The sequence below is a fragment of the Canis lupus genome, chromosome 38, assembly GCF_048164855.1.
Source record: "Canis lupus baileyi chromosome 38, mCanLup2.hap1, whole genome shotgun sequence".
NCBI classification, from domain to species: Eukaryota; Metazoa; Chordata; class Mammalia; order Carnivora; family Canidae; genus Canis; species Canis lupus.
The window spans coordinates 4,105,318-4,177,406 of record NC_132875.1 but is presented as its reverse complement, the minus strand read 5'-3'; the positions used below and the strand labels follow the sequence as shown (position 1 = coordinate 4,177,406).

Below are 72,089 nucleotides of genomic sequence, written 5' to 3'. Positions count from 1 at the left end.
AAGCCTCACTCTGAAGCCCGGCCCCCCTTTCCTCTCCTGGCACCATCAAGGGCCTCAAGAAGTGCAGGTGAACACCCAGGTCACACATCCCAAGCGGATACCCTCCTGCGGTAAACAGCTCCCCTTTAGGCCTAGTGGCAAGCGCACCTGCAGCACGACTACTGTCAGAAGGATGGACACTTCAGGACCCCCACAGGCCCTGGAGCCAGGCTTTGGCCCATTTGGGAGAAAGTGTGGGGCTCTGGGGACTCATGGGTTGGCTTAGCCACAAGGCCATGGGGCACAGGTTCCAGGTGAGCACTTGCCCTCTGCCCATGGACTCCTCTGCTCACCTCTAGGAGGTGGATGGCCAAGGAAGAGTCACAGGAGGCCCCTCAAACACAGCCCCTCTTCCCACCCCCCACACCCCTGCCCTCAGTCTACACACAAGACTGGCAAATCACTTTTCTCTCCAAACCTCAGTTTTGTCTCTGTAAACGAAGATAGTGAGACTGGATTCCATGCGGCGCAAACTCCCCGGGACTGTTTCGTGTTCCTAACCCAGAAGACACTGCACAAAGGAAGGGGACAATACTTTTTTTCCTGAGTAATCAAAGCTAATTTGAAAAGCATAAAACACTCCAAAAATTTCAGGGCACAGTAAATGAGATTGACTGAACCCTTTTCCCTCCTATCAGTAAACTGAAACAGAGACTCTAACACAACTCTGTCTAATAATCTTCCTCTTTACTGGTCTTCAATTCCAAATACTGATGAAAAGGCCTTTTTGTTTCCTATATCTCTTCCCCTGTGAATTCCGTCGATGAAGTCTTGGTGAAAGAAAGTAAAGGGGTACAAATGTGTCATCCGAAGGATAATAACATATGATTACCCTCACCCAGCCCTCATTCATGCCACTTTCACCACCAGTCTGGAGTGAGAAAGATAATGGAATCCCATCGACCTCCACCACGGGAAGTCATCATCCCTAGATCCTTCCCCTAACTCACTCAACTAAAGAAAAGTCAAAATCTCTCTCCTCTGTGCTTTTCTATGGCACCTTATACTTCTAATACATACATAAAACTTGTTTTCTTTGTGAATTTTTATATCTTTCTCATCGTTGGATTATCAACTGCTCTAAGACGGTCACCGTGTTTTCATGATTTCTGTTCGTCCCCATGACTGGAATGCAATCCATGTTCATTGGATTAAATCTGCCATAAAATCTCCACTGATTGTAAGTGAAATTTCTCTGAGGATGATGTCATTACACATTAAATTATCTCAAACAAATACTAGAGATGGTCCACTTGGCAAATATCTATCGACTCATCCTTCAAGACACCTCCTGAGTCTCTTCTTCCCCTGGTACATGAACCACATTGTCCTTGGCACAAGTAGCTTTGAATCATCAAAAACATTACCCCTCTCTTATAAAACTTTTAGAAGGAATATTTGAGTTGCTACAATTTGAAGCAAAATCTTCCCAGGAAGATTCTTTATAATAGCATTTTGTAGCCTGTGTTCTATATAACATAGTCCTTTGTAGTGTTCCATGGAAAAGGCATCTATAACCGGAGTAAAATTCGGAGAGGCTGCATATTATAGCCCTCTCTTACAGATTTTCCACATAGAGCAGTACTGTGAGAAGTCTATTTAAAGAGAAATAAGGAAACTATTTAAATTTATTTTTTGGCAAGGTTTTTTTAAAGATTTTATTTATTGATTCGAGAGAGAGAGAGAGAGAGAGAGAGACCACAAGCATGGAGGAGAGGCAGAGGGAGAGGGAGAAGAAGACCCCCTGCTAAGCAGAGACCCCTAATGTGGGGCCCGACCCCAGGACTCTGGGATCATGACCTGAACCGAAGGCAGACACTCAACTGACTGAGCCACTCAGATACCCCTTTGCCTAGTTTTGTGTTTTTGTTGTTGTTGTTGTTGTTTTTATAAACTCTTTGGGCCAAGGGTTTTTGTTTTTTGTTTTTCTCCCTTCATTTTGTGCCTATTAACATACCAGGGAATTCCAGTTCTATGGGAAACACTCTGGGAAATTGATAGGAGAAAAACCAATATTTTTTTTATTAATCATGGCACCTCCTCTTTGTGCATCGTAGCCCAATCAATAGTAATGAGAAGATTGAATGTGATTTCTTTTCAAAGAATTGAAGTAAGAATCTGATCCAGTTTCCTTCTGGACGGTTGGTTTGTTTTCCACTTTTTGTTTTTTCACAATCTCATTAAGCCCTGACTCATTCCTGTTCCCAACAATTTGTGAAATAGGTAGTAAAGCATTATCTTTGTTTTATAGAAAGGAAAAAGGTTCACTAGGGTTAAGTGACTTCCCCATCCCCCAGCTGGCAGGTCGCAGAACCAGGGTTATAGCGTTGGCCTTCTGACTCATGAGGGGCTGCTTCTCATATGGGGCATGTTAGTTTGGGGGATGTGAATTTTTTGAGCTCTCTTCCTTTTACTGCCACATTTCATGTCTATTGACTCAAATGGAAAATTCTAGTACCGGCTCTAGAGTCAGACAAATTTGGAATCTCAGCTCTTCCACTGGCATTTGGTGTGTGATGTCTCCACACCTTGTCACCTGTCAGAGATGGCTCCCTCATCTGGAAATGGAGCACATGGTTTACCTGCAGGGACGGTTGTGACGTTTCAGATCATCTTCATGAGCGCTGTGTTCATTCCTGGTCACAGCCTCTTCCCGGGAACTATCTGTCCCCGAACAGTCCTGCACAGTGGGGGTGGAAAGCCTCTTTCACTGCATGCAAATATTTGTCATGAAAGCATCTTCCAACCAAGAAGCCTACTTCTAAACTTCCACCCTCTGAAATACTCTAGAGGTGTTGAATTCCAATGGCTGGGATATCCTTCTGGTAGATAAAACAAGTTGAGTGTGTATGAGGCAGGAATCAGAGGGGCTTCATGTGACCTGAATCCCCCACAGCCTGATGACAATGGAGTCACACAGCCTAGGTCTCCAACTGAGACGGGAACGGATTGGATTTCCTGAGACTTTTCCTAGCTGTCATTTACTGAGCACTGGCTATGCTCGGGCACCCTCCCAGGACACTCAAGGGCTCTGTCTCCAACCCACAACAACTGTCTTTGTAAGCATTATTAGTGTTATTATTATTCCCCTCTAACAGATGTGATGATGACAATTCAGATTTCACAGATAGCTCTCCCAATCATAAACTGCAATATGCATCATTGGATATACATTTCTGCCCACCTGAGCAAGAGCACCTAAGACTGGAATTGGAGGCCCAAAACTACGGCCAATTAAAATTTTGGTAGATTTGGCCAGGTTATCCTCCAAAAAGGGTTGCACAAAATTAATACTCCTCGATAATGAATGAATGTACCTTTCCTCCCACAGCATTAATTATATATTGCAATTTATTTTCCAACTTGATGAGGAAAAAGGATATCCCATCAAGAGTGCTTTAATTTACAGAGGTTTAGTGACTCATAAAAATGTCAGTTGGACCCATGGTGTCCTTTTTCTTTTGACTTTGTGTTATATCCTTTTCTTTTGGGTTGTTTGTCTTTTTCTTTGGTTGTTTGTCAAAGACAACTCGACTTTGTCAAGTGCATGGCAAATATCTTTGTTAATTTAAAACAAACTGAAAGGCACCTGGTGGCTCAGTCGGTTGAGCGTCTGACTCTTGTTTTCAGCTCAGGGTGGTGAGATGGCATCCCGCGTAGGGCTCTGAGCTAGGCGTGGAACCCGCTTAACATTGTCTCTGTGCTTCTCCCTCTGTCCCTCCTCCCTCAGCTTGCACACATGCATTCTCTCTCTCTCTCTAAAGAAACAATAAAATAAGATAAAAAATTTAAGAATAAAACAAACTGAAAAAAATCCAATTTTCCATCATTGGGAAATAAGTTCATAATTTATGGTATATCCATACAATGGGATACCATTAAGTTACTAAAAGGGAAAGGTAAATTATCTGCACTGATTTGGAAGGATGCCTAAGACGTATTGTTAAATAGGCCAGAAAATAGAATTATATGTATAAAAGACCCCTCACTGAGACACTGATGTACACATTTATATATTTGCAAATTCACGAATAGTAAAAAGACCTAGAAGTATATGTTTCTAGTAAGTACAAATAGCCTTGGGGGAAAAAGTAGCTTTTATTTTTCATATTATTGTACAATGAGCATGTATTACTCCTGTAATACTTTTTAAATGATATTTTAAATATTTAAATCTATAATATTATATAATAAATAATATTTAATATTTAAAATATCATACATTAAATAATATATACTATTGTAACTAATATTTTTATATATTATGTTACTTTATATATAATGTATTTTAAATGTAAATATATATTATAACTTAAAATTTTATATTTTTAATTACAGTATTTAAATATTATTTTATAAATATATAAATATAAAATATAAATATTATAATTTTAAATATTATACACACACACACATACACATATACTTTGTAAGATTGGTTTTACAAAATCATTTCCTTTTAGGTGACACAATCAATAACAGAAGAGCCAGACTCTGTGTCCTACTCCATGCTGCCCCTGAGCAGAAACAAGATTTGTCTGCAGCATAGTAAAGTTTCCAGTTCAGGCTTTGATGGCCTTCCCGCTGTCCAGGAGGGAAGGTGGGGGATGAGAAGACGCTAGAAGATTGCAGCATCATTAGTGACGAGGTGCACAGTGTTTTCTATTACTCATGATGATAACATCAGCTCTTGTTATCTTGTAAAACAGAGGCTTTTGAGAAAAGGCATTTCCAAGGTTGAATTCAAGGTACTTCAACTGCGAGTAAGAATGAATGGACAGGAGGGGACAAATTCTTCAGGAAGGAGAAAAGAGGATAGATGATTCTATAAGCAGAGGTTAAGTGAATCATGGCTGATGAACATAGTGGCAAATTACATGTGGGGATCGTCTCGCCTACCACCGCTTTGCAAAGGACCTTGGAGAGCAAGAGGACCACCTGTTTCTCAGGAGGCAATAAGATAAATTCCCTTGTTTTTCAAACTCGTTGAAAGTGACTTAAATAAGATGAGCTAAGGGATACCTGGGTGGCTCAACGGTTGAGTGTCTGCCTTCAGCTCAGGGCATGGTCCCGGGATCCGGGATCCAGGATCCGGGATCAAGTCCCACATTGGGCTCCTTGCATGAAGCCTGCTTCTCCTCTGCCTTTGTCTCCACCTCTCTCTCTCTCTGTGTCTCCCATGAATAAAAAAATAAAATCTTACAAAAAAAAGAGTTAAAATTTGCTCTCATGTAAGAGAACTTTGGAGATGGTGGCCCAAAGCTGAAGCCAAGAGACTCAAGTTCCTTCTGTAGTTTTGACCTGCCTTCGTTTGTCCATGGCCTTTGCGCTCAGGGTTGCCTTGAGATGCCTCAGGCTGGTGGCTTCAACCACGGCCACCGTATTTAAATTACAGGCAGAATGAAAGAGGAAAAGGCAAGGTCCAAAAAACATCCTCCCTTGAAGAGTGTTCCTGAAGTTCTCCTAAAAGATGACATACTTTCAAAGAAACTGAGGGTACAACGTTTTATTTAGTTATAGGGCTGCCCCAAATAAAAATGTGATTCTGTGAATAAGGACAAAGGAAAGAACTGCTATTGGGTGGGCAATCAGCAGTCTCTGCCACCAATAACTATAATGATGTACCAATAGCTAACACAGAGTTAACATCACTAACAGTCCATAGCTGGTGCACACCCATAGTGTCTACAATTAAAGTAAGCATTTGGGGCTGGTGGTGTAACTACTTTGTCCTTTATTTTATTTTATTATTTAATTTAATTTAATTTTATTATTTTATTTTATTTTTGAGAAAGAGAGCACATGTATGAGTGGAGGCAGGGAAAAGGAGAGGGAAAGGCAGAGAGAATCCAAAGCAGGCTCCACACCCAGGGCAGATCCCATAACCCTGAGATCATGACCTGAGTCAAAATCAAGAGTCCCATGCTCAGCAGAGTGAGCCACCCAGGTGCCCTGTCCTTCATTTTAGGTATGAAATAACACAGACTTATGGAAATTAATAAGTAGCAAGACCAGGATTTGAGCCAAGCAGGGTCAGAACAGCTTATATACATGAACTTCCTTCCAGTGCCGGGACTGAAGACTCTCACATATAATTTTACTGAATTTTCAAAATACCAATAGGACGTCTTGAACTTTAAAAATGAGGTGGTCCATTATTCGATAGAATTGCTGATGGCATCAGTTGTATATTTGGAGATAGACGTTTTACTAAAGGGACCAGATTGTTAGTTGGCATTTTATTCACTAAAATCTCATCAAATACAGCCTCAAGCCTTTATTTCATTGATATTTTGCTCTTAACGGAGAAACTTCCTTCTGGTGTAAAGGAGATTGTGTATATTCATTGACTTGTCCTTCATTCATTCATCGCATGTTAAAATTTTGGATTGCTCACCATGTGCTAAGATGAGGTTCCAGTCAAGGATCTGGGAGTACAAAGGTAAATAAGATAGAGTCCCTACCCTCAAAACTCAGAGTTAGAGGGGTGGGTTTTAAGCACCAAAGTAAGAATTACATTTTGTATCCAACCCTGTACCCCACACAGATAAGAATGCACATACAACACAGTCAAATTTCATCAAACAACACTTAATCTACAGTAAGTGGGCAGTGTACTCTGGTATTATCTGTTCTTCTCCACACGACTATATTCCTGTTCTAGTCTATTCTATCTCAATTGTTTGCTTGCTTTTCACACATTGAATGCTCCAACTAACATTATTTCAAGACACTAATGGGTTGTGACCTATAATTTGAAAACCACTGGTCGATGGCAAGAGAAACACAACTGAATAGATAAATTCAGTGCAATACGGGAATACTCTAAAAGCCATAGAGATCACGAATTCTTAGACCTTAAAGAAAGAGGCTAATTCTTCCTGGGAGATGTTAGGGCAGGGAACATGAGGGTGAACTCTGAACTGAGCCTTGAGAGACGAGAAGGAAACTTCCAGGTGGAAAATTGGAGAAAGGATGCTTCAAGTGAAGGAAGCAGCATGAGTAGGTGTGAGGGTACAGTAGAAAGCAGCTGGGCCCCACGCATCACAGGTGGTCAGGGGAGAACGCTAGCTCGGACTCATCAGGCCAAGGACAAGCAAGCCTATGTCAGCTGGAGACCACTGAGGGCTCAGATGCAGCTAATTCACTCATCAACCTGGTCTTTACATCTGGCAGCCACGTGCACTGCCCATCTGCCCGGCTCCAGGGACCTGTTACTGGTGCTAAAGTCATGGAGGAGAGCAAGGCTCAACCTTAATCTTGACAGAGCGATTTAAAGAAGATGGGGCACCTGGGTGGTTCAGTGGTTGAGCGTCTGCCTTTGGCTCAGGGTAGGATCCTGGGGTTCTGGGATCGAGTCCCGCATGGGGCTCCCCGCATGGAGCCTGCTTCTCCATCTGCCTGTGTCCCTGCCTTTCTCTCTCTCTGTGCCTCTCATGAATAAATACATAAAATCTCAAAAAATTTTTTTAAAAAGAAGATGGACACATACACAGTCATTCTTGTGCCCTGTGATTAGCTCTTGAATAGTGGGATGCCCAGAGTACAGTGGATGTGCAAGGCTAAAAGACACAGGGTCCTGTTCATGACAGCAGGGACAGCTCCTTGGGACTGAGTGTAGAAACATAAGTAATAGGAGTTTCAGCTTCTTGCAAGGTCCTGGTTGTGTGATGGTCATTCCCACACCCTGCTGGTGGAAGTCTAAATTGACATTACATTTCTGGAAAGGAACCTGGCAACATGTTTCCATACGTTTAAAAATATGCATGGCCTTTGGCCACACAGCATCACTCGTACGAGGTCTTGTGACACGTAATTCAGAGACCTAGGCCTCATGTGGCCACTTCATCTCACCTTGGTGTTGTGTTCAGAAAATACAATCTGGCAACCAAATGGATTTGAAATCGGTCCCAATCTGAATCCTATCTCTGGAGGAAGCACTAAGAGATCCAGCGTAGCCTCCTTTAGATCTGCTATGACACATCAGAAAAGCGCGATGGGGTTTATCGTGTCTGCTCCGTGCCAGGGTGAAAGCTTGGGGTGGGGCAGGCACGCAGAGGGAGGAGAGGACAAAGCTATCCAGAAATTAAACTCACTTGGTATAAGTCAGAGCAGAGAGCCAAAGCTAGCCAGCCGCGAGGATGTGATCTCCTTGGAAACTTATCTGACACTAGGGCTTTGCACTTCCATGGGGTGTGAGGACAGGGAGAGAAAGTTAAGAAAAATCTTATTTAAATTCCCTCAGCTAACATTTGGATTTCACTTATAAAGATGAAAAACTGATCCAAATGTGCCAAGTAATGATTAATTAAATGGTCTGTTCTTATGGTACGATATTTGCATCCATTGACTGTCGTACTGTAGGAAAAAATTGTTAAGGAAATGGGAAAAGCAGTATATAAGAATATAAAAAAAGAATAGTTAAGAAAAAAATAGTAAAAAGCATGTCAAAATATTAACGTGAAATATTTTTATCGTATTCTTTTCTCACTTTAACTTTTTTCCTGCATTTCCTTGTCTTTAAGCTTTATTTATTGATTTTTATTTTGAAGATTTTATTTATTTATTCATGAGAGACACACAGAGAGAGGCAGGGACATAGGCAGAGGGAGAAGCAGGCTCCTCACAGGGAGCCCGATGTGGGACTCGATCCCAAGACCAGGATCACGACCTGAGCCAAAGGCAGATGTTCAACCACTGAGCCACCCAGGTGTCCCAGCCACCCCGGTGAGTTTTATTTATTTAAGTAATCTCTACATCCCACATGGGGCTTGAATTCACCACCCAGAGGTCAAGAATCATAAGCTCTTTCGACTGAGCCAGCCAAACACCTCTACTTTTTTATATTTCTACATTGCCTATAATGAACATGTATTCCTTCCTGTATGCAGAAATTTGTTTTTTATTTTATTTTTGTTTTTTTAGAAATTTGTTTTTTAAAGCCATTGCCTGGACAAGAGAAATTACCAAAATTTGGAATTAGGAAATAATTATAAGGACTGGTTTTAACCTTTTAGAAGCCTCTTAGGCTTTATAATTGCATTTGACTGTTGTAGAAAGTGGGGCCCAGGAAGCTGGCACGATAATAGTTATATTATATAATATTTGAGCAAGAGACATTGGTTGTTGAACGGTGATATTTTAAAAGGGTCCTCTGGGGGCACCTGGGTGGCTCAGTTTGCTAAATGTCTGCTTTTGGCTCAGGTCATGGTTGCAGGGTCCTGGGATCGAGCCTCTCTGCTTGGGCAGGAGTCTGCTTCTCCCTCGTGCTCTCTCTCTGTCTCTCTCAAATAAATAAGGAAAATCTTTAAAAAAATACATACGTACATAAAGTGTCCTCTAGTCAAGTGCTTATTTTGCATCAGTTACTTAAAAGCAGGACTGCGTGGAGCCTCTCGCAGTAATAGTCACAATATCCACAAGAGAACCTTTTATGTTTTTAGTCTTCGCAGCAATCTTATGAGTTGAATATCATCCACATGTGCCAGATAAGGAAAGTTAGTTTTGTGGTGATTAAGACATTTACGCAGATCCGCAGATAATGGACGGAGCCAGGATGCAAGCCCACACTTGTCCCTTCGGCTACGCTAAGTAGCTGCACTGGCAGGAAGCATCAGGTCATCTGCAATAGGAGAAAAGCAAAAGCTTAGGGATAAGCAGATATAATATGGGCTAAAAATTCACAGAAAAGCAATCCTCTACTTCTTTCTTTTCCATGGAGCAGCGAGGAGTATGAAGCAGAAAGTTCTAAATTTTTAACACAATCCTTGAGAGTTTTGTTTGTTTTGTTTTTTCATGGAAAATTTTCTATTGATACCACAGGAGTTGCAGGCAGCTCCTAGAAGACAGCTTAAAACTGGATAGGTTGAAATTTAAGCTGATAATGTACCTTGGAAAGAGCTGGACTTGATCACGCCTACCAGTCCCTTCCCCGGTGGCTTCCAGCTGTAATCATTGAGGACTGTCACGTGAAATCCTGTCCCGCTCAGTCATTAAGCCCATATTGGCCGGCCTGACAGATGTGAATTGGGAGCATGACCACCAAATCCACCGCCCCTCCTTCCCAATGATACGGGTTCAGCCCCGTTTCTACGGATCTGACTTGCTTTTCCTTTCCAAACTCACCTTCTTTACTAGGGCAGCCCTCCACTCCAGCTTGGTGGAGACTTGATCTGTTCTCCCAGACCCCTCAAGATGTCCCTGTCCACCTTGACCATGCCATATTGCTCCGTCAACATCCACCTTTCCTCTCCTTGCCCTTGAGACCAGCCATTGCTCTGATGGCCTCACCCAATGATGAGCCCTGTCCTTAGCACCCCTCCCCAGAAATCAGCTCAGCCTGTTCCAAGCACTCCCAACAGGAACTAGGGCTAATCTCCATTCATTATTCCTTCTCCTTCTCATACTTCTTTAATGTGGGTGTCATGCAACAGAGTCAGTTGGAATTAAGGAATAGCCCTCAATTTCAATAAATATCTTCCAACTTTCCACTGTGATCTAGACATTGTGTTAAGTCCCGTGGGTTATGGGAATGCCCCAAGGACACTCTCATCCTTATCGTGAGGGAGTTCACTGACTTTTCAGTAAAGAAAAAGAAAAATGGGTAAAAGTAATTCTAAGACATGTTAAAATGAGAGCAATGTGGTTTGGAAATGAAGAACAAGGAATAATCGTTTTGTCCGGGGCCATCAAGAAAGGTTTTTGGAGAAGGAAAGATTTGAGCTAAGCTTTGAAGAAGGGGTAAACTAGATACAGATGGAGAAAAAAAATCTAGGCTCTGGTAAGGAAAAAGTGAACATGCAAGATGGTGTATGGTCTTGAGAATTTTCTGTATGATTGGGAGCAAAGGAGGGGAGCTACAAGACAATCTGGAAAGCTAGCCTTGTGCTTGATCTTGTAGAAACCTAAACATCATGGTAAGGACTCTGGGTTTTGTGATTTAGGGGAGTTACTGTGGGGTTGTGAGCACAGGGCGTGTGTGATGCTCCCTAACCATTCTTGAGGGCTTTTCCACTCACACAGGGGGTCTATGAGTATAAGCAAACGACTTGGGATAGCAGACAGGATGGACGGGAGGGAGGAAGACTAGAGACAGGGAACCGTGAGCAAAGAGGGAGGATATGAGTCCCGACGGAGCAGAGGCAGTGGGAACTAACAGCATCACCACCCTGGGCAGAGAATCTCCACAACCTGCAGCCTGATTTAGAGGACCAGGTGGCAGGCTGCTGCAGTCGAGGTCGCCAAACATTTCCCATTAAGGTCCTCACTCTGGACACTCATATTTACTCATCCTGGTCCCAGTTTCTGAGAGGTAATCTCAGATCCAAGGCAGTTTTTAGGAAATAGGTTTTTTTTTTCAGTTTCATTTGCATGATGTCAAAAAGAATCAAAGCCACATTTCTATTGGGAGGGGAAAAAAGAAAAGAGGAAAAAAAAAGTTACTCTTTGTTTAAATATCCAAAATATGTGAAAGGCCTATTTTAATATGTCACACTCACACTGCCTTAGCTGGGGACCAAATAAGAAGTAAGATTTGGTGGATTTCACTCCAACTAATAGTTGAGAACAAACAGCAGTTTAATCCTTGGGAGTTTTTTGCTTTGTTTTTTGTTTTTTGTTTTTGTCTATTTGTTTGTTTGTTTGAAGAACATTGAAACCTGTCCCCTAAATGAACTTGTGAAATGATAATTTGATGTAAATAGGACTCCTTCCTTCCCAGAGGAGGCTGGAGCCAGTTTGGAGGCTTGGGCCCCCCGGACAAGGAACATCCTCCTTTCAGGTGGAACCACCACAAGTCTTAGATCCAGAAGGCTGCTTGGAGAGGTGGTTAAGAGACTAACAGCAGAAACAAGGACACTTCAATCTGGAGGGAACGCCAGACATCGCTGGCTCCAACCTCTTCATTCCAGAGCGAAGGAAGCTGAGTTCCAAGAGATGAAACCATTTGCCCCAAGCTCAATGTTAGTTTCTTACAAAACCAGAACCAGAACTAGAATGCGGGGTCTCTTTATTTTCAGATCATATCAGTATTCTTTTCAAAACTATTCATCACTCCACACCCTGCCTGAAGTTCCTCAGAGCCCAAAGCATCAGGATGCTGGAGAAAGGACTCTCTAGACCTGGTGGCTGGACGGTGGCAGGAGGCTGGGGGCAAAGAGGCGGAGCCTGGAGATGAGGTGAGGAGTGCTAAACTGCCTGTCTCCTTCCCCACCAGCATGTCCCCTCCCCCAAGCTACTTCTCAGGCCTTTCAGCACCTCTCAGAGTGGCCCTCCGTGCTCATTTCCATTTTAAGGTGATTTCACCTTCCTTTCTCTAATCTCTGATCCACTCCTTTCATGCCCAAATCCCACCCAAACCAGGCCAATATCTGCATTCTTCCAATGCAAGAGTGACTGCTTTCCTGGAAAGTTCTAGAGCTCTCCTTATACTGATGGAAAGCCAAGGTTGTAAGCCCTTAGGGAAATTTCTAGGCTTTAGTGTTTTTTTTTGTTTTGTTTTTTTTAAATAGTTTGGAGAATGGCTTCTTAGACCATGGAAGCAGCAAAAAAAAAAAAAAAAAAAAAAAGAATGACGAATAGGCTTAAATCAATCTTGTGTGGCTGCACCATGAATTCCCTCTGCCACAAATTGTTGAACACAGAAGCACCTTAGAGAATATAAATGAGAAAATATAATATCACATTTATTCCTCCTTGTTGAGGCAGGAAAATAATATATCTATCGATATCATTGCTGTAAGTGGACAAGACAAGGAAATTCATTACCACAATTGTCATTTTGTTCCTAAATATCAGAACTGCATGGCGAATAAGCAAAGAAACAATAGCAGGTCTCAGGAATATGAAGCCCTGCAGCACACCAGGTTCTGTTGGGCACATCCATATGCTTTATGTCATTTACTATTCACATTAAAACTTCGTGAGAGGTTCTTAATTATTGACCCCCACTTTTACAATTTTTAAGAAAAAAAAAATCAGGAAGGGTAAGAATTATTCCTCAACGAGTAAATGTCAAAGAGGAGATTCAACATGAAGTTTATTTGATGGAAACGTCCACATTCTTTCTACTATACTCTGCTGCTTCTGAGATCAAGACCTTAAGAAGAGATGATAAGAGTTAGAGGTTATTGAGACATTACAGTCCAGGTACTCTTCTAAGTGCTCGGCACATTCAGTTCTTTTCATCCTCATAATCCTCCTATGAAGGAAGTATTATTATTTTTTTCGTTTTACAGATGAGAAAACTAAACTACAGGGGAGTGAAATAATGTGCCATGATCACAAAGCTATTACATGACCACCACACCATATTTAAACCCAGCTACTCTGGCTCCAGAGCACAAATTCTTGACCATCAGACTGTAATATCTCAATTTCCTTCCATTTTGTTCTATTTCGTTTTATTCCATTTGTCCTTCTCCTTTCCTCCCTGTCTTCCCCCTTGCTTTCCTTCCCTCTCTCTTACTTTTCTCTTGCATTCACTGAACATTTTTGTGCATAAGATGAATGACCTATAGTTAAAGAACTCAGAGGGAAAGAGACGCGTAAACATATTTTAATGGGTGTGGCAAACATGAATGCAGAGATATGTATCCATTTTTATATCATATACACACACACATGTGTGCACACATGTGCACAGAGGAGCTATCATCAGATTTCCTGCTTTTCTGGCCACCATCCCACGCCATGGTCTACTGCCTGAATTCCAGCAAAAGTGATTCTGTTCAAATGCTAAGTCAGATCATGTCACTCCTCTCTGCAAAATTGTCCAAAGCCTTCAGATATCACTCAGAGTAGAAGCCAAAGTTCTTCAGGGGCTAAACAGTACTCCAAGATCTGGACCCCAGGACTGCATCTCCTACATCTCTCACTACTTGAGCCAAACTAGTTACCTCCCTCTTCCCTGGACTTGTGAGACCTTACTGTTCCCTGGAACCCCTCTTCTCTCAAATGCATCTCTATGGTTTATTACGTTGTCCCTTTTAGGTCTTTGCTCAAATATCAACTTCTCAGTGAGGCCCTTTCTCAACACCCTATCCCAGTCCTCTATTCCCCATTGCTGCTCTCTTATCCCATAGAGCACTTACCACCATACAACTCATTATTTTGCTTTTCTCAGCATCCATCCCACTCCGTTCCCCATAGAATATAAGCTTCAATAGCAAATAGATTTGTTTCTGCTTTGTGTACTTATGATCCCTAGCACCCAAAATAGTGTTTGCCAGAGGGGTGCTCAATAAATATTTATTGAATTCATGAGGAAAGCATTTAATAGTGGAGGGGAAGAAGCTTCAGAGATGGGAAATTCTTCACAGAGATGGAGATATCTAAACTGATTGTTGGATGAGCAGTGTCTCTGCTGAATAGACACGGGTAAGGAGGAAGCATTTATCTAGAGATGTGGAGATAAGCAGCAGCACGGCCACCAGGGTTCTGCAGACAGTTTGGCAGGACTGGATTTGAGCACAAGCAGTAGGGGTGAGAGGGAGAGATGAAGAACAGATGAGGGAAGGCCTCCCGCACGAAGGACAGCAGCATTATCGCTCTCTCAAGGGGTTTAGAGTGACGTAATGTAATTTACATATTATGTCACAAGGTAGGGCCTGTGTTTTTTCCAAATATACTTTTCTAAAATATCATAGCAAATGAAGAAATAATAACATAGCTTAGATAATAAAACCAACCAACCACTGTCATTGCCCTACTTTAGCATTCCCGAAGGGAACTATGGCAATGATAATGGAAACCAAGAGAAAAGAATGTACTTGATTGGCACTGAAAAGAAAGAACACTCGTGAAATTACAGCCAATCAGCAGGGAGATTTTGTAAAGAGAGTGCGGAAAAAAAAGAGAAATCAAAGGTGATCCCCAGAGATTAGGCTTGATAACAAGGTGAACAAAGAGGAGGAGGAAGAGGGTCACAGTTGGGCATAATTGCTTCTGCTCAAGGCATGTAAGACTGGAAGTTCTTAGATTATATTCAGAAGAACATGGGTTAGGATAAGAGGAGGTAAGTACAATTTTCTGATTAGTCAGGAACGGCCTAAGACCCTGTAAAAATAACGTAGGTCCCACTGATTCACCTTCTGCTTACGTGGGAATTGGCTAGCTAGCCTGTTCTGGAAGCCATTCAGCTGGGCTGTATCCAGATAATTTACATCAGCACCACCTGTGGTGCTTGTTAAACCTGCAGATTCTGTAGGTCTGGGGTTGTATTTGTATCTGTGTCTATTTTTTAAAAGCAGGAGAAGGACAAGCAGATTCTTTGCTAAGCGTGGAACCCAATACAGGGCTCAATCTCATGACCCTGAGATCATGACCTGAGCTGAAACCAAGAGTTGGATGCCCAACCGACTAAGCCACCCAGGCACCCCTATCTGTGTCTATTTTTTACAAGCATTCTCCAGGAATTCTGATGCTGGTGGTCCATGGACCATACTAGGGGAAACACTAAGTTAGACAAAAGGGAAATGGCTAATAATTGCTCATATGGGACCAGTCACAGGGACCAATATCCAGCTCCCCAAAAGTCTGTATTTCTAGCCTGCTTCTTATACTACCTAATCAAGTTCAATTCAGAGCATACATTACACTAATTGTCAGATTTAATTCTCACGACCTTGAGAGGTAGGTATTATTTGCTATATTTTGAAGATATGAGCTCAAAGACTTTAAATAACTTGCCCAAGTTCCTTGAATTAATCGGTAATAACAGAGAATCATATTTCTATCATCTGATCCCAAGTCTTGTACCCTTTTGACTGTGGCATAGAACCTCCTCCATGAAGCTGTCTTTACTGGTGAATCACTTCCCTTTTTAAAAACTTATTTTTAAGTCCTGTAACTTTCAGCACTCCTTAACACATGGTACGTTATCAGCTAGCTGATTTCCACATTATATCCTTAACTCTACTTCTGTCACAGGCCGTCTCTCATTCTCTGTCCACCCCAAAGAGCCTGACATTCAGGAGAGCATTTAGTAGGAGCTCAAAACATGCATTCATTCTCCCAAAGGTGCTGGCTGCTCCAAGGAGCAGCAGGTGTGGACTTCCTGTGTACTCTTGGATGACTCATGTAGTGTCTTAAACTCCTCCTGTTTAACATGAGGAAACTCATACATTTTTTGGCATTTGAGTCACAGTAATTTGGGGAAAAGTAATGATATACTGTGGCCAACCTACAGTGAATCAAGGTAAGGACATCAATTTGCAAGTAGACTATTAACTAAAAGGGAGAAAGTTCTTTCTTTAAAAAACCATATTTCCAAAATCTCTTTGCCAGAAAAAAATTTTTAAAGATTTTATTTATTTATTCATGAGAAAGACAGAGAGAGGTAGAGACATAGGCAGAGGGAGAAGCAGGCTCCCTTGTGGGGAGCCCGATGTGGGACTAGATCCTAGGACTCTAGGATCACAACCTGAGCAAAAGGCAGATGCTCAACCACTGAGCCACATAGATGCCCCTCTTTGCCAGAAAATTAATAGGCACTCCCTGCCCCCCAAAAATCCATTTACTTCCCCCAGGAGCAGGATCGGCATAGTGTGCTGGAATCCTTTGAAGAGCAAAACTAGGTCTGGTGCAGAGATAAAGGGTTGAAGCTCCAGGCTGGTCAGAGAAAACAAACACTGGGATCCTGCAGTCTCAGAGGCCAGCATCTCACTCCTTGTCAGCAGCCCAGGGCTGAATCAAAGCCAGCTGCACTGTGAGAGATGGCTTCAGGGTCACTATTGATACCACCACGACCTGTTACAAAGCTTCCACCCTGGCTCACTAGGAGCTTGCTTCTATTAGGTAACAGGAATAAGGACCAAATTATTATTGAATCAGGACCAAAGAGAATGATTACATGATCTCATTGAAAATTGAGGAACATTAAAGCAAGACCAAGAGATCAGAAACCTACAAATTTGCTTTAACATCTAAGGAAACAAAACCCAAGGAAGTCTTTCCACTTTCAATCAAACTAGAAATCATTCCTTCCAAAGCATAAAGAAAGAAACAGTAGCTGGACAAAACGGAGAGAGAAACTCCAATTACACTTAAAGGAAAATGGCAAGCTTCAGATTTATGTAAATAGCATGCAAAGCCTTCCCAAGACATTAATTAATTAATAACAATAATCCCACCTTGAAGGCACCACCCTCATGACCTCACCTGAACCTAATTACCTCACAGAAGCCCCATCTAACAGCATCACACTGAAGGTTAAGGCTTCAATATATAATCTAGGGAGGCAGGGAGAGGGGGCACAAACATTCAGTCCATAACAAAAACTGAGTCGGTTGGGGTCATTTTCATTCAAAATTGGAACTTCAGCTAAATTTGATGTACAGAAACAAATATTTATCTGCAGTGGATAGTATATAGATTTGTTAAAGGAAACAGGCACCTCACGACCCGTGAGCAGAGGAAAATATGACACAGGAATTTCTTCACACCAGTGAGGAGGAGGAGGAGGAGGAGGAGGAGGAGGAGGAGGAGGAAAAGAAGAAGAAGAAGAAGAAGAAGAAGAAGAAGAAGAAGAAGAAGAAGAAGAAGAAGAAGAAGGAGGAGGAGGAGGAGGAGGAGGAGGAGGAGGAGGAAGAGGAGGAGGAAGAGGAGGAAGAAGAGGAGGAAGAAGAGGAGGAAGGAGAAGGAGAAGGGAAGGGGAAGAAGAAATATTTCCCTTATCCACACTATTGAGAGTTGTGATTAATATATTTCGAAGCAGTTCCCACTCTGTGTTATTTATATGTTGTGGGATATAGTTATACTTTACCAAAATGTCTTTTGTTATCATTCCATGGTGAGGGTTGGTCCTTTTTTTTTTTTTTATCATTTTGCCTTTTTCTTTAATGACCCTTGCAAAATTGAGTCTACACACGTCGCAGACATTATTACTTTTGCATCCTGCAACTAACCAGACACTGCCTGAACAATTTAAGTGACATTTTGGTGTGTCAAATGACCAAAACAGGCATACCAGATCCCAACAGATTATGACCATGTCTTTTGGCCCAACTTATTATGACCAGAACATCCAGCACAGCAAATTCATATTTGAAATGAATCCAAGTTTTCAAGATGAACAGAATCTAAATCCAAAGGAATTCAAGAATTCGAAATGCTTTGAAGATTTAGGAATTTAAGACAATGGGAAATACTAAATGCAAAAAAAAAAAAAAAAAAAAAAAAGGATCTAAATACCCAACATGATAGTTTAAAAGTTTAAAAGACAAACCTTGAGAGAACAGTTTGAATAAGCTTACACATAAAATGAAACTAGAGCAAAACGCTTCACTAAATCCTCCACCAAAGGGTGGTTTGGGAGACCCGTCCTCTGGGCTTACTACCTATAGTTAATTTAAGATTAATCCATATTGTAAGTTTCAAGCATTATTGTGACGTAACAGTGCAGGTCTGTGTGTTTATGTGAATTCTTTTATCAATAAAAAAAAAAGAACCGCACAGAAGGGTGACCAGAGGGGAAAAAATTGAGAGTCAGAACATGTTTAACAGTTAACACATCTTTCAATAGGTAAATCGTATCTAGTCATCACATCTCCTCCTTCTGCACATTTGATGACAGATTCAGTGTTATTTGACCCTAAACACGACACAGTCACACTTTATGGGTCTGTCAGAGGAGACTATTAACATAGATCTCTAGGTGGGTGGAAAACCTTTTTCAGGGATGCCTGGATGGCTCAGCGGTTAAGCATCTGCCTTAGGCTCAGGGCATGATCCTGGAGTCCCAGGATCGAGTCCCATATCAGCCTCCCTGCATGGAGCCTGTTTCTCCCTCTGCCTGTGTCTCTGCCTCTCTCTCTATGTCTCTCATGAATAAATAAATAAAATCCTTAAAAAAAAAAAGAAAGAAAACCTTTTTCAGTAGGTACCAATATGTTTCTTAGGAAGGCAACAGTCTTGATTTTAAAAAAATACTCTAATAAATATTCAGGGAAGGATGCTAAAAGTCTTTGGGCATGGCTTTTAAAAGATAAAGGTTCAAAGTACATAATTTAACTGATGGGCATGATGGGCACTGGGTGTTACATGCAGCTGATAAATCATTGAACACTACATCTGAAATTAAGCATGTACTTTATATCGACTAATTGAATTTGAATAAAACACACACACACAAAAGAATAAATGAACAGGTCATAGAGCAGAAGATGAGATGAGATGAGGGATGAGAGATATGATGAAGTCTGTGATCAGGTTGGTAGAAATGGCCAGGGGATTTTTTTTTAAAGAATTAATAGATTTGATTGTTTTGAGTACAGCTTTAGATTTATAGAATAATTGAGCCGATGGCACAGGGAAATCCATATGTCTACCTTTTTCACCTCCACCCCTGCGTCCAGTTTCCCTTACTACTTCCTACAATAGAATAATGCCTGGTATTTGTAACATCGTTAATAAATCAATATTGACATGCTATTACTAATGGTAGTTAAGAACGGTTTTATATAGAAAATTTCACTGCCCCCCAAATCCCCTGTGCTTCAGCTAGTCATCCCTTTATTCTTACCCCTCCCAACTTCTTGGATGGCTGGAAGTGGACATGGTGTCTTCTTACTCATCTTGGTATATTTAGCAAGCCTAGCTCAGTACCTGGGATTCATAGTTTTCATCCGTATGTCTTTAAAATGAATCAAACTCCACTAAATGCAGGCTTAAGGCAGGTCTCAAACGGTGATAGTAAATAACAAAAGATGGAATTTGGACGCCAAAGGGATTAGAAATTGCTCCAGGTCAGGTTTTTTGGAAAGTAGATGCCAAAAGGAAGGTAAAAGTGCAATGTATTTATTGGAGGGCAGTGCCCGAGAAAGCTAGGGAAGGGGGAGAGGTGGGCAAGGAGATCTTTAGACCACAGTGCAAGTTCAGTCCCTGTGAAAATAAAGAGGGAAGGACAGCAGGTTGGGGAGGAGGAACCCCAGACAGAGATGCAGCCCTGAGGTCTCAGCCAGCCCAACATGGAGCTCCAGAGCAGACACTCACCAGGGGATTTCCACATTGCACAGCAATAACCAAGTCCTCCACCATGTCTAGGCATCAGCCCAGCACAGCTTAGAGACGTGTCTTTGGCTCAGTGCTGCAGAGGAACCTGGAGGTAATGCAGCTGGAGGCTGTCAGCCGACTGCCCACTGGGGAGGTTCTCTCTTGAGAGAGATCCCAGAGGTGTTCCTCCAGGACTGTCAGAGACACATAGGCCAAGAGGGAACTCTACCCAAAGGCAATTCCTATCGCAGTTCCAGAATGTTGTTGGAAGTACTGTGGGTTCCCAAAATCTCAGAACCATACATTTTGAAAGTTGTGTATATACACATGCCCCAAGCCAAATATGGATGTATCCATTGTTTTGCAACTATTTCCAACCTATTTAAAGTTGAACATGAAGAGCTAGTTGCTTGCTACTCCATTGCCAGGCAAGGTTTCCCCCACCCACACTGTACTTAAATCTACCCATTTATCTCGTCCTCCTTTAATTTTCATGTGTGGGAACTGCTCTTGGGTGTTCACTTCCTAAAAATGGAAATGCATAAATTTACTTGAAGCCTTCCAAAGTTGAATATTTATGCAAATATGTCAGTGCACAACATGTATTATTAGCAGGATTAAAACTGAAAAGATTCCATTTCTATTGAATAGGTAACATCGCTTAAAGTTCCCAAACAAGGAGGAAAGAAATCATGTGGCCAGGGGCTTATTTTTCAAGGGAAGCACGTGGATAGTGTAGGCAATCAGAGATAATTAGAAAGCACAGCCAAAGTCTTTCTTTTCTTTTAGCACTTTTTTTTTTTTACATTTCTGTTTTTCTACCAGTCTTTTTAATAATGGATATACTCTATGACACATGCCTACCTTAAAGCATTTTCCTGTAAATGTTCTAATGGCTGTCATGGAAACAGCTGAGAACAATTCACTTTAGAGCCCTGGTGTTAATGATCATATTGAAGTCCATTGCCTCACTACTTCACAAAGGTATTTTCCAACCATGCTACCAACTTCCATGGCCTTTGGATAGGCTCATTTGGTTGAAACAGTTATTTAGCACAAGACTCTAGCTCATTATGCATCCTCAACAAATTATTAAATTAGCCTAAGCTCATTTATACTAACTGATCTCAAAATACATATTAAAAAGTAATTTTCTAGGATGAGTTTCATAAAGGCGAAAAATAAGCTTAGCTTTTATTCAAGCGAGTAGTGTGCTAGTATCACCTCTTGTTTGTTTAATACTTGTAAATAAATGGCATTCTTGATTAAAATGGCTTTTTTATTATCCCTCAAGTAATTCTTAGTAATTAGATGAAAGTTGTATTTAGTGATCTCTCCAAAACTCGGGTCTCCTCTAATGTTTTCTCTCTCGGCAAATGACATCTCCAATCCAGGAGTGCCAGGTTCTGTTAATTTTATCCACAACATGTATATTTTTTCTGTATTCTCTCCTTCACTACCACCAAATCAGCCTAAAAAATGTTTTGCCCTTTACCTGGAATACTACAACTACTTCTTAAATAATCATGATCTCCTGCTCTATGATTTCCATATAACAGCTAGAGTAAACATTTGTAAAATGCGAATTTATCACACCGTCAACATGCTTAAAACACTGCCACAGCTTGTATTCACAGTTATGATAAAATCTGAAGCCTGATACCAGCCCTGTGGCATCTCCAGCATCATTTCCCACCTCCCTGGTCATGATCACTGGTCTCTGAACACGTGGCCCACTCTTCGTCTCCTCAAGCCTTTGCCTACACTACGTGCATTGACTGAGTAGAAATGTTCTCCTCCCTTTCTTTTCCGTGATGGCTGATACTTGTCTCCAAGGTCTCGATGAAGTGTTGCTTCTTCACAAAGAAACTCTTCCCTGGCACGGGAGGTTGTACTATTGGCCTCAATTAGTTTTCCCTCTTGCATCTGTGCCTTTGCCATGCCCTGACTGTGAGCTAAGAGAATTCTCCTGTCTTTGACTTTGGGTTTGGCTTTGTGACTTGTTTTGTGTAATAGTGACAATGTGTCGGTTCTGAGCCCAGGTCTTAGGAGGGCTCCTATACACGTGTGTGTGTGTGTGTGTGTGTGTGTGTATTATATATCTCTAAAGAACCCTGACTAATATCCCACTAATATCCTCTCTCTTTCTCTCTCCATAGGAGATGGAAATTAATGTTAAGGAATTGATTGTAGAGGCTGTCAAATCCAAAATCTGCAGGGCAAGCCAACAGGCTAGAAACTCAGGCAGGATTTCTATACTGCAGTCTCGAAGCAGAACTCTTCAGAAAACCTGAAGCATTTTTGCTTTTATTTATGTAGAACTGCACAATACACATTCTGCGTGTCTGGCTTCTTTCACTCAGCGTGTGTTTGCAGGAGTCAAACATGCCCATGTGTATCACTGGTTCATTTTCACCGCTCTTCAGTATTATGGCAACAGGTACTGGGTTGGTTTTCAGCTTTGGCCTATCACAGTAAAGCTGCCCTGATCTTTCCTGGACATGTCTCTTTTGCTGAACACATATGTGCATTTCTTTGGGGTGCCTACCCAGGAACGGAACTGCTGAATCATAGAGGACGCCAAGTACTGCTTCAGTAGATACTGCCAAGAGTTTTTCAAAAGTGGCTGTACCAATTTACACCTGTACCTCCAGTGTACTTTTGGGTGTACATAGGGCTTCATGAGAGCTTCCCAGATGTCTAATGTTCAGCCAAGTTTGAGAACCATCTTTTTTGAAGCTTCCCAGAAGCCTCAAAGGATGGATCCAAGATTCTTTATTCTATACGTTTCTCAAGAAAGTCCTGAAATCCTTCTCAACTTCTTGGAATTTCCAATTCTGGTTACTATACTTCCACTTTTTGATGATTGTCACACACACACACACACACACACACACACACACATACACACACCCTACTACCACTACTACTAAGTCATGACATATTTTTTATAGCATGACATCATGTACATCCTAATAGTAGCATCTCTAAGGACCTACACCCCCATTCGTATTTGATTATATCCACCCTGTCTTATGGGCTTCCTGTTAAATCTATACAGACGTAGGTCCACACACAGTGGAAAATCTCTAGTGAAGTTCAAACAATCCCTCAGTCTGCCATCTAAAGTTGCTCTCGGCTGCAATGGGGTATGTCTGCAGGGACCGAATGGCCCTCATTCAGAATCTGGTAGAGAAAGAATTGTTTGTATTATGTTTTAAAAGGGCACAGATATGAGTAGATAAACAATAATTGATCTTTTTGAAAACAGCATTAGGTCATGCTCTCCCTGTGGCTTAGCAACCAGACCATGCACACGTGGAAGGAATGTCACATGGAAACTGTGAATCCCGGGGGGCTGGGGACTCAGCTGATAGAAATGAGGAGGAAGGTCAGATTACTGCTCAAACTCCATATAATGAAATCTTGTTATAATGGTTTCATTTCTAGGAATCACGTTCTTGTTTTGCAACAGCTGGGGACCAATTTGTTTCTCTGAAGCAAATTAACAAACCAAAAGCAGTCCTCTTCCTATAGCAAGAGGAACAGGAAAGTGATAAACAGAAGCCCCCCCCACCCCTATGCTTTTTTTCCTTCTGAGCTTTTTGAGGGAGGGAAGAGAGGACTTTGATTACAGAGGTAACTGGAATGTTTGGGCTGGAATGAGGAGCATCGACTAAATGGAATTTTATAGAGCTAAAGAACACTCTTCTGGAGCCCAACCTCTAGGTTTCAGTGCAAAAAAAAACATACAAAATGTGTTTATAGTCTCATGAGTAAATCATTAAGAGTTTAGTACTAATGTTTGCTTCCAGCAAGCAAGTAAACCCATAACATTCAAGATCTTCCCCAATCCGAATCCAGCTGCCCATTCATACCTCATTCCCCCTTTCTTTTCCACCCATGTTATCCTATCACACTACTGATTTCCCCTAAACATGCTGTAGGTTGTCATGACTGACTTTTCATGTTATTCCCTTCAACTGGATGCCCTTCTCCCCTCTTCACACTCTCCATTCTTACTTCCCAAACCCTACTTTTCAGACCAGCTCTAATGTCACCTCTTCCAGGAAGTCCTCCTTAAGTTTTCCAAGCATTACAAGGCATTTATTTCTCTCTGCCCCAATAGTATTCCTTTACGCTTCTGTTTCGTGTTTACTATACTGGGCCTCAGTTTAGGGTCGGCATATTTATAAGTCCCTTCATGTATTGCACGGTAATCTTCTAGGGGCAAGGTCCTGTCTTCTTTATTTAAACTGTATATTCCCTACCGCACCTGGACCATGTCTTGAATTAGATTTGGACAAGAAAAAAAGAGAAAGACTTATGGTACGAGGTTAATGACTGTGGAGGACTCCCTGCATTTAAAAAAAAAAAAAAAAAAAGCAAATGAGTCATCTGAGGGACCACGGGGATGGCTCCCTTTTATAGTTCCTCTCATGCCCCCTACTATGGCCAGGGGAGCCTCCAGGTGATGATCTCCTTCGCCAGTCTCACCTCCAGCCCTCACCGAGATCAGGAAACTCCTGACTTTAGGAGACCACGCCTCCCCCATGGCTGACCAAGAAAAGGGAAGAGGAACTGGCACAGCTTAGGGAGGGAAGGATGGAGAGGGACCTGAGGCAGTTCATCTCCCCCAAGATGAGAGAACGCAGAGGGGAGAATCGATCAAGTGTGTTTTAATGGGATTTAGATTGCTTTTGTCTTGATTAATCCCTGTAGGAAATAGGTTCCATTTCTATAAAATAATGATGTTCTTGGCAGCAGCTGCTGCCACCGGCCACCCCCACGTGCAAGGTCTCTCACATGGAGAATGGCCCGAGCCTCCTGGGTCCGCCCTCCCCCACCCCCAGGCCAAGAACTGGCACCGAAGATTCCATGGCCTAAATCCATTCTATTTTATTCCAAAGAAGGATTAGGGTAATAGCCAGAAATTTTCCACTGCATCTGAGTAAGAATAACAAGAGAGGATAGGATGACAGGAGTCGGAGGGACTGGACTGTTCTTCACTGGTTCATTTCCTTGAAGGCCTATTTGAGTCTCATTTCTCTTACATCCGGGAGAGGGCATTGCTCCTAACAGGGGCTCCATCAAGTTTTGTCTCAAGTGTTGGCTTATTTATTCGCTGAACATTTATTTATCTCTTGGCCTGTGGCTTTATTTACTAAGTGCTCCCCTCCGTCTCCGTCTGAACTACACGCATCATGCAAATTACTCTTCCCTCAGGAAACCGTCTTGCCTGATTCTAGAAGCACTTACAGGCAGATTTCCATAATCCAGTCTTTAAGCGAGCAAATGACATGAGGTCTGTGTTCTTTGTGATGTCTCTCCTTGCCTCATTCATCTGCCTGCCCCCTACAAACTTTAACAGGAACTGACTGATTTAGACCAGCGGTCCTCAAATTCCAGGGCATACTGGAACCACTCACAGGGTTTCTGATTCAGCAAGTCTGGTGTGGGGCGTAAAAAAATCTGCCTTTCTAGAAAGTTCTCAGAGGGTGCTGATATTGCTGGCCCAGGAATTATCCCTTGAGAACCACTGATTCACAGGAAACTTGTCACAGACTGATATGTATTAGTACAACTCTTTTTTCTAAATTATTCTCAGTGCCCCTGAGTAGTGCAGTCAGGTAAGCATCCAACTCTTACCTCATGAGCATCAGCTCACGGTCATGACTTCAGGGTCATGAGATTGAGCCCCACCTTGGCACTGTGCTCAGTGCAGAGTCTGCTTAGGACTCTCTCTCTCTCTCTCTCTCTCTCCATCTCCCTCTGTTTCTCCTCACCACTCACTCTAAAAATACAAATAAATGAATCTTTAAATTATTCTCTCACCTGCTTAACTCAGACCATGATATTCCAGGTAGACTGAGATCTTAACATGGCGTACACATTCCTTCCTACACTGGTTACCACCTCCCTTTGCCTTCCGGGGGTAGATGGTGCCACCTATCCATTCCGCATCACACATACCCTCCAGCGATGCTATGGTTTTTTGTGTGGTTTCCTGAACATCCAAAAGGCTTTTTAAACTCCTTTGCACATGCTGTTCCTTCTTCCTTGTCTGACAACTTTTTTAACCCTCAAACTTCAACTCATACCCCATCTAATGGTTTTCTCTGGCCAACATCCCCACTCTGCCTCCCCCCCAGCCTGTTCCTTCTGACCCTCTCCATGTGCACACACACAGTTAACTGATTTGTCCTCTAGCCACTACGTGATAGAGTATCTGCTTCTATTGTACTCACTGCGTTGTCGTTTTGCTATGTTGGCCTCCTCTAACTGAGCAGCATCTCTTTGGGGGCTGGAATGATGTCTTATCATTTGGGGGGGCCACAGCCAATAGGTACTAATATGAACGCACATTGGAGGTTTGGTGTGTGCCTCACGTGGCTGTCATGAAATAATATGAGGGAGCAAAGGCTTCACTGTGGTGGATGGGTAAGAATCCTAGAAGGCATGATGATAAGGATTAGGGCAATGTCGGTGAACTCCTTGAATAACACCAGTGCTCGTGTCTGTAAAGTTCATGACTACAAAGTGTGCTAAAGATTGTGACAACAGTGAAGGGAAGAGCAAATGCCTTGGGTACTGAACAAAGCAATGTGCTACACTCTGACAGCTCCACCCGGAGCAAGAAGCCCTGAGAACTGCGTTTGATTCTCCCCAGGACTCACCTCCCTTGCTTCACTGATAGACTTTCCATTGACGCAATTTGCTTGAAGGGTAGGCTTGCTAAGTGCTTCCAAAGAGTGCCCTGGCCTTGACTCCTGAGATTCCATGGGGAGATGACACACAAGGACAGGAAAGGCGGGCAGTGTGTACAGCCTTGCAAGACAAGAGATGAGACGGGCGATTTGTCTCTTTAGAGACGTGAATTCCTAGGACTCTTCAAAAACATGTTTAATATAATTTTAAAAGAACATTTCCAGGGCACCTGAGTGGCTCAGTGGTTGAGTGTCTGCTTTTGGCTCAGGTTGTGATCCTGGGGTTCTGGGATCGAGTCCCACATTGGGCTCCCACAGGGATCCTGCTTCTCCCTCTGCCTCTCTCTCTCTCACTCTCTCTCTCTGTCTCTCATGAATAAATAAATACAATCTTTACAAAATACAAAAATAAATAAAAGAATATTTCCAGTCTTTGAAAAATGGAGACCTTCCAATCAGCAATTTTCCTTTTGTGTGGAAGGTGCCAAAGAAGAAGCAATGTTTACCAAAGTTTCAAGAATTGCTCGTCAGCCTAAGAGAATTGGTCAAAAAGTCAACATTGTTTTTCTGCCTTCTGCCTTCATCAACTCTTGATAAGGAAAGAGGCCCACACTGGACTCAGGGTTTGGCTGCACTACTCATGGCAAGTCTGGAATGGGGAGGATTTGGGTGGGGGTGGGGAGGATGTCCATGAGGTACCCATGCCCACATATGGATCTGCTCAGGCAGTGAGCTCCCCAGGACTGAAGCAAGGTTGCATTCCAAAGCCCTCTGTGGGGAGTGGCCTTGTAATACACAGGTTCTAGTCTAATCTGTGCAAGGAGGGCCTGACAGCAGATTTTAGAGCAGGGCAGAGGATGAGAGAATACAGGTCGGAGAGGAGGAAACACCATTCAGGGGAAAAGATCAATAAGAGATTGTGGGGTTGGGAAAAATGTTGTAACTGGTCCTAGAGGTACAAGAGGACCATATCTTTCTTCTAACATTCTCTGACTTCCATTCTGAAAACTGGCAATGATGACTTCAGCTTGCCTTTCTGATGCAGGGACACCCATTTTCTTTCCACAGACAGGAAGGCATATACTCCACTGTTGCTACCATTTTTCTTCCAGGGCCCAATTCGACCCTTAAGTTCTATAATTTCATGATTCTTCAAGAGAAAGAAAAGGAGGGAGAAGGAAATATTAAGTATGCGCCAATTCCTTCTGATGAGTTGACTTTTTGGTGATGGTGAGAGTTTGTAGTGGGCACATGGGAGAAAGTATTTAGGTTCATGGGATATTGGACACAGTAAGGGTTTTAGCTCTGCTCCAATCCTGCATCTTTTACACCTTATTTGGTTGCAGAAAAGCATGTGGCTGCATTTAAACTGGCCAAGAAATCTCTTGAACTCAGTATCCTATGAGATTTCCATTAGAACTTTATTTTGGTTTGGCCTAGAGCATTCCAAAGCAGGACAGCTTTGTAGAATGGGGCGGGGGACCTGTCTGTCCCATTTGCTATATTATTTCCAAAGCCAGACTTGGCATTACCTTCAGCACACCCTACCGTCCACCATAGACTGGACTGGCCTAATAGTACTAATGGGAAGATGACAAAACAGGTTCACCATTTTCAGGGAGCACTTTAACTTCGAAAAAGACCTTCTGGAACCCTTAGATCAGGAACATCACTGCCCTCAAATGTCTCCCACGAAAGTAGGAGAGGTGATTAATCCGTCTCTCCTCCTCTCTACTGGGGGCATTAGGTTGAGGCTGTTTAAAGATCAGTTGGAGAAGGACAATCATCAGATGGTTTCACTCATGCATGGAATATAAGAAGTAGTGACAGGGATTATAAGGGAAAGGAGGGGAGCTGAGTGGGAAAAATTAGAGAGGGGGACAAACCATGAGAGATTCCTGACTCTGGGAACAAAGGGTTGCAGAAGGGGAGGTGGGGGGGTTGGGGTGACTGGGTGATGGGCACTGAGGGGGACATGTGATGGGGTGAGCACTGGGTGTTATACTATATGTTGGCAAATCGAACTTCAATAAAAACAAATGTAAAAAAAATGAAACAATAAAATAAACATCCCCCCCCCCCCAAAAAAATAAGTAAAGATCATGTAGTCTCCAAGTAGTTTAGAATTCTTGCTCATCTCTCTCCCTTCCACCCTCGGAGCATCCCTGGAATCAAAGGTAGCTCGGTCAGGTGCCAGGCTATCATGACACGCCTCTTCCCTACCTGATTCACCAAAACCCAGTGCCCCGGCTCTGTGGTCCACGGAGTCTGCTACATCTTTCTCCCTGCTGCAGACGGCAACCTGGCTTTCCAGACAGCACAGCTTCATGTGCTCATGCACAGACACCCGCATCGGACCCCTAGACATGGCTCTCCCACTTGCCTGACCTTCTGGGGGCCCTTTAGGAGCTCAGGAATAGATGGGTGTTGAGAGCTAATCACGAAGATGGTGTTCCTGGCTGGGCACCAGGAACACGCTCCCTAGAGGGTCCTGGGCTCTCGGCTCTGCAGCGAGGTTTGGCACTGCAGGGTAGGAAGGGAAACGGGGAGAGGGGGAGGGGGAGGCTCTTAAACCACTCGACCACCTGCTTCCTTCTTCAGCCTCATGTCTCCACACAGGAAACTTTCCTCCCACCAGGGTTCTACTGGGCCGGGGAACCGAGATTCATCAAAATCTCAAGGGTTAGCAGGTGTTGCATTGGCCACATCGGAGAGAGCTCCTTGAAGCTCGAAGCTCGTTGTTGTTATCATTGGGGTGGGTGCTGGAACCTGTGAGCATCCATGGGAGGAAGAGGAGCTGGAGAAGCCCTGCCCCACCCCACAGCTACTGAGGAGCTCTCTTTTCTTTGCCCAAGACAGGCCCTGAGCACCTGGATCCCTCCTGGGGCTGCCAGCTTATTTGCCTCTGACTCACAGGATGACGGTGATTAAATTTCATTATCATTCCGGCAGCTTTGGGCTGCAGGTAGGCCATAAGCTTCAGCTCCGCTAAGGGGTTTGGGACTAATGTGCACTGGCATTGCATCACCGTAGATTTTCACACATTCATAATTATTCTTCTGAAGTAACACATAGTCACTGTTATCTCCGGGTAAGAGGAGCAGAAAGAGCAACAGTGTCCTTTAACTCTTTTCTTCTAAGAGATAGAAGCAATTTGTGACCTAGTTTTTTTGAGTATCCTGAAGTCCCTTGAGGCCAAAGGAAAGAACACAGCCTTGAAAGCTGCAGTGAGGACCAAATGCAATCACAGCCCCCACACTTGAGAGCAGAGCTGTAGCTGCTCTCCAGAGGCACCCTTTTCACAGTACACTTTTCTGGAGATAGGATCCCAAGCTTTCCACAGATGCTCAGAGGGATCCACGACCCGGGGATGGCCACGTCGCAGCCTCAGCCAGCAGTTTACTCACTGTGCTGGGCCAGGCGGTGAACATGAAAATATGAAGAATGATGCCCACAGGGGATTCGACTGAACCCTGTTATTCTCCTTTTTTAGTTTGTTGTGGAACAAGTCATTTTGGTTTCCCATCTATCCTGAGTTCCTCGTTAGGAGGATGTTCAGCTTACGTCGGTTTCAAATCACAGACCCCCAAATACAGGGTAACAGTGAAATTGAGTTTCCAGAACCTGCACGAACCCATTTAAGACTTGGGGGAGAAAGTTAGACAGCTCCTCCTAGATCCATGCTGAGCCAGGAATAAAAGAGACAGGAAACCAGCTGTCTCCATGAGTGATCAAAGAAGCCCAACTAAAGGGGTCTATGCTCTGTACTCAAACCACTCAAAATTCCCAAGCCACATTTACATGTAGGTAATTGATTTGCCAAACATCTAAATGCAGCAGGGCATTCTAATCTGGGGTCCATATGCTCTTCAGTTACCCCTCAACCCACACACATTCACGTCCTCCTTAGTGTTCTGATCCTGTTGGACGACAGGGGAGTTTTTGCTGTGTAAGTGGGAGTGGAGGGAGGAATTTTGGTAAGGACAGTCAGAGGGGGTGGCATGGCATCTTTTCCAACATTTCTTCATCCAAAAGAACGAATACTCTGACCTCATCATCCCCCTTAATTAATATTTGCTGCTTTATAGTCAGGGATATTACTACCTCTAAGGAGGTACTCTAGCAGGATCTATTCTTAGCCTTCTGTTTTGTAGACCAGGAAAGAGGAAGTGATCCATAAAGCTCGCGCAGCTCTTCAGTTGTGAAGCCAAAGTCTGAACAGTCTTCAGACTTCAGTTCTCAGATGTCACCAGGGCAGGATCTCCCTTCTCAAGTGCATTACACCAGGAACAGGGACTCTCAGAGGCCAGGAAGCCCTTCACGCTCCACAAAAAAAAAAAAAAAAAAAAATAATAATAATAATAATAATAATAAATAAAATAAAATAAAGTAAGATAAGATAAAATAAAATAAATAAAATAATAAAATAAAATAAAATAAAATAAAATAAAATAAAATAAAATAAAATAAAATAAATATATGGGGGTTCAATAAAGTGAGAGAATAAGGGAGAGAGATTTGTATTCCGTCTACACCAGTGCAGCTAATGCAACGAAGGTGACACCACAGCAAAGCCCCTTGGAGCGGGTTGGCTTGTCTCTACCCTCTCTCCACTCTGTCCCACCTCCGCACGAGTGGCTCTTGGTGTGGGTAGACCAACCATGGGTATGGTGGGCCACATCGCGCCATCCCTATGGGCAGCAGTCTCCCTACCCTTTCTCTATGAAGCATGATGAGCACCTCCTTTCTTTTATAGCCTCTACTCTGACAGAGGCCTTTAGGAAGGAAAACCCCAGCCCCTGGATCCGGACCCTTTATACTCATGTTTATATAATGAAAGATTTATATTTCTATAAAACCAGAATATCTATGGCCTGGACTAGAAAACAGTGTTATGATCCCCACAAATTCTAATAAGTTGAATACAGAGTGAACAGTGTGAACCTAGGGGTGAAATGGCAGACGATGCAGCCAACTGGTTCTTCCTACTTGAGGATGGTCTCACTGCTGCCTCTCCAAACCATGCCCGCTCAGTGCCAGTAAAGCTAATTCGGTCCCGGTTGCTATGGGAACAGAGAAAGGAGTTCCTGGAAATGTAATAATAATTGCTGTCATCTGAAAGGGCAGCTTTCTACTTCGACATGCTCCCATATGTCTGCATTAAAGTGGTGTTAGCAAAAGTGTGTCAAAAGTCATTCGCATGCACGTCGGTAAAAGGATAACTTCCAGTGTGGGGTGTTGCTCTACTGAGTTGATTTGCTGAAGGATAATTTTCCCATTGTTTCTGTTGTTTCTGGGTTTGGATTCTTCTTGCAGTCCTATGTTTTGACTGCCTGGGAGACCATCCAAACATTGCACCTCTTGCCAGACATCAGACTCATGGTCCAGATCAGGTTAGGAACCACACATTTGCATGTGGTCAGAGCGTATAGCTTGGCTTCATATTTTTGACAAACATCTGACAAACACCGGAAATGCCATGGGTACCTTTACCCAATGAAATTCTTGTATTTCAGAGGAAGTAGTGAGGAAAGGGAACGTTTATGGATACAGGGGTCAAAGAGCCAATGGAATCAGAAGCACATACCTGAAAGACGGCCTTTGGGGGATCAACTGCTCCTTTGCTACTTGAAGTGTAGCCCATGCACTAACAACATTGGTATAAACTGGGAGGTGGTTAGAAATGAAGAATCTCAATTCCCTTCCCAGACTTGGTGAATCAGAATCTAAAATTTTAACAAGATCCCCAGATGATTTGTTTGCATATCGAAGTTTGTGAAACACCAGTCCCAAGATGTGTTTAGAAAAACACAATTTCTTAATTTTACCAATAGTAATTTTATCACTGGTCTCAGGATGTGTTTGAAAAATACATTTTCCTAATTTAACAATAAGACAACTAAAGCTCTGAGACAAGCAATGACTTGCCCACAGCCTTTCTGAGGATCCATAGTGGAACCAGAATAAAATTCCAGCATCACTGAAGCTGAAACTTTTGTCACTACTCCACAGGCTTCTCAGAAACTGGTTTAGGCAGGGCGTTAGAAACGTTATTCAAGAATTTCTGGCCTTGTATTTAGTTTTATATCATCCCAGGCACTGTCCTTTCCAACCTCAAATTGGCAATATTGCTAGCCCTGGTGTGCCCAAATTGACCAGTCTGAATACCAGTTTTGGAAGTGCCCCTTTGGCCTGTGACAGTAGCTGACACAAGTCCTGTTCAAGGTGAAAGTGGAGGCGACTCTTGTCTCTGCCTTCTCTCACTCTCTCTTGAGGCCCCAATGGGGGAAACTGATGTCTTGGTAAATTACTCCAAAGAGGAATACTTCTCTCATTTTCTAAAAAACATGAGAGACACCTAACACTGGGAAAAGAACAAGGGGTAGTGGAAGAGGAGGTGGGCAGGGGGTGGGGGTGACTGGGTGACAGGCACTGAGGGGGGCACTTGGCAGGATGAGCACTGGGTGTTATGCTAAATGTTGGCAAATTGAACTCCAATAAAAAAATTTAAAAAGTAAATAAAAGCTGGAAGATCTTTTCCTAATAATTATATGAATGAACAAGTGAAAATGAAGGACATAAGGAGATGCTTAACAAGTGAAAATGAGAGATGTAAAGAGACATCAGATGCTTTCTTTCTTCTCAGGGATCACAAAGCAAAGCTATCTCTAAGCTACAAGTGTGTTTGGGTAGATGTCCCACATTCTATACATGAATCAGTTGGGTGTGGGTGAATGGAAACTGTAATTGTTCTTTCTCTTCCTTGGCCCTCTACTTCACTATACCCCAAAGATGAGCCTATTAGAAAGTGGCATGCATCCTGCTTCCAGACACGAGAGATGCCTGGAACATAATAATTTTCTGTACCTCTCAAAACCTAGCATATACTTGGCATTCCTAATTCCTACTGCCCCACTTCTCCACAGATTTCCATATTGTTCTGGAAACTGTTCTGGACCAGTTGATCATCACATTAGTCCCTGTATGCAATTTGTTAATCCCTAGTTCCCTGCTTTTGTTGTAGTCATTTGTTTCTGAAATCCATTGCTGCGTAACAAATCACCCCCAAAACTTAGTGGTTTTACTACCTCTTCTGACTATGGATTCCCTGGGTCTGCAGCTGGGCATTTATGCTCCACATCAATCCTGCAAGACTAGTCATCTGGCATCTTGACTGGTGGGAACATCCAAGATGGATCATTCATATGCCTTGACAAGGATGGATGGAGAATTGGGCTTATCTGGGATGTTGGTAGAGCTCGCCATCTCTCTCTTCTCTCTCCCCACTTGGGCTCTCCAAATCTTCTTACTGGAAAAGGAAACTTTTAACATCTCTGGGCTCCCCCAAGGACAATCAATGTTACCGTGCCTTTTTAAGGCTTAGGTCCCGACCTGGGATAGAATCACTTCTATCACATTCTGTTGGTTAAAGTGAGTCACAGGGAAAGCACAGACTCCATCAACCACAGGATTCTCACAAAGCCCTCTAGGAATACCCAGTTCCCTTTTTGTGTGTGTGAATGTGAAGAATTCTTTCATTCTGTGTGAAGTTCTATCAACTTCTTCAAAACCAAAAGTTTTTAACCAGGAAGTCTGGAAGTTGGATTTCAAGAGAGTTTATCAATAACCAAAAATGGTATTTTTACAAAAATTTTGAGTCTTGATGACTATGTACACTTCTCATATGTTTGCTTTTCTGTGGATAGGATCCCGAGCTTTCATCGGATTCTCAAAGGGATACATGACCCAAGGAAGGCAGCATCACAGGAAATATGTACCCTGGACACCCTTCTAGGAGTGAGTCACACCTGTTTCTATGTATTGCTTGCTCAATATTTATGTGTTGATGTGGGTGTTTGGAGTATATATTGTATTTGTTCATAGTGTGTCTCACTAAATAATTTTGAAATTCTGCTAGGCAAGAGCAATATCATATTTATTTCCAGACTTCCTAATTTTTAGTACAGTCTTTAATTTAAATTCAATTTGGCAATATATAGTATATCATTAATTTTGGATGTGGTTTTCAATAATTCATCAGTTGCATATAACACCCAGTGCTCATCACTTCATGTGCCCTCCTTAATGCCCGTCACCCAGTTACCCCATCCTCCCACCCACCTCCTCTTCAGCAAACCTCAGTTTGTTTCCTAGAGTTACTTATTCAGGTTCTTTGCCCAGTTTTTATTGGATTATTTATTTCTTTGCTATTGAATTGTCTGCATTCTTTATACATGTTGGATATTATCCCCTTATCAGATTCATGATTTGCAAATATTTTCCCTCACTCCATAGATTGCCTTTTCATTCTGTTATTTCTTTTTCTACACAGAAGCTTTTGCATTTGATGTAGTCTCACTCATTTTTTTTTTTTTTTGCTTTTGTTGCTGTTGGTGTGATATCCAAAAAGAAATCACAGCCAAGACTAATGTCACAGAGCTTTTTCTCTATATTTTCTTCTAGTCTTGTAGTTTTAGGTCTTACATTTAAATCATTAATCCATTTCGAATTAATTCTCATGGGTAGTATAAGATGGGACTGGAAACTTGGTCAATCCTATTCTCCAGGCCCTAACTCAATGTCTAAGGCTTCAATTCTTTGCCCCAGACGAATTCCCCAGCTCCCAAATCCCTTAGCCACTGATTGGTTTTCTGAATTAACCCACATTGACCTTCAGTCAAAACCAAATGCCATGACCCACTAGAAGCTACATACTGAGACCAGATATCTCACACGTCTTCTCAGATCAATTTGATTAGGTATCTGCATACTCCTGAATTTGACCAAAGATCACTAACATTAGCCCTTTGAAGATTGCAATCTGGCATGCTGGTCTCTCTTTAGGGATCCTAATTTTCCACCATATAAGGAGTCTTCTCTCTGGGGGTAGGATCTCTCTGGTGGGAATGTGGTCTAAGTCAGTGGTTCTCAAACTTTTGTATACAGGAGGATTACTTGGCAGGCTTGTTAACAACTGTAGGTCTCACTGCAAGACTTTGATTTAGCAGGCAGGGACTGCAAATTTGCATTTTTTCGTAGGTTCCTGGGTAGAGCTGATGCTGCTGGCCTGGCTTGAGAAACATAGTTTGAGAAATTCTCATCTAATCTGTGGTCACATATGATAATAAAAATTTATCTGAGCCTGCAGCTTCTATTTATATTCTGTTCAGTGATGTCCAAGATATGGTGGTCATCCATTTTCTTTTTTATACACAGAAGACAGTGGGGACATTTGCCCAGCCTGAGCTGAATACATGAATACCCTTACATATGCCTGTCCTCTCTTCAATGAGGGAGAGAATCCTGGCAATCAGATGCCACAATATCCTTCATTTTCCATCACTATTAGGAATTCATGAGGGAAGAGTTAAGAGGGAGGGTCAATAAAGGACAAGTCAATAAAGTGGACCTTCTGGAATGTGTAAATGAGTGTAAGTGTTGCCTACTCTGACAGCAAATGGTTGGCTTCACCAGAATTTGAGAGTTATGTTCATATCAGAATATTTGGACCTTAATTACAATTTGGCAGAATATATCAATAATTAATTTTCTTCAATACTCCATTCAATCAAACGTATTTGCCTGGAAATTATTCTATTACCAATTTTGCAGAAAAGATGGATCCCTTTTTATTTCTTAATAAGCATATTTATCTGCTCTCATAATTCCTCCAGAATTAGGGCTTGCACAATCCTTATCTTTGAATTCAAAAAATTTCCCAAAAATTTTGTTTGAGGCTCATAGACTGATAGATTCTTCATGAATAAAATGAGGAAGTGAAACAGGCATTATGGGACTTCTTTTCTCAGCCTTAAGGTTATCTTGCAGTGTACAGAGTATACTTTGGGGGCAGTTTTTGTCCCTTGCTCCTTTAAGGGCTCAGACTATCATGAGATTGTTGGAAGTATCTATCATTTGCATTGGGAAAGGTTAATGTATTCCTTCCAAATATAAGCTCCTGTTTATGCAAAAGCATGTCTCTTCTATTAGCCCTGCCAGAGCTAGCCCAAGCTTGTATTTGAAAGTTGATGGCTTCAGGTAGATATAAAAGGATTTCTGGGGCAGAACATGTTCTTGTTAATGAATCGGAAGGAGTTTTGTGTAGTCAGAATCATCTGGAAGTGAATTGGTCTTCATCAAATAGAACATTTAGAACCCTATTAAATATTGCTGTGTGTTAGGGGAAGGGCAGTTGTGCCCAGTAGTTATGCAGGCAGGGACCCTGTTATGGAGGGCTTCTAGGATGGGGGACACTGCCACACTTGTATGGCTGCTTGTTAACAGAGCTGTTGGCCAGCTCAGGGTGATTCGTGGGTCCTCACCCCACAGATCTTCTCCTAACAGCCTACCCATAGAGGAGGGGGCAAAGGAGCCCAACATATACTTACCAGAGGAGGAATGAGGCAAGGTGGAAAACAGATGGCTTCAAAGTACCCATGACCTTTTTAGAGAGAGCCAGTTTCTGCAATTTCCATCCATTGTCTCCAACAATTAAGAATTTGAGAATGTGGCCATTTTAAAGGTATGTAGTGAAATCCACTCACTTGACAAAGTAGGAAACTAAGGGCTATGGAAGTTAACTCACAGCCCTTCAGTCATACAGCTAGTTAGGAGCAGAGTCTGGACTAGACCTATCTGTCTTGACTCCTAATTCACGGCGTTCTCCATAACTTTTTTCTCTTGGACTGAAAAATCACCAGGTGAAAGATCGTTCTTAGTCACGAGAAGAATAATGTTGTGATTAAACAGACACTTTCATGGTGTGACCTAAGAAGTTCTGGGTGAAACTCTTGCTCCAAATGTCTATCCTAATGCTCATTAGTTCGTCACTGGGAATTTTACCTGTGGAATATCAAGACCTTTGGTTCTCATGTTTCCATATGCCAGACCTCCAGGAAAGCTAAATCTTATCAACTTTGACCTCATGCCTTTCTTAATCATCAGATTAAGAACAAGACCCTGAAGAAACCAAACTGGGACCACTGAGGGGGTTCAATGACACTTTAAAAAATAAAAAAAAAAGGTGAGTTGGGCCAAAACAGATGCCCTGCCAAGGTCTGTAGGGATCAAATGAAGCCCAGAAACTTCATAGAATGTGAGAGGCCCTGACAAAAGCTTATCATAGATGTCTCTCTGCCCCCATATATTCTCACCTATCTGGGGCATAAACTGATTACATTATTTTAGGGAGATCAAAGGAAAACGCTTGATATGAAGGGCGATATGAGGAACATGAGGTGTGCATGAGAAAGGACTTTGCTCGGGGCAGTGGACAAGGTGTTTATATGCTAAGAGTTTATATCTTTTTTGTCCTATTTTTGCTACCAATTAACTAATCATCTTCTCCCCAGCTGGATGCCTCTCTCAATCCAGCTACAGGAAAATCCCATCAAGTCATGGATTAGAGCACCACCCCAATTGTCCATGACCTGGATTTGCTAGGCTCACGAGTGCTCACATGTTTTTGTGGGAAGGCTGAGGATTTCAGGCACACCTTCCCCTTTCTTATTAGGTCCCCATCCATTCTGAGCATGGAAATGATGAAATAAGAGACGCTTGCAAGTCATAATATAAGCTAGGAGGATAGTCCTGGAGCCAAGTTCAGAATTTCCAACTTAGGAGCTGGATGACCTCACTCATGAACTTCCTTCAGATAATACTTACAAACACTCCATCAGAGTCTTTGGTCTCAGACCTATTGCCTCAGACTGCAAATCTGTTTCCTGTTGTGTAAAACGGGAATCATTTATCATTTTACTGCTACTTTGCCATACTATCTGAGGATTAAATAAAGTAACATATGAGGTCTTGGTCTCCAAGAGGCACATACATGACAGCTATTATTTAGGTTGTGTACATTATTTCATCCTTAAAAATATTGTGTGTGTGTTGTGAGGGATGAGAATGTAAGAATGGACACTGAAGTCTTCATCAAATTCTCTCCTATCCTCAGGTTGAACATTTAATTTACAAACACAGTTAATCATTAAATAATTACTTCTAGATCATTGGAGACTATCCATTTTTCCACACATGATTAAGCAATCTGAAATCCCAGATTGAAGATTTCTATGGGATTTAGCTCCCCAGTGCTCTAGGTTCTTGCAGCTTTGTTTCTCAAAGTGGGAATACAGCCTCTTGGTTTCCCAGCATCTGACTCTCTGGTTCTTACTTTAAGGAATTAAGATCTGTGGGGAAACACCGATGATTATGCATCCGATTCCTTCTCACTTGGATCACTTTCTCAACACCCAGTTCATTTCCGGAAGCACATCAACTCCAGGATGTGCAAGACTCTGGGACAGAGCATCCTCTTTCTCCTCACCTGCTAAGAGATAAGTGGAGTGAGTTAAGGCAGCTGCAGGGATTACAAACACTCCAGCACACACTTCCTCTAATCACCGTGTCTGTGTTCCTGCTAGTCTGAGAGGGATTTCTGTGATGAAGCAAGGCCACACTCCATTTCCTCCCCTCCCCTAATTCTGGCTTTCTCGGGAACATCTGTAACAGTTCCTCCTCTACTGGTGGGTTTTTGCCACTAATTAAAGCATTTTGTATTGACAGTATTGAAGGCTAGCTTGGGCATCTGGATCCCCTCTGTTGCTCTTCCAGGGTCTGAGAGGACAGTGTTAGTGGGGGGACAGAGGTTATCACTAACCTTTATCTCTGGCACTTTGCATCTTGGTAAGAATGTCAGAGATAGAGGAGAGATTAAATATCACTTATGGGACAGTGGAAGCACTCTTTCTGGTATTTTTTTTAAATTTTTTTTAATTTTTATTTATTTGTGATAGTCACAGAGAGAGAGAGAGAATGAGGCAGAGACACAGGCAGAGGGAGAAGCAGGCTCCATGCACCGGGAGCCCGAAGTGGGATTCGATCCTGGGTCTCCAGGATCGCACCCTGGGCCAAAGGCAGGCGCCAAACTGCTACGCCACCCAGGGATCCCTCTTTCTGGTATTTTAACAAGTAATCAGTTAGTACTAGTTTTTACACTCTAATCCTATAACTCCTAAGAGTGATATAAAAGCAACATATGGCATGCGGATTGGCAGAGAGAGAAAGAAAATGAGCAAGTACGAAGACTCTGACAACAAGAGGATCTATGTGGGTCCACTTCTGTGCCCCCTGTTGGGCACCTTGTAGGATACCAGTAATATTACCAGTAATAAGAGTGGCCATTTATTAACACTTATCAAATGCCACCTGCTATGATAGATCCCTCTAAGCCTGTACAGCCTGAAAGTCAGCCTATGACTGTCCCTAAGTGCTCCAGCTCACTGAAGGCTTGTCTTTTAACATTGAAATCCATCTTGGTTTGAATATCCTTCTTAAGAGTATCAGGAAAATCAGAGCCCTTCTCAGTATCTCCAAGGACTCTTGAGGAGCTCATTTTTTCTAATCCTTCCTGGTTCTCAGTTCCTTCTTCTAAATAATGTATGTGATATTGTGTTGCATTTTATTATGAGAACTAGCAAACCAGATGCATAAGAAAAGAGGGTAGCAGACCTTCACATTGCACTCACCATTCATGCTTTATTTATTTAATCAATTTCTATCCCTTCCTACCACCACGAGATCATTTTAGAGCAAATTCCAAACATAGTATTATTACTAGAAATAATACTATTTTCATAGATATATTATACTTTATTCAATACATGTGGCCAACAGACTCTAAGGTGGTTCCCATGATTCCCATTTCTTGGTGCTCACACCCTTGTATAATCCCCCTTACTTGAGTGTGGGCAGGAAGTGTGACTTACTTCTAACCAACAAAACACAGCAGAAGTGAGAGAATGCACATGATCAAGTAGCATAAGGTTGCAATATCCATTTTTCTAGGAGACTCTCCCTTGCTGGCTTTGCAGAAGCCAGCTGCCATGTCATGAGCTTCCCTACGGGAAGGGCCATAGGGCAAAGAACTGAAGGTGGCCTCTAGCTGACAACCAGCAAGAAACTAAGACCCTCAGTCTGGTAGCTTCTAAGGAACTGAATTCCACCAGCAATCACACAAGCTTAGAAACAGGCCCTTCTCCAGGGGAGCCTCAAATGAGCCCCCTGCCCTGGTGGGCACCCTGACACAGCCTTGCAGAGAACCCAGCTGAGCTGTGAACTACAGAAATTGAGATCATAAGTGTGCATTGTTTTAAGCCCCTGAATGGGTAGTAATTTGTTACATAGCACTAGTTAACTGATATAATACAAATTTCTCTAAAAGATAAAGACTTGTTTTGTTATATTACCACAGTAACATTATCACATTGAAAGGTAATTCCTTAATGTCATCAAATATCCAACTTCTCACCAAGTTTCCCCAATTATGATTTTCTTTTATAGTTTATGCAAATCAAGATCTAAAAAGTCCACATATTACTTTTGGTTCCAATGTTTCCTAAATCTTTTAGTTTTGAGATTATCTCTTTTTTGTCTTTACATTTACTTATTGAATAACTGGGTCATATGGCATTTTGTTATAGCAACCCAAGAAAATTAATACCTTATAGACCTTATAATCTACCTTATAGACCATGTTGAATTACTGGAAGATTTTAATAATAAAAACAACACGACCAGATTTGTCTTTAAGGAAGGAGGACTAGTGGCAACGTAGAGACAGTGAAGAGAAGTTGGGAAGAGTTAGAGGCAAGAAGCAAGTGAAGAGCCTGAAGAAGATGGCCATATAAGAGATGGGGGACAGAGGGGAGACAGTCCTAGAATGACTACCAGGCATCTTGTTCTGAAATGTGTCCCTTAAGTAACTGATCACTGACACCCACATCCAAGTAGTGGGGTAATGAACTGAAGCATCAGAACTACTCTCTTCAATGCTTCTAAAGAGAGATTTTGAAAGATGCAGCTCACACACCTCCCTGAACTGTTAGCACACAAAGATGCAGGTGTCACAGGAGAATCTTCTACAGAGTTCACAGTAGCATGTGGTCAAACTCCTTATTGTAGAGTTGGGAGACAGTAGCCTTGTTGAAGGAAAGCTAGAAATTGAAACTAGAATTCTGCTTCCAATTCACTGGTCTCTTCACTGCAACTCTTGTCTTCAGCCTCACGGAAGTTTTGAGAAACAAGCAGGTGGTCTCCAACATTAATAGACACACGAGTGAGTCTGACTTCCTAGCCAGAGAAGCATTTTGAGAGAGACCAGGAGAGAAGCCAGAAAAGAGGCTCAGGGTGTCGATACTGCCCTTACTCAAGATTCATCATGTGTCCCCTTGGCTCTAAGGAGGAGGGTGCTAGTGGTAAAGGATCTTATACACCAGTAATTCCATTCTCCATTTTATTGAGCCTCAAAGATGTATAGCAACTAATCCTTCCTTGGCTATGGACAGGGTCTGCAGCAGAGCTGGGAATTGGTGTTGACCTCCTGAAGCCTAGTCTAGCATTCTTGCTACAATGCATTCCAGACTGTTCTTTTCCTGTCTAACACTCAGGAAAAGGAGGCTTAATGCAGGCAGCTGTAAATGTGATTGACTCTCAAATTCCCAAAAGAGTCTCAGCATCTCTTCTTTTCATGTTCCCCCAACTCCCTGTCCAAATATACACACACCATGGAGACTACCAGCCGGCTATGTTCTGTCTTGCAAAGATTTTTATGGTAAGAGCTTCCTGATTAGGGAAAACAATTCACAAACAGGATACAAATTACTGGGCTTTTTATCTTCTTCAGAAGATTTCTTAATCTACTTTAAAAAAGGGGGGTTTCTCAAAAAAAAAAAAAAAAAAAAAAAAAAAAAAAAAAAAGGGGGGTTTCTCTATTTCCAAGTCACTATTATACTCTCTCCTCCAGCAAGAGGAAGCCATGAGCTGAAGGAAAGATCAGGTAACAGGCATCTTCCTTCTTCAGAGGCAGTATGGCAGGTGATTGAGCACATTGGCTCTGGTCAGTGGAAACAAAATGCCTGGAATCCCAGCACCACCAGCTACTAGATGTGACCTTAGCACGTAACTTAAAATCTCTATACTTCACTTTATCTGTAACATGAAAATAATTTTTAAACCATTATTCACTTTCTAGGGCTTTTGTGAGAATTAAATGACATAATCCATGTCAGGCACTATGTACAGATTCTGGCATATGGTAAGCACCAAAATCAGTAGAGTTTATTTCTCTTAGAATGAAAAAAATATATATGTACAGACAGCTTCTCTCCAATAAGGGCAAGAATGAAGACTGAACTTCTGCAAAATACCCTATGTTGCTTAGAGAAGGATGCCATGGCAATAGATTTGATATATTTTATTTTTAAAGTAGAAAGTTATGTGGGAAAAACAGATTTATCTTTCAGAGCTTAGTCCCAAAGCCCACATATTCTTTGAGTAACCTCCAAAACATATGTATTATATGGGGGAATTACCTGCTTCTGAATTCAATGATGTCATCCATCATTACCATGGTAACAGCAAGGCCAATAACTTGAACTTGGGTCGTAGCAGCTAAAAGGAAAGGTAAGCAGTTTGGGAATAATTAAGCTGAAATCCAGAGCTACTTAAGACTCAACCAAGATTCCTAGGGGTAGTTTGTAATCAACTTAAATCAAGATGTAACTTCTAAAAGAATAGAGAATGAAAAACCCAAAACAAGAAAAAAATCAAATCACTCTATGGTTCATTTACTGTTTTAGTGAGTCACAGAAAAATAGTACCCTGGAGTCTAGAAACAAAGACATAGGTGATATTCCTTCCCTTCAATAGATAAAATTAAATTATGATGATTCTCAAACCAATTTGTTCATTAAAACAAGGCAAATGCACACAATTTTAAGTTGAAAATATTGACTCCTTGTATTTTCCCCTCTGTAATATTATAAATTTCAGAATTACAGAATTTTAAAATTAGAAGAAGTCTTCCAACATGATTTCATGAATTTTTAAAAAGCCAATATCCAGAGGGCTGACGTAGCATGGCCAAGTCTCAGTACTCCCAAGGGATCCAGGGGAGATCCAGCATGCCGAACCATAATTTTGTCTTTTTTTTTAATAATAAATTTATTTTTTATTGGTGTTCAATTTGCCAACATACAGAATAACACCCAGTGCTCATCCCGTCAAGTGCCCCCCTCAGTGCCCGTCACCCAGTCACCCCCACCCCCCGCCCTCCTCCCCTTCCACCACCCCTAGTTCGTTTTCCAGAGTTAGAAGTCTTCATGTTCTGTCTCCAATGGAATATTCCTCAGCCATTAGAAATGACAAATACCCACCATTTGTTTCGACGTGGATGGAACTGGAGGGTATTATGCTGAGTGAAATAAGCCAATCGGAGAAGGACAAACATTATATGGTCTCATTCATTTGGGGAATATAAATAATAGTGAAAGGGAATAGAGGGGAAGGGAGAATTTTGTCTTTTCTATGGCACTAGGTACCTTTATTGAGAATCTGACATTTCATCATGCTCTCCTTCAACAGAACTTTTCTATCTAGTGAGGGGGTGGATGATACTGGATCTCTTCCCAGCTGCCCCACATCCCAGGAAAAACAAATAGTGATGTGCGGGGGTTGACAGCATCTCAGAAGTTTCCAAAAATGCCTCTGATCTGAGGGAGGGTACAATCCTTATTTCCATCTTGCAATTACTCTCCTCTGCCATCTAACTCCTGATGAAAAAGAGCCATTTTTCCCTTCCATCTTTCTCTTCTCTCCCATTGCATTTTCAAGCATCTTGCCAGGGATAGCATCTCTGGGGTTAAAAGGGTTAAAAGGGTCTCTGCCTGTTTAGGAGGTGAAAGGGCTCATGCTTTGTTCAGTCGTCTCTGCTCCTGGGCTGCAGGGAGGAGTGATCCCTGGGAACAAGAAGGCCCCTGGAGCCTGCGTTCATCCTTATGTTTCCCACCTAGTTCTGCACACCTCAGTTTGATTGGCAGATCCAAAGGAGACCTTTTTGATTGCCTCTGTTCTGTGCAAGATTTACTGAATGGAATAAGCAAGGGTAGGCAAAGAAGAGATCCTGATCTAACTGCCCGGAGGCCTGCCCTGCCCTGACTCTGGCCTGGGTTCTCAATGCCTTATTTGTCATATTTATATCTATAACTGATGGCAATATCTTCCCTACCTGCAGTCCATTGTCTGCCCATCATCCCTGCATCTCTAATCAATTCTTCTCGCAGTCACTGAAATAGTCCTCATCAAGCTTGATTTTTCATGGTCTCTCTCTTCCTTTGCTTAATAGCTACGATGTTCCATGACTCAGTGGGATCTGAACTCTTCCACTTCAGGATATACCACTCCACTCTAGCCAAGCCTTCTTGCTTGGCTCACTGCCATATACTCTTTTGCTCTTATTATTCGGAGGCTGCAATGTTTTCCTGTCTCACAACTTCCTGGCCCCAGCTTCTCTAGTCAGTTGGTCCCTCTTTGTTCCTCACCAGAAAGGAGGCGCCATGATGCTCAGAGGAAGCAGGCAGCTGTGCCCCCACCTGTCTATCCTCCACTAAATCCAGGCAGCAGACTCTCAGGCCTGGGCTGGCAGGGCTGCCCATAGCTCACATCTTCCCACCTGCCATACTAGCCCTTTCTTAAAAATGGTCTTCTGTCTTCGTCCTTGCTGTTAGGTCCTGGCTGAGTTATCCTGCTCACAACTCTGACTTCATTTTTCCCTATCTCTCAACTTCAGCCAATAGCTGGAGCTCCATTCTCTAGAGATAAACCACCAAGGCACCAAGTGCCTGCTCAGCCTACAGACTGTTACCCAGCCAGGGAACCTCACTAAAGTGGTTTGACTCCAAAAAATAATAGTTCCCATCAGTTGTGTTTATTTACTAATTTAATATTTATTTGTAATTTTACTTATTCACTTAATTTGTAGATTTATGTTTTATTACATTATCAGATATTTTATCAACCCTGACCATAATATATTCATACTTGAATTTTTCATATGAAGAAATCAATGCTCAGAGAGGTTGATTACAAGATCATGTAGTTTATGAGTTAGAATGATGTCTTTTTTCAAACTTGACCTAAAACCCACCTCTTTAATGAATGCTTTCCAATGACTTGCTCCTTGGCTCATGTTCTCAGTTTGTGCTGCAGTTTTGTGGCCTCCCCATTTCATGGGCTGCAACTATCTGTATTTCGCCTCTTTACTGATCCTCAAGGATGAGGATCTCTTCACAAACAAAGAATGCTGACTCCTCCAAAGACAGAGAACATCATAGGAAATGGTGTTGGTTGACTCATTCCACTTTCCAGCACCCATGAGTGAATTGGGAGGCAGAATGATGGTTGTTTAGAAATATAGATTAGCCCCCCTGGTGGCCTCTCTGATCAGTGACTCATGCTTCTTTATTGGATGGGCACAGCAGGTCCTGAACCCGTGTTGCCTTCTATGGATAGAGGATACCCCAGTAGGAAAGGCCCACAGCTTCTTACTCATGATGCTTCTCAAGAGCAGCAGAGCACAGCCCACAAACAGGGAAGCGCAAATCTTTGTAGTGGGCAGGCATAGCTATCATTACTACAGAAGAGGCGATGGAAATTCATAACATTTAAGGAACTTGTTCAAGATCATTCACTAGAAAAAGGCAGAATCAGTTCTCAAACCCAAACCCTTGCCTCATATCCAGTGCTCCCTGTTACAATACTCATTTGCCGTCTCTTGCATGAAATAATTCAGTGATGCAGGCTCCAGATAGAAGAGAGAATGCAGCATAAGAAATTTCCATTTCTGAAGATAAATAGATGCTAACAACTTCCAAATTCCCTAGCTAAAAATACTTTGAAACAACTGTGACTGGACCACAGCCTAATGCATCCTTGATGGAAAGATCACATTATTCTCCAGCCTCCCAAACTCTTTTCTTCCATCAGATGTGCGTCTCCCTTTGCCTTATTCCCCCTGGGTCACAGGAACTGGACAGACAATGGCTGAATAACTGAGGAGACCAGGGATCTATAATAATTCAAAAACACAAACATAAGGCCTAATTTTAGACTTTCCAAGGATAGTGGACATTCTGGGGGTCTGAAGTGCTTCCGTTTCGGTTGCTTGGTCTATTGCTTCTTGTTAATTAGCAGGGTTGGCTTAAAGGTCACCCAGTGCAGTCAGCCCCATCATCTGGAATGGAAGAAGATCTGAACAGTGAAAATCACTCAAGCTATGAATTGCATTTGGAAATTGCATCTTCACTAACAGGCAGAAGCTCTATATGTCTTGCTATCTGAGCTCTGAAGCTCATTTGCTGACTGCATCAAGGACAAAGAAAATCTGTTCTTTAATTGCAGAAAGAGGGAGTCTATGCTCACCTGCAAAGGGGCAGGCAGGCTACTCCCACCAAAAATACCTGAAAATATAAGAACCTTCACATGAGTCACTGGCATTCTATCTCTGGTCTTTGTGACCTTTGAAAAAGGTCTCTCCATGGACCCAAGAACAGCAATAACCTTCATGTGTTTTCACAATGCTGCTACAACATAAGAAGCCAGAATAGTGGTGGAGGGGGGGATATGTTTATTAGCAGAGATGGACCCCATATTAGGATTAGTATTAATCCTTCCAGGGAAGGAGCACTCTATGAGCAGAAGAGAACTCTACAACAGCCAGCAGCCCGGTGAGATAGGTACACTGTACACCCTATGAGAAGCATCATGTGACTCATTTTGTTAAACCCTCTCCTGTGTGCCAGGAAGTGAACTGGCTGATGTGAAAGCAAAAAACATCAGTCATAGTCTTCAGCTTCATAGATGGCATCTTCTAAGGGAAAACCAGATACATCCTTGAAAAACATATATTAGGATATAATTTATAAAATCTTTTGGAAGTCCAGAGGCAAGAGCAATCAATCCTGCCTGGGGTTGGGTAGAGGAGTCAGAAAAGTCTTCATGGATAAGAGGTATTGAAGAACAAGGAAAAGGCACAGAGGAATGAGGGAAAGGCAGCCCAAACAAAGAAAACGTATGAACAAAGACAAAGAGATGCCAAAGTACATACGTGGAGGTTGATGGGTACTTTGGGTTTGTTTGTTTGTTTGTTTGTTTGTTCGTTCTTAAAGATTTTATTTCTTTATTTGACAGAGAGAGAAAGAGAAATCATAAGCAGGGGGAGCAGCAGGCAGAGGAAGAGGGAGAAGCAGGCTCCATGCTGGGCTGGGAGGCGGATGTGGGGTTTGATCCCAGTACTCTGGGATCATGACTTGAGCCAAAGGCAGATGCTCAACCAACTGAATCACTCAGGTGCCCAATAATGGGTACTTTAGTGAAAGGGATGATAAGGGTAATATTTTTTAAAATCATATATGAAAATGAACAAAATGAGTATATGGTTTCAGAATGTGCAAAACACTCTAACCTGCAAGATTTGACGTCAGACATTCCCTAAATGCTTTGAGGTAGGCAGAGAGATCATCTAATAATACCACTTCGTCGTATTTTATTCCTTATTTAATCCAAGGTTTCAAATTTATTTTCATAAAATTGAACAAAGTAGTTTATGTTTTTCCCCTCCATTCATATATTAATTTTGTCCTTGCCATTTCTTTTTTTCTTATTTTTTTATTTTTAGGTGAAGTATAGTTGACTTATAATGTTATGTTAGTTTCAGGTGTTCAACATGGTGACTTGATGATTCTACACATTATGCAATGCTCACCACAAGTGTAGTCACCATCTGTCACCACACAACGCTATTATAATATCATTGACTATATTCCCTACACTGTACTTTTCATCCCTGTGTCTTAATTTATTATGTTACTGAAAGTTTGTACCTCTTCATTTCCTTTACCTATTTCGCCTGTCCCCCCACCCCCCTCTCCTCTGGCGATTGCCCATTTGTTCTCTGTATTTATGAGTTTGTCTCTCTTTTTGTCGTTGTTGGTTTGTTCATTTGTTTTATAGACTCCACATATAAGTAAAATCATGTTTGTTTTTCTCTGACTTACTTCACTTAGCATAATAGACTCTAGGTCCATCCATGTTGTCACAAATGGCAAGATTTCATTCTTTTTTATGGCTGAGTAATATTCCTGTGTGTGTGTGTGTGTGTGTGTGTGTGTGTGTGTGTGTACCACATCTTCTCTATCCATCAATCCACTAGTCAACACTTAAGTTGCTCCCATATAATGATGCTATCTTAGAGGGAAGTCCTCAGAAGATGCTGAAACCAAAAAAAGAAGGGGGCATGTTGTCCAAACCATGGGACCTTCCTCTAGGACAGTGAGCCTAAGAGATACCAAGAGGAGCAAGAATGCATGAGGGTGAGGGGATATGGAAGAGTCAGGAGAGCAGAGAGACGATCAGAAAGGAGGTGAGATCAACTTCCCCTGGTCATTGTCATCAATACACAAACATGTGTATGTGTTTCTGACCTGTAAACAAGAAGGAAACCTGCCTTGACTCCACTGTCCTTCCTTGCTACCATCCCTGTCATCCAAAAGTTGTCTATACTTGTTGTCTCTAAAGCTTCTCTTTCCATTCTCCCTTGAACCCATTTTTAAAAGACCACTCACCACCACTCCCTAGCAATTCTTGTAAAGGTCATGAAAACTTCTCTCCGTTCTCTCATGAAAAATTCTCTTCTCTGAATTGATCTGATGATCAATTCCCAGTCTGTCTCACCTGACCTACCTGCACCTTTGAACATAGCCGATTACTCCCATCCCTTGCCGCCTCTCTCACCAGGCTCACAAGATGTGCAGTCTTGGTTTCATCCTGCCTCACTGGCTCTTCTTTATCCTCTATATTTCATGGGGTTATTCCTCTTCTACCTCTTCTATTCCTCTTCTATATTCCTCTTCTACTCACATCTCCATGTGGGGGTGACCCAGGACTCCAACCATGGTCATCTTTTCTAATGATGCTCACTTCCTGGGTGATCTCCAGTCTCTGGGCTTTAAATTTCCTCTATTTGCTGAAGACCAGCAAATTTAAATATTTATACCTTCAGCCTAGATCTCTTGTCTGAAGTTTAGACCCATATACTCAGCTTCCCACTCAACATCTCTTTGATTCCCTAAGTAAATATGTCACGCTCAACATATCAGAAATTAAAATTCTAATATCCACATTCCTCAAAAACTAGTTTCACTCTCAGATATCTCTCTCCTTCCAGCTGCTCAGCAAGATTCCTGGGAGTCACCTTTGGCTTTTCTCGCATAACTTTGCATCTGATCTAGCAGCAGTTTCTGTGGGTTCTACCTTCAGAATGTATCCCAAATCCAACCACTACCTACTCATCCCCCTGATACCACACTATTCTAAGCCTCCACCATTTCTTACTTAAATGACTGCATGTTACAGGTTGAATTGTACCCCCAACACACACAAAAAAGTTTAATCTCTAACCCCCAGTACCTTCAAATGTGACTTTGTTTGGAAATAGGGTCATTACAGGTGTAATCAAGTTAAGAAAACATCATTTAGGAGGGAGCTTAATTCAATATGACTGGACAGACACACCCAGAGGGAAGATGATGAGACATGGAGAGACAACAGCTATGTGAAGATGGAGGCAGAGATGATGTCATACTGCCATAAGCCAAGGACCTGGAGCTACCAGAAGCTGGAAGACAGAGAAAGGATCCTATGCTAGAGGCTACCAAGAGAACATGATTCAACCAGCAGTCTGATTTTAGATCTCTAGCCTCCTGAACTGTGAGACAATAAAATATCTATTGAGCTAAGCCAGCCAGTTTGTGGTGCTTTGTTACAGCAGCTCTAGGAAATGAATACACCACAACAGCCTCCTAACTGATCTCCCAGCTTCCACTCTTTCCCTAAACTTATTCCCAAGAGAAAAGCCCAAATAATCCCCTAAATGTAGATCATACCATCATGTCTCTACTCAAAATCCTCATCTGGATCTCCACCTCACTCAGAAGAATATCAAAGTCCTCATAATATAATGATCTATGAGGCTCCACATGTCCCCATTACCTATGACCTCACCTTTTACTACTGTCTCTCTCCCATACTCCCATCCAGCCACCTTCCTGTTCTTCAAATACGTCAGGCATTTTCACATGTTAGCACCTATGCTAATAGTCTTCTGGGAAGACTATTTCCCCAGATATTCGCATCCTTCAAACCTTAGCGTCAATATCAAAGAGACATTTAGCGTCTCCTTGAAGTCCCTCACCCTGACCATCCTCTTTAATACTGTAATCTATTCTGCCCTCATAATCCTAATTCCTTTAATCTTGATCTGCTTCTTCTTTTATTCCATAGTACTTACTGTCTCCTATCAGACTTTATAATTTTCTTATCTATTCCATTCATTTTTAGGGTCTACCCTTACCTACTAGAATGTAAGTTTCCAGAGGCAGATGTTTTCATTTCTTTTGTTCACTGTTTTATCCTAAGCTTTTCAAACAGTACATAGCACATATTGGAATTTAATAAATATTGGTTGAAAATCAAATAAATGTTTTTGCTTTATTATTTTTCCTAGAGATAGTCCTAGATTAAACATTGACGGAAATAGTGATGTGTGGATGTGTGTGTGTGTGTGTGTGTGTGTGTATGCTGAGGAAGGGATGCAATTTGGAATTGGATTTAAATCCCAACCCTGACAATTTCTAGCTGGATGACCTAAGGGGAGGTACATCAAATGCTTCAATACCATCATTATAGAATGAACACAATATAATATATATTCCAGTATAATAATATAATAATTCCTACATCATAACGTTGGGAAAAGTAAATTTGAAAATATATGCAAGTGTTCTGGTACACTAGAAAACACTCTAAGAATACTGATTTTTTTAATAGTTTTTTTTTTGGGGGGCGGACGTGTCCCCTGCCGCCCACCCGGAGTAGTTTTATTTGTTGTCAACATTCTCTGATTAACCTTGAAATTTAGTTCACCAGAAAGATGTGGAATGGAAGAAATGGAATCTGGTTTGGCATTGGGCCCTTGCTTTGGCTTGTAGATAGCAGCATATAAAGCCCTTTGCCATAAGGAAGAGCCAGGAGGTACCTGCAGAACAAGCTAACTAGACAATGTCATACTGGCCTGTGCTTTCTCTTGCTTTACCTCTGACGTGCACAGCATAATTATCTTTATCCTTCTATTTTTTTATAGCACTTTTGACTCACTGGGAATGAACCTAAGCCAACTATCTCTCCTTGTGCTTTTTACTTAGCTCCAAATTCAGATGTTCAGTCTAAAGAAATCTTGGCTGAGGTGAAAAATTCCTTTAAACTCAAGTGTTCTGAACATTAACATGCTCAACCATATTCTTGCCAGCCAAAGGAGAAAGTCATACTGATAAGGAGGAGCAGTGCCAAAGACCTCCAGACCCAGAGTTAGAATTCTGGTACCAGTTCTCTTTCCAAGAAGTTATGAAAACTTCAAACAATTTGCCCTCTTAAATTAGGTATCTTTGATCTTATTTGTTAGTGGAAGAAAAACTATTTTCATTTTCTCTAAGTCTTGAGATGGCCATGCTGACAGTAAAATCCATCTTGGGATTTAGAGTCTTGGCAGATTCCACATGTAAGGGGCTAAGGATATGGGTTGAGCAAAAGGAACTGTAGGAGTGTGGTATGGCAACCAGCTTTGAGTGACCATCCAGATTTGGTCCAGGGATCTTTGAGCTGGATGACTACCTGCTCTAAAATGTAGTTCCTTCTTCTATAAAACAGAAAAATAACACCCACACCATTACATAAGGATTAAATCATGTCGTATATGTGACATATTCACTACAGGGCTTAGCACATAATGGAAGCCCCCAGAATGGTAGCAGTTATTACCATTGAAATAACTTTGAAGTCACATTTGTAATCACTATTCACCAAAAGAGCCATAATAATTAGAAGATAAAGTAATGAGGAATTTTTTTTTAAGAGATGAATCTTGTATTAGGCCTGGAGGTTGAATAGAGTTTTCACAAGTAGAGGCGGATACAGTTGCATGAGGAGATTTTGCCTTCTGCCAAGCTGTGGAGCAAAGCTTGTTCTGCTCCCGCACAGCTGTGCAGGTTAAATTAACCAAAGCAATGGTTATAGAAAAGCCTAGTCCCCTGTCGGAGGGGCAGGCACTTGTGTGAAAGTATGACACGCAGCTGAGGCAGCCATCAGACATGCTACGCAGCTTTTATGGAAAGAACTCTTATGCAGAATTGGATTCAAATGGAAAGCCAGTAGAGGCAGTTTATGGACTTTCTAGAAAGTTTATGGATTTCTTTCTAGAAATCCATAGAAAAGTGATGTCACAAAACTTGACCAATTGCCACACTAAGATTCACCACATTGATGCTGATGCCACTCTGAATGATGGTGTGGTAGTCGAGGTGACAGGATTGCTCTCTAATAACAACCAGGCTTTGAGGAGACTCATGGAGACATTTGTCCTTGCTCCTAAGGACCTGGTTGCAAATGAGTTCTATATCCACAATGAGATCTTCAGATACCAAGACTAGTTCTTTGGTGTTTTTCACTGAGCCTCAGGAGGAATCTGAGGAAGAGGCCCAGGAACCTGAAGAAAGACAATCAACACCTGAGGTGGTACTTGATGATTCTGGCACTTTCTATGATCAGACTGTCAGCAAGGACTTGGAAGAAGATTTAGAGGAACCTGTTGCTGAATCAGAGCCTGATCCTGAACCAGAGCAAGAACCTGAGTCTGAATCCAAGAGGAAAAGTCTGAGCCAGTATTAGAAGAAATTGCTCCTGAGGATACATAGAAGAGTTCTTCCCCAGCACCTACAGACATGGCTCAGACCATCCAGAAAGACTGGAAGACATTTTCTGGGGCATTTGTGACCTTCCACCCAGTGGAGCTGTTGCAGTTACTGGGATACCACCTCATGTTGTTAAGGTACCAACTTCACAGCCTCATCTAGAATCTAAGTCTGAAGCTCAGATTCTACCCCAAAGGCCTCAGAAGGATCAAAGAGTGTGAGAACACCAAATAAATATGCCTCCCCATAAGGGACCTAGACCAATCCCTGAGGTTGGTGAGCGAGGTGATTTTGAACCCCAAAGAACTATAAGACACCCTGATAGTCACCAACCTGCCACATGAAGTGGACAAATCAAAGCTTAGAGATTTTTTTCTGAAGTTATGGGACTATGATGGAGCTCCACATTAACAGAGGCTGGAAATTACCCCATTTGGAGTGTGTTGTGTTTGATGATTCTGAGCCTCATAGCAACAGGCCCATCATGTTCAGAGGTGAAGTCTGTCTGAATGAGGAAGAGAAGAGTCCAGCTGCCCAGAAAGGGGACAGAGGACTATTGAGATGATCACCTTGGGGACCTGAAGCCTTGGAGGTGGGCCAAGTGGTGGAATGAGAGGCCCTCTCCATGAAGGCACAGTACAGAAACCAGGATTTGGAGTGGGAAGGGCAATTATTCCAAGGCAGTGACTTGCTCCTCACTGATCTTCAGGCAGCAGTTCAAATCTTCTAACTCCAGCCAAACAGTGAATTTCTTATATTTATACATCAAATCCAGCATTTGATGTCCTAGAGTATGACCCTAGTCTACTATATACTGCTTAAGTTTGTACAATTTTACTTTTTGTGTAAATGATGTGTGCTCCCTCCTTCTCCCTTCCCTCTCCTCACCTTTTAGCCCTTCACTTCCAATTTCATGGAATGATATTTAAGAAAAACAGATTTTTAGAGAAGAGGAAAAAGACTGAATTTTTTTGCTTCACTTTTGCATATACAGACTGGACTTTTTAAACAGGCATTTCCCCAAAGGAATGTGTCCTGCTTATTACCTACATTTGGCATAATGCATTCACTGGAATATTTCTTATTTTTTATGTGTTTCAAAAGTCTGTGAGAAACACAGGATTTGATAAACATCTTGACAGCAGAGAAAAAAAGAATTTTCGCAAGTAGAAAGAAAGAATAATAGCCCTTTATGTGAGAGAACAAACATGAACAATGCTGAGAAGGTAGAAAGGAGCAGAGGGTCTTTTGGAACAAAACGTGCCAAATCAAATGATTTGGATCAAATGTAGAATCACTAGAAGATAATCAGATAGCGAGGTAGATAGATATTTGTTGTTATTATCCATCCAGCTGCCATCCGCACCCCTTAGTCAAGTAAAAGAAATCTCCCTGTTTGTGAAAAATCCATCTCATGCTCTTCAGGAAGGAATGACACCTCCCTCAAATCAAACAGGAACTACCAAGTACAAAAATGAGCAATCAACTATTATAAAACACTTGAAGAAACTAAAACCATTAAAGAGTCAAAAAGTTCCCCCAAATTGAGGAACTAAATGCTTGATGAGGCAGACTAAGTAAAACAAGATGAAACAGTCACTAGAAGAAGCATAAATATCTTCAGAGAGCTAGGCAGGGATTTTACATTCATAGCAAATCAACTTCAAAGAAATTGGAGATTAATAGTTTAAGAAAGGAAAAAGAAGGCTACATAGATAGTTAAAGAGGAGACTTAGGAGATTAGATCATTACACGAGAAAAGCCTTTTAAAACACAACACAAGAAGCAGAACAGATGACATAAAGGTGGGAATACTAATCAAATGAGGCAAATTCTAATGGAACTTTTAAGAAAGAATTTCTACTAGGTTTATATTGGAAAAGGTGAAATCCAGAGCTGCCCACTGTCATATGGAGGATAAGGCCAAGCAAATAAAAAGAGAACTGAGCAATAAGGAAGGACAACACTAGAATTCTACTTCTGGCCATGATGGAGAAACAGGAACTGGACTTACCCTTCACATAATACAATAGCAAATGACACAGAATATATGAAATAACAGTCTTAAGACATTGGAGAACAAGCAAAGTGTAGCTCTATGAGACAGAAGACCAACTAGAAGATTTTCCAGGTTGCCATACAGAAAGGAGGAACCCAAAGAGCCAGAGATGAGAGTCCAAGGAGCCAAGTCAATGAGATGTGATGGGATGCAATATCCAAGAGAAGAGAGATGCATGGAAAGAAAACTTCAGAGAGATCTGAGAAAAGTCCCCTTGAAACTCTGGCTGAGTACTGATCTGTGCATGAGTTAAAGGAAACTTCCCAAGGTTAAGGAAAGAATAATGAAAAAGTAATTGGCTGGACAATTTCCACACTTTATACAGGGCTAGGATTCATTCATGTCCCTGAAAGCAGAGTGAGATGACCCCATAATACAAAGGGCATCAGGCTAAGTCTTCAGAAAGCTGTGGTTTTAGTAATGATGTTAAATTCTCCCTACATCAAAGGCAATTTCGGAGCATGCCTTAACAAAGATTAAAAGTAATTTGGGGGGATCCCTGAGTGGCTCAGCGGTTTAGCACCTGCCTTCAGCCCAGGATGTGATCCTGGAGTCCCGGGACTGAGTTCCACATCGGGCTCCCTGCATGGAGCCTACTTCTCCCTCTGCCTGTGTCTCTGCCTCTCTCTCTGTGTCTCTCATGAATAAATAAAATCTTAAAAAATGAAAATAAAAAATAAATAAATAAAAGTAATTTTGAAAAAATTCAACTGATCCCAAGTAACTTGACCAAATTCCATAATGCCTTCCAACTCTAATAAAGAATACAACAAAATTCAACACATATTAAAATAAAATTCCAATGCCAGGTAAAAACTGACCAGGCATGAAAAGAGCAAGAAAATATGACCTTAAGCAGAAGAAAAGTAATCAATAGAAAAAAGACCCGAAATGACAGACACAATGGTATTAACAATGATGGACATTAAAACAGCTGTTTTAAATATACTCTACATGAAGGTTGGCAAACTTTCTGTAATGCGCAAGATAGTATATGTTACTGGATGTGAAGGCCAGATGGTCTCTGTCAACTACTCAACTTGGCCACTGTAGAGCAAAAGCAGCCATCGACAAGGCACAAATGTTCACACCAAAAACTGGAAATAACCCAGACAACCATCAGTTGGCAAGTGTATGAACACCTGTGGTACATCCACCACTGGAACACTAGCCAGCAATAAAATGAATAAACCACTTTAATACACAATGAAAGGGATGAATCTTAAGAGCATTTTGCTAAGTGGAAAAAAGCCAATCTCAAAATGTTTCACACTATATAATTGCCCTTATAAAAAATTCTAGAAAAGGCAAGATACTAATGACAAAAATCATTATTGGTGGTTGCCAGGGATTGGGGGTGAGAAGTAGGGCCTGATGGCAAAGAAGTATGAAGAAACTTTCTGGAGTCATTAAAACATTCTATATCATGATCTCAGTGATGGCAAGAAAAATTCTTCATATTTTTCAAAACTCATTAAGTGTATGCTTTAAAAGGGTATATTTATAAACTAAATTTTAAAAAAAACTAAATAAAGAGATCTAAGAAATTAACAGGTAAAGAATTGAAGTATAAAGCTGAACTTTGTAATTGGCTGAAAAACACAGTGTACGCAGCTGAAGAGTGAATCAGCATGCCGGCAGATAATGCCATGCAATTCTCCCCAGAACGTGCATAACATTCAAAGAATGGAAAATATGGTATAGTTAGGAAATGTGCAGCATAGACCTAAAAATTCCACTTTTTTAAACGTGCGTGTCAATTTGTATATATGAATGTTAATGGGGGTGGGGGGCTGTCTGGAAGGATGTATACCCAAATGTTCAAGTGGAAATGAGAAGTAGAGGAGAGGTAGGAGAGTTTTCACATTTTGGTCCATTTGCCAATTAATATTCTTTCCCTATTCTATTCTAGAACTCACAGGAAACAATGGCAAAGAAAATCAAAGTACCAACTTATGAGCAGGGTTGAAACTCCAAATCATAGTTCTGCTAACAGACTGAAACCCAAGGCCCAAAGATGGATTTGAATAGCCTCCTCCCCTTCCTGACTGAGCCCACACCCAGATTTCCAGCTAGCCACAAGGATAGGAGGCCAAAGAAAGAGGAGTGCCTGAGAACATTGAAGGAGTAAAACAGAGAGAGAGCTCTCAGTGCCAGGCTCTTGTCTTATAGTCTTGGCCTTGTAAAATAAATGCAAAGGGCATTGGGAAGGAGAAAATGATAGAGAGACAGACAGACAGACAGACAGACCTAGTCTTCAGGTTAAGAGCCGCTGGGGCAGGGAGCGGGGAAGAAAGCCCTGTGCCTGACCCCTTGGTGCCTGTTCCCAAGAGTAGAGTGGTTCCCAGCCACAACCTTAGACTCAGACTAGCGTACTCTGCTTTGTGTGAGGGATAAGGGAGAAAATATGAAGCACATTCCTTTGGATAAGAAGAATAGCTAAGAGCTTGTCCTCCCCGCCCTTCCACATTCCCACACAGGATTGGCTACTTACTCTGTGGAGCCCTATGCAAAATGAGACTGCAGGACCTCTCAGTCAAAGCTTCCTAAGAATTTCAAAATGGCAAAAGCCCAGAGCCCTCTGAGTGCCAGGCTCTGTGAGTTGCCTACCCATGAAGATGGCCCCACCCCATAGGAAATCACTCTTTGAAAATGCTGTGCTTTCAATCGAAAGATGAATGGATAAAGATGTGGTCTCTGTCTACAGTGGAATATTACTCAGCCATTAGAAACGACAAATACCCACCATTTGCTTCGACGTGGATGGAACTGGAGAAGATTATGCTGAGTGAAATAAGTCAATTGGAGAAGGACAAACATTATATGGTCTCATTCATTTGGGGAATATAAAAAATAGTGAAAGGGAATGGGGGGAAAGGAGAAAAAATGAGTGGGAAATATCGGAAAGGGAGACAGAACATGAAAGACTCCTAACTCTGGGAAACGAACTAGGGGTGGTTCAAGGGGAAGTGGGCAGGGGGTGGGGGTGACTGGATGACGGGCACTGAGGGGAGCACTTGATGGGATGAGCACTGGGTGTTATTCTATATGTTGGCAAATTGAATACCAATAAAAAATAAATTTATAAAAAAATGAAAATGCTGTGCTTTCTAAGCAAGCCTTTGGCCAACAGGGAGTGGCTGGAGGAAAGAGATTGAGATCATTGGGGAATCTGGGGGATACTTTGCTAGTGCTTACTTCTCTGTGTCTGTATCAGTCAGAGTCTCAGCAGAAACAGATGTCACCCTCAGAAAACGGTGGCTTTTTTTTTTTAAAGATTTTATTTGTTTATTCCTGAGAGATGCACAGAGAGAGAGAGAGAGAGAGGCAGAGACACAGGCAGAGGGAGAAGCAGGCTCCATGCCGGGAGCCCAATGTGGGACTCGATCTCGGGTCTCCAGGATCACGCCCTGGGCCGAAGGCAGGCACTAAACCGCTGAGCCACCTGGGCTGCCCCAGAAAACGGTGGCTTAGAGGTGCCTGGATGGTTCAGTCGGTTGGGCATCCACCTTTGGCTGGAGTCATGGTCTTGGGGTCCTAGTATCGGGCCCCACATCGGCCTCCCTCCTTAGCCAGGAGCCTGCTTTTCCCTCTCCCTCTGCCCCTTCCCCTGCTTGTGCTCTCTCACTTTCCCTCTCTTAAATAAATAGAATCTTTAAAAAGGGAGGGGGAAGGGCAGTTTAAGAAAGTTTAATGAGGGGACTTTACATAAAAGTGTGACAAAATTTAGAGAGAGTAGGAAGTTGTACCCTTCCTAGGTGAAAGAGTAAGGGGAAGGCGTGGCCCCCAGAAATCCATACAAGGAGCAAGGGAATGCTCACAGCCTTCCATGAAGGGATAAGCCAGTCAACCAAAGGTGCTAGGGAGGTGGGCCAGAAGAAAAACACCCCAACCCTTCTCTCCTTCTGCCCCTGGACCTCCTGCCAGGGCTTCCCACTGGTGGAAGTAGAAATCAGAGGGCAAGGCAGATGGATACTGCTGCCCTTGAAGGTCTGCCTTCAGGGCACAGACACATAAGCTCTGGAAGAGTTCTGGAGGTACGAATGGAAAATGCGGCCTGGAACCAGTGAGACAGGAGGGTGAGGGCAGCTCACACCCTAAAATGGCTCCTAAAAAGAGCTAAAAAAGATTATCAAGGTAACTTCCAGTCCATACTAGTCACAAATACACAACATAGTCTCTTTCCTATCTCCAATTAGACCCAGTGTCCAACTTAGCTCACCATGAGGGTTACGTAGTGAGCACCTAATGGCACCAGAGACCAAATAAAATAATGCCATCCACGTAAAAATGCCCTGGATTTGGACTATGCAATCTCCCTCCCAGAAAAAAGAAAATCAAAGCCTTCAATATAAAATACGCGAGGAGAGGGAAAGGCACTGTGGGGACAATCGTCTGAGAGAGCGTGAATATAGGGGATCTCCTGATGAGCATGACCTCTTTAAGGAATATTTAAGATGCAATGATGACAGAGATTCCCCGTAGGTGATTTCAGAGAAGAGAAGTCAATTAAGCAATTCCAGGGGCTTGAGATCATTCTGTATCCCACAAACACTGTCAACGTTCCCCTATGCGGTAACAGTCTGTGCTGAAAAACCTAAAGCAATTACTTTTGTCCTCCCAGCCTTTTGAGCACCTACTTCAATCAGAAGAAAGGTTAAAACAAGTGCTAAATATGTCTCTTTGTCACCATGAGGGCAGTGCCCTGCTTGATGGAAGCATTCCCGAGGCTGATTCCTTTAAGCATTTTGGGGGCCAGGTGACAAAGGTGGTCAATTGGGACACTCAAAAACAGCAATTGCCCAAAGAACTGGGAACAGGAACATTTGAAATCAATATCCCTTGAAAAATAAAGTGCAGCTCATTGCGTTCCTATTATAATTTTGCTTTGCCTCTGCTTTAGCCCGGAAACAGTAAGGACAGTTGAAAATCATTTATTTACTCATTCTTTCCCTCACGGCATTTTGTTTTGTTGCATTCATTTTGCTGCCTTTTCATCTCTAGCTATATGTGGGACATTTCTATAATAAAAGTCAAGGGAAAACATTTCACTGTAATGTCATCCTCTAGCGATGTGACCTCAGGCAAGCCAATTCATGGAAAAATAGCCTTTAGAAGCTGCAGTGGGTCTTAGCACCATCTCCATTCACTGTATGAATGGGACATATAGGGTTAGGGAATAATGAAGTCTCCAAGAAAATGGGGATAAGAGCTTTATCCTCACAGTATCCTCTCTAGAATCACCCCCCTCTTCAGCATCGCACAAATATTTGTTGTTGCCTATGGGTTTTTTTCACTCTGAAATTCCATGACCTCATCCTGAGCTCAGTCTGCCTCCACTTCACACTACAGTTCAGTAAACCTTATTAAGACACTCATGTCATTTCATTACCCTTATTGTGCCACAAATAGTAGGTATGTCTTCTCGTGAATTATTAAAACTTTCAGTCTTGGTTTCTTTATATGGGAACTGAAATACAAATAGGATAATGTGGGTAAAGTATTTGCAAAGTACTTGGCCCATAGGAGTTTTCAATAAATGTAGCTTGTGTTGTTGTTGTTGGTGGTGGTGGTGGTGGTGGTGGTGGTGGTGAGGGTGGTGGTGGTGTGGGATGGTGGAGGGAGTCCACAGTTGCATCTCTCTGATTCCTATATTATGCTGCTAAGCCTATCTATTGGAAGGAATGTTAGGAAAAGAGTCTTGAGATGCAATTATTATATTGCCTGTGATAACCAATAATGATAACAATAATTGATAACCTCAGACAGTCACTGAATATGCTCATGGCTTTCATAAGTCAGCGTGAGAGTCCAGAGCAGACACACACATGTACACACAGGGTGGATACTCAAGAAATACTTGTGGAATGAACGAATGCCGTGGGATTGAGTGTGGGCAGGGCTTTGACAAAGATGGCACGCCAGCTCACTGCAGAGGACAAAGCACTCACTGTGACCAGGTCACCCTCTAATACAAGTCATGAGAATGAAGAATTCACAGGGAGAGGTAGAAGTAGATACCAAAACCTCAGGATGGCACTATGTCATGTTTGTTTATATCATGGGTGTTGTTAGTAAACACCCACGGTGGGGGAAGGGGGGATCAGAAACCATGTGATTGAAAACAAGAAATTGAGGAGAAAATGATGTATTTTTACCCCATGAAAACCAACAACAGTTTGCTCTGCGGTAGGTTCTTGTGTTGGTAATATTTAGAAGGAGCAAATGACACAGAAAATATAATCATTGGGGTGGGAGGGATTTATTTTTTTAAAAGATTTTATTTATTTATTCATGAGAGACACAGAGAGAGAGAGAGAGAGAGAGAGAGGCAGAGGGAGAAGCAGGCTCCATGCAGGGAGCCCGACATGGGACTCACTAAACCGCTGAGCCACCCGGGCTGCCCGGTGGGAGGGATTTAAATGGTAATTACCATTTACAAAATTCAACATAGTCATATTCAGCCCCTTCTCTGCTATTTTAAATAAATTCACACATGCACACACATGCACACTGGGTTCCATTCTAACTAAAGGAGTCCAGCAACACAGTCCCAGCGTCTTTCCTGGACTGAGAGACCAGACCATACCTGTTCCTCTGTTTTGTTTTGTTGCATTCATTTTGCTGCCTTTTCATCTCTAGCTATATGTGGGACATTTCTATAATAAAAGTCAAGGGAAAACATTTCACTGTAATGTCATCCTCTAGCGATGTGACCTCAGGAAAGCCAATTCATGGAAAAATAGCCTTTAGAAGCTGGGTCTTAGCACCATCTCCATTCACTGTATGAATTCCTAAGCATTCCTTCTCAGCCACTTTTTACTCTGCATACTCCCCCTGGCATTCTCGCCTCTTTCTAGAGCATCCACTGTCATCCACCTGCCAATTGCCGCAAATCTATCATTTCAGTCCGGACCTACCTCTTGAGCAGCACATCCATCTGAAGGCCTCCTGAACATTTTCACGGATATGCCCTGCAGTCATGCCAGACACTGTTCCCAGTGCCAAGGAATTCCTGCTCCTCCTCTTACTTCTTCGTGTTCTGTATCTGTTTGGGCAAAACCATTGCCTCTCAAGTCTGAGTCAACTCTATGTAGTTCATCCCCTTTGCCACAGTGGCCCCCTTACACTCCCACCAGGGCATTTCACTCCCCAGGAAGATTCCTGGCACACCACTGAATGCGTTGACCTGTAATTATTCATTTATATGGTCTTTTCCCTCATGAGCCTGAGCTTTTCAAAGGTAGACAGTTAAGCATGCAGCAAGCACTCAATGGGTGATCGCTAAATACACCACAGGATTTTACTGAGATTCGGTTGACCTACATAACCCTGAGGTAGAGCATTAGGGTTGCTGAACCCTTTCCTGCGGCCATTCCTTTCATCTGCTTGACTCCAGAGAGCAAAGTTGGGAAACCTCCTCTCTGGACTCAGTTACTCACCGGAATCCAGGTACCTGGACTGGCGGCATCTAGCCGAGTGCACAATAGCCCCAAGAAGTTTGGCCCCATCCAAAATCCAAAGGAACATAAAACTTCCGAGAGGAAGGTGAAATCTGAGGAGTGTTTTGTTAATCCAGAGACTGTAGAGTTGGAAAGGATGCAGATACATAGTTTATTTGTAGAAACACGATTCTCCTTAAAAGCAGAGTTAGCTGAGTAATCATAGAGACTAGCAGTTGATTTATTTTCCTGTTAAGATACAAATATGTAATTTAATCCAAGATGCATAATCTCACTGTCTCCTGTCTCAATAACATCATCTAAGTAAAGGAACAATCTGCCTATTAGTGACCTAGTATTTCTTGTCACATAGTTTATTTTCCTCTGCAAGTACAAGACCAAGATTCGCATCAACTTTCAAACAGATCCCGGCTCTTCTATGAACAAGAAGCAGATGTAGAAATGTTGAGAAAGTGTTTGTTTGCATCACAATATGTACATCCTATGGATGTGCTCATTAGCTTCACTGTGACAGTCATTTCACAATGGATACATATATCAAAATATCACACTGTGCAGAATATCTATCTGAAATAGATACAACTTTTGTCAACTATACCTCAATGAAACCGGAAAAAAAAAAAAAAAAAAAAACGTAAACCCTAGAAGAGCTTTCTTTTATGGGAGAGCAATATATATTGCTAATAGGAGAGATTTGATTAGGTCTAATATAAATCTCCCAACTCAAATAACATTAAGCAAAAAAAAAAAAATAGAACGCAAAATCATGTGCTATGACGGTATTTATGCAAAAAATATCTACACATTTTAAGTAAACATTGAAAGAAATCAGAGAGTAAAATAAGCTTTAAGAGGGCAGGTGGTGGGATTATAGTATAATTTTCTCCTTAATGTCATAAATGCTAATGTTAGCATTTTTAAAGTGAAAAGTTGAATACATTAATCCACTTTCCCTATTAATTAACTACAATTCACGTGCCAGCCTGCATCTCCTCAATGAAATTAGTGTAGGTTTTCAAGGATATAAAACCACATTGAATCTCAGCACCCAAACAATTCTTAAAGTTATGCTTTTCCCTTCATCCTGACTTTGGAGGCTACCCAGGAGAATCTATAGGTCTTCAAGGGTCACCTGTTCTGTGAACTCTGTAAATACTGGAGCTCAAGGATCGTGAATGGAGTAAACACAAATCTACATTCAATTAGATGCAGCAGGGAGGGTAGCCAGGCATCTGGCTTGGATTATATGCATGCAGATCCAGCGGAGGTGGAACATGAACCCAGGAGCTGGCACATGGAAGCTTGCTTCATCTCCTCCTCCTCCACCACCCCTTCCTCTTAGCCTTCCCTGTGGAGAGGAAGCTTGCAAAAACCAGATGCACTCCTTTCCAATGGACTCTATGAGGACTGTCTGCAGATCTTTTTGCCATTCACTGAATATTCATGAAAACTTCCTGAATATTAATATTTATGACAGTTCCCTGAATATGGGTCTGGTGTGTGACTGTGAAAGAATCGTAGAAATTAATTACTTTCTTTGAGTTACCACCCATCGGATCAAATTTGCATGCTGCAGAAAGAGCTACAGGAAACTGCCTGCAACCCTGCAGGTCTGATTCATCTCCCTTGAGGGCATGCGCTGGTTCTAGTTTGATAATGATGTCTCTAAAATTTGGGTCAAGGAGAGCTCCCTTAGCCTCAGCTGACCGATGCTTTATCAGCTAATTTCTCCTTGCGTCAAAGGGATAGAGAAACTGGCATTGGTCACATCATTAGGACATGGAGAAAAGAATCCCACAGGGTGAAGGAGGGTAAGGCTTGGAGAGAGAAATGTAGGACTGAGGGGTACTCAGTGAGCCCTAGAATTGCCAGGTGTCCTGTCTGTTGTCTCTGAGCCTCTGTGTCTTTGCTCATGCTACACCTCCCACCCAAAAGGTCAGCCTCTTTATTCAGAACCCACCCAAATCCCACCCTCTTCAAAGCCCCGTCACATCCAGCATTTTCCCTCAGGTGCCTTCCGGGTTGTTCTAATCTACACTGAATTCTTCATGCAGTTACAGCAAAGGAAGAGCCATTTACATGGAAAAGACAAAGTTGCTTCTCACTTTCTGCCACTGACCACTCAGACCTCAACAAGTAGTGCCCTATCTGAGGTCTTCTCGGTTCTCTTTTCCCAAGCCCTGTCATGCTGGGCATGTCTAGCTGCAGGCTCTATTCCCTTCAGTACTGGTTGATATTAGATCTAAAGGATTATTCTTAAAATATCACTTTGATCTTGGAACTCCCTTCCTTAGAAAACTTTCATGGCTCCTCACTGCCAATAGGAAAAGTTCCAATTCCTTAACCGAGTACCCTAGCCTCCCCAGTATATGGTTCCCACCTTCCCGACTTTCACTGACTTGCCTAAATATTCTTCAGTTACTGGAAAATGGAACCATTCTCCCCCCTGCACAGACCACAGCACGGTCCTTCCCCTGCCTGAACCGACTGTCCTCTTCCCACTGATCTAAATTGCGTGCCCCTCATAAGTCTTTCTGGTCTACCCCAGCCTACGCAACCAATCTGTTCTCCCTTAACACTTCCATGCATTATCCAGAGCATTCTTTTGGCAAGGACATATTACTTATAGTGTTCTGGAATTAAAAAAAAAAAAACCCTCTGTGATTCATGTCTTCACAAGAATGATTAAACTGAACATATGAAATTGACATCTGTGAGGTCAAAGATGGCCAATAACTGATGGTTTCTTATGGTTCAACATGCACACAGTTAGAAATGCAAACCTAATCCTGTCCCCCAGATCCAGGGCTGTGGACGCAGAATACATGTTTCCTTCCGGAAACTTTGTTTTCATTCCCCAGCCAACCGTTGCAGTTTTTCTGACCACGTCATGGTTGAGAGCCTCCAGTAAGTGCTAATATTTCTTTCTCACCAACCTGTGTTCATTCAATCAAGAAATATATGTCTGTAGTATGCATGAGCCCCTGTAATCAACAAGTATTCTGTGATTCTGTACCAGCCCCTGGTTTTTCTATTCCTGAGGGTCTCTAAAATAAGTTCCCCAGAAAGCTATAAAAAAAAAAATTACTACAGGCTAGGTGGCTTATAAATTTATTTCTCACAGCTCTGGAAGCTGAGAAGTCCAAGATCAATGTGTCTGTGTGATTGCATTCTGGTGCAGGCCCTCCTCCTGGTGACCTCTCACTGTGCCCTCACAGGTGAGAGGGTTCGGAGCTTCTCCAGAGCTGCTTCTGCTTCTTCTTTTTCTGCTTCTGCTTCTGCTGCTTCTTCTTTTAAGATGTTATTTATTTGAGAGAGAGAGAGAGAGAGAGAGAGAGAGAGAGTGCACCGGGGGAGAGGAACAGAGGGAGAAGGAGAAGCAAGCTCCGGCTGAGCAGGGAACCTGATGAAGGACTTGATCCCATGACCCCAAGATCATTACCTGAGCCAAAGTCAGATGCTTAACCGACTGAACCACCCTAGAGTCCCTTTAGAGCTTCTTTGATAAAGGCATTAATCTCATTCATAAGGGCTGTGTCCTCATGACCGAATCACCCTCAAAGGCCTCCTCCTAGTACCTGAAAGGTTATTTTCCTTTTAAAAGACAATAATCATTTGCAAGACTTTCAACTATTTATTTTCAAATTTTCCAATTTGCATTCAAAAATAAATCTAGTGATCTGAAAATGATTAACCAGCATAAAGCTACCATTTATTGAGTATTTACAATATGCCCAGCAGTATTCTAGACACTATAATATGTATTTATATGTTTAACCTTTCTGAGTCTGAGATTTAAGTGGCTAAATAATTAACTCAAGGTGCTATAGCTGTTATCATCAAAGCTGAGATTTGAATCATTTATAATTTCCCTTTAAAGGCAAAGGCCCATCCTTAACCACTAAACTACATTGGCATTCAGGTGTCCTGAGGACCCGAAGAGTCTCTGTGGTTGCAAACATGGTGTGTGCATTTGTGCAATCGTCCTGGTGCATGATACTGCTATGGGTTATGACCTTCTGTCTCCCTTTGACAACAGAGAGAGCATGGGATTGGAAGGGGCTGCTCCCATGGCCACACAGAGAAATAGTTGAAAATTGTCACGTCTGGTGCCTCATGTGGATGTTGTAGACTTCAGAATTAAGAGGAGGTGTATACTAGGGAGTGCATGAATGTACTGGATTATCCTGGTGTCTCTCTCCAGTTTTAAATACATTTTAATTTTAAAAACACATGTGTTTTGTGGGAATGGAAACTTCACACAAATTTTTAACATAAGCATGAAACTTCAAAGAAATGCCTTGCTCTTGGCCTACTATCTTTCAACCCCCTGGGATTTCCATTCACTTCCCCTGCAGTTAGGAGAGTGGAAAAGTTTGAGATACACTCTTTGATCTATTTTAAAGTCTTATGCAACAACATTTGGCTCATAGGAACTAGTTGATTTCTCTCTTTTAAGAGAGAGAAAGAGAGAGAGAGAGAAAGAGAGAGAGAGAGAAGAGTAAGCGGTAGGGGCCAGGGAGGGGCATAGGGAAAGGGAGAAGGGGAGAGAGAGAGAGAAAATCCCAAGCAGGCTCCAGGCTCAGCCCGACACAGGGCTCAATCTCATGACTCTGAGATCATGACCTGAGCTGAAATCAAGAATCAGATGCTCAACCAACAGAGCAGCCCAGGCGCCCCCGGAACTAGTCCATTTCTTTCAGAAAAAGGAGAGTATTTATGAATGGGGAACCTCTGTGAATAAATTGTGCACAGTTAACACCTTTTCTGAAGCTTTTACAAAGCTACAGCTGTGCCAGAGGAAGTTGCCATCTATTGTTTCCAGAACAGCTCAAGCTAAAGCATCTCATGCCCAGAACTCATAAAGCCCAGGCAGAGAAATTACACTTGATCTAGTGCTTGTAGGTACAGGACAGCCCAATGCCTGGGACAAGAGACTGTCATTGCTGCCTCCCCCAGGACCCCAGACTGATCTGAGAATGCTCTAGAAGCCTGTGCCCAAGTGATAGGCAAAATGAGAAATAGCACGGTAGAGGGTAAAGCTCAGGGGCTGAGAGGTCACACAGACCTCGTAGGAATTCCAACCCCTTCGGGGAGTTACTTAGCCTCTCTGAACCCCAGGATCCTGCTCTGTAGAAGGGGGATGAAGATAATAATAGTTTGTAAACTAATTGGGAATATTCAAAAGATCAACATATGTAAAGCACCTAGATCAGAGCTGGGCACATCGCCAATTTAAAAAAAAAAAAAATGCAACCATCACCATCATCATGAATTAGGAGTGATTAGCAATGCTCTCCCAGGTGTTTCCCAGGTTCCAATCACTGTCCTTTTTTCTGTCTCATATGCAGAAAATAAAAACAGCTGTTAGTACCCGGTCTTTCTACGTCACAACCCTGCCGGAGGCCAGGGCTGTCACACCTGCCAACTTGGACTTTAGGATGCACCAGGGCTACTTCGTCTCCCAGTGCCTTGGCCTCTTTCCCTTCTTCTCCCTTATGAAGCTAGTTTTCTGTTGTCTGTTGTATATGTATGTATATCTCCTCTCCAGTGTAGATGCTCCTTAGAGCTCTCACATCGGAAATTCTCGGCTTCCCTCTTGGCCACCTCTCAGAGCCACACCCTTGAAGGGCAGACCAGATTGAAACCCGTGCTCTGATCCCCAGCAGCTATGCGACGTACCCTGTCTACTCTCTGTCTCTAACCTTCAGTTTCTTAATCGCCAAAATGAGAATTGATATATTTAAGCCCACAAGCTCATGAGAACTCCATGAGGCAGCATACATGAAGTGGCTGGTAGGCACATTATAGGCCCTTGGAGAAAGTTAGCTATATTCACCTTCGTGACTCAAAACATAGTGGGAAACTCCGTCTCTTCCAGGACGCACGTCCTCATTATGGCCAGGCACACCTGTGGTCTGCAGCTGTCATGTATGGAGCTCGGGGATTCCACCCTTCGGGGATGCTGAAAGATCCCCATTAGATAATTGAAGTTTAACCTCTAGCTCCAGGACTTATTCACTGTGCATAACCTTGGGTAAGTGTCTCAATTTCTCTGAACCTCAATTTCCATACCTGTTTAAACATTACAAATCACATACAGATGGCACAAAAATTAAAGAGATGGCATGTAAGCAGAGCATAGCATTCTAGAAATATATTCCCTGATAGTGCCCACCAGATGTTAGTTGACACCAAGGATACTTTTGATGGCAGGCATAGGGTCAGTCCCTACACCCCAACCTTTTCAAGGGCATAGGTTTACATCTTACAATTCTTAATACAACCTTTTGACAAGTGAGGACCCTATGGTTGATGGTCATTCCAAATGGATAAAGAGGATGCATTCCACTGGAAAGGCTTGTTGCAGATTTGGAAGTAAGCAAAGAAATAGAAGGAGACTAGAAGGGATCCTGGATACTAGAAGGAACAGCTGACAAGCAAAAGGAAGGAGAGGAAAAGCAGAAGGAAGGAAAAAGTAGCCATCATCCATCCTCCTTTGCAGAAGAGATGGCTGAGGCTTTCTGTCCTTCAGTCCAGAGGGAGTTGGTCCTCCTATCAGAATGCCCGACAAGATAGACTTTCTGGGGCACCTGGGTGGCTCAGTGGTTCAGCATCTGCCTTCAGCTCAGGGCGTGATCCCGGGGTCCTGGGATTGAGTCTTACTTCTCTCTCTGCCTGTGTCTCTGCCTCTCTCTCTCTCTCTCTCTCTCTCAGTGTATGTCTCTCATAAATCAATAGATATAATCTTTAGGGGGGAATAAGGAATGTTTGAGGGTATTAGGTATGGAGCTGGCAAATGCATGCATTAAAAAAATAAAAAATAAATATAAATAAATAATGTTTTTAAAAGACTTTCTCCTCCACTGCCATCCTTGTCCAGCGCCCAGGCCTTCCAGCCACCACAACTGGAGCTCCAATAGTTACAGAAATTTCTGTTTGCACCTAATTGTGTTCACCAGAGACCCATGTAAGCCTGTTCATGCTGGAAGGATTGGGAATGGGAGCTGGGCTGAGGAGCCCCCTGGGAAAGAACCATCAAGTCAAAGTCCAAGAGCATAACCCAAGGCCCGGGTCGGTGGCGAGCAATGACCTGGTAGGACCATGAGTGTGGCTGGTACATCACACCACAAATCAGAGATTGTTTTTCTTTTTTTTTTTTTTTTTTAAAGATTTTATTTTATTTATTTATGATAGTCACAGAGAGAGAGAGAGAGAGAGGCAGAGACACAGGCAGAGGGAGAAGCAGGCTCCATGCACCGGGAGCCCGACGTGGGATTCGATCCCGCGTCTCCAGGATCGCGCCCTGGGCCAAAGGCAGGCGCCAAACCGCTGCGCCACCCAGGGATCCCCTGTTTTTCTTTTTTAACCAGAATTTCTCCAGTACCCCTGTTATCCAAAAATGACAAATTAGACAACAAAAATCTGACAATGAAGCTATTGTCATAAGAGGCATCCATTCAGGGGTGCCTGGGGGGCTCAGTCTGTGAAGCATCTGCCTTCTGCTCAGGTCATGATCCTGGGGTCCTGGGATTGAGCCCCACATCCAGCTCCCTGCTTCATGGGGAGTCTGTTACCCCTCTGTCTCTGCCTCCCTTTCTTTGTCTCTCATGAATAAATAAATAAAATCTTTAAAAAAAAAAAAAGGTTATCCAGAAAACAGAAGGGACAGAAAAAGAGGTAAAGACACACTATCTCTTGTTTTCAGCCTGGTGCTTTACCTGAAGCCAAGTTCCTGCAGAGGCAGATACCGCCAATTGTCCTACTTTCTCTATTCTTGTCTTCTTCTAGGGACGACATCCTTGACCTTTAGCTACACATGACCAGTCAGAAGATAGATTACAGCCTCCAATCCCACTGTCCTGGGAGTGGTCAGATGACTAAGTTCTGGAATGGAAGTGGAAGTGTGGGGCAACTTCCAGGCGGTGCCCTCACAGTAAGGGCCATGTCCTCTGTTCTCTCTCCCATCCCTCCTATGGAGTGAAGATGGGGTGGAGGACCATTGTGGACTGTGCAGGCGAGAACCACAGCCTCAGAATGGCACAGCCAATAAAGAGGAAGCCTGGGCCTCTGTTTTTCCCCAAATGGATACTGGGTCAGACATTTCGGAGCAGGGGAACTAGGGTTCCTGGGTAGCTCATTCAGTTAAGGGTCTGAGTCTTGATTTTGACTCCAGTCATGATCTCAGGGTTATGAGATCGAGCCCCACATTCAGCTCCACACTGGATGTGGAGTCTCCTTAAGATTCTCTCCTCTCTCTGCTGCTTGTACCTCTGCTCTCTCTCTCTCTCTCTCTCTCTAAAAAAAAAAAAAAAAGGGAGGGGGGGAAACTAATCTTTAAGCCACTCTGATTTTACATCTCTGTTTTGTGTTACTGAATCTATCTCCTAGTTAATACATTTTCTGTCTCACAAATAGAAAAGATTTCAAAAACAAAGTCTTAAATTAATGCAAAAAAAATAGCAAACGTTTTAAAAACAAGATTTTATATACTAGGAATTATCACACAGATACCACTACCTTATTTCAAAAAATGTGTTGACAAGTGTTAGTAGTAGTTGATAAGCCTCAAAACCCTCAGCCCCCACCAGGTCTTCAGGGATCAGTGAATGCCAAACTTCAAAAAGGGAGAAAGTTCCTTTTTTTTTTTTTTCAAAAGAGAGAAGAATCTGGAGTTCTCAGAGGGTAAACCAAGGATAGGGTAAGAACAGAGATGATAGAGATGAAGGAAAGGAAAAAGCTGCACTGTGTAATGTGATGCCCTCTCTACGATTCCTCAGAAATCTTCAATAAAGAGAGATAAGCCCAAGAATGTTGTTTGTGAGTGCCCTTTTATATATAAATTTGTTCAGAGGCCGTCATGTCTAGACTGATGCGGAGTGAAACAGACAGAAGCTGTAGGGGGAAAAGGCAGGAAGCCCAGAGGAATAGGGCTTGAGTATAATCCTCTAGGTATTTATAGAACTCTGGGAAGAGGACCGTGGATAAAAGCAACATTATCTGGGTCTCTCAGGACAGGCCATCCCAGCAGACATCTGGGTCACTACATAAGTGCAAGTCCCCATTGTGATCATTGATGAAAACAAGGAAAGTAGGTTGGGTATTGTTCTGAAGTAGCATAATATTGTGAAGACCAAGTAGAAATGTCTTAGACACCGGCTAAACTAAAGAACTGGAGCTTCAGCAAGGGAGCCTA

At 42.3% G+C, this 72,089-nt stretch overlaps 1 pseudogene; it reads left to right on the top strand.

Moving 5' to 3' along the window:
- The first annotated feature begins 52,687 nt into the window (after positions 1-52,687).
- Positions 52,688-54,058, top strand: LOC140626960 (ras GTPase-activating protein-binding protein 1 pseudogene; annotated as a pseudogene).
- Positions 54,059-72,089: the final 18,031 nt, after the last annotated feature.